The 63855-nt window shown below is 46.9% G+C and overlaps 1 protein-coding gene across 1 annotated transcript; it reads left to right on the forward strand.

Annotated features, from left to right (window-relative positions):
- The first annotated feature begins 35290 nt into the window (after positions 1-35290).
- Positions 35291-50770, forward strand: LOC129346536 (interleukin-4 receptor subunit alpha-like). The gene is made up of 9 exons (XM_055003878.1): positions 35291-35486; positions 36234-36369; positions 37060-37226; positions 37806-37960; positions 44681-44831; positions 46908-47007; positions 48099-48174; positions 48523-48608; positions 48803-50770. The coding sequence occupies exons 1-9, from the start codon at positions 35291-35293 to the stop codon at positions 49773-49775; spliced, it is 2040 nt and encodes a 679-aa protein (XP_054859853.1). The 3' UTR covers positions 49776-50770.
- The last annotated feature ends 13085 nt before the right edge of the window (positions 50771-63855 follow it).

Below are 63855 nucleotides of genomic sequence, written 5' to 3' on the forward strand. Positions count from 1 at the left end.
TTTTAGGTGTTGGCCCATTGATTACTGCTCGCTGTGCTCGATTTCTCGTGGAGCATGTAAGATTCACAAGGAAACAGTGAGAAGTATAACTGATTTTTAACAAACATCTATTTCCAAAGAATTTTATGTGTAAATTATGTATAAACCATGTTTTGTGTGCTGTAATTTTATGTGTTTTACTCAAAGGAACAGTTTTGGATGTTTTGTGCTGGTCCTAGACCATATTAATAAATAAACAAGACTACTATTGGGCTCCATCAAAGTCAGCATTGCCTACTCAAAACAGAGCTCTCTCAGCTCCACCCACCTCACCGGGTGATTGTTGAGGGGATAATAATAACACACTTTGTAAACTGCTCTGGGTGGGTGTTAAGCTGTCCTGAAGGGCAGTATATAAATCTAATGTTGTTGTTGTTGTTGCTGTTTTGCACTTACATTGCTTTGTGCTTCCCATTTCCCCAAGCAGGGAAGATCTACTGTTTTCTTGTGATAAGAGAATATTAGAATGTATTGTCGAAGGCTTTCACGGCCGGAGAACGATGGTTGTTGTGGGTTTTCTGGGCTGTATTGCCGTGGTCTTGGCATTGCAGTTCCTGACGTTTCGCCAGCAGCTGTGGCTGGCATCTTCAGAGGTGTAGCACCAAAAGACAGAGATCTCTCAGTGTCACAGTGTGGAAAAGGTGTTGGCAGGTCATTTATATCTACTCAGGAGGGGTGAGGTTGAGCTGAGTCATCCTGTAAGAGTTTCCCAGGGTGTGGAATGCTAATGGCGGGAGGCTTCACTGTATCCTGAGGAGGTTCTTTTGCATATGGATTGGTGCTTGATGTGCTAATCTTCTCTGTAGGGCTATTGTTGAGTATAGAGTGTTTTGTTAGCCTGCTGTTTTTCAGAACTGGAAACCATGCTCTGTTCATTCTTAAGGTTTCTTCTTTCCTGTTGAAGTTTTGTTTATGCTTGTGAATTTCAGTGGCTTCCCTGTGCAGTCTGACAAAGTAGTTGGAAGTGTTGTCCAGTATTTTGGTGTCCTGGAATAAGATACTGTGCCCTGTTTGAGTTAGGCTATGTTCAGCCACTGCTGATTTTTCAGGTTGTCCAAGTCTGCAGTGTCTTTCATGTTCTTTTATTCTTGTCTGGATGCTACACTTTGTGGTCCCGATGTAAACTTGTCCACAGCTGCAGGGTATACGGTATACGCCTGCAGAGGTGAGGGGGTCTCTACTGTCTTTTGCTGATCGTAGCATCTGTTGTATTTTTCAGGTGGGTCTGAATACTGCTTGAAGGTTATGCTTTTTCATAAGCTTTCCCATCTGATCAGTAATTCCTTTGATATATGGCAAAAACACTTTTCCTGTAGGAGACTGTTTTTCCTTGGTTGTTTGATTCATCCTGGGTTTGATTGCTCTTCGGATTTCATTTCTGGAGTAGCCATTTGCCTGAAGTGCGTGGTTTAGATGATTAATTTCCTCATTGAGAAAGTGCGGCTCACATATCCGTCTTGCACGATCCACTAATGTTTTCATTATGCCTCTTTTCTGTCGGGGGTGGTGATTGGAGTTTTTGTGTAAGTACCGATCAGTGTGAGTTGGTTTCCTGTAGACCTTGTGACCTAACTGAAAGTTTGCTTTGCGGATGACCAAGGTATCCAGGAATGGGAGTTTTCCCTCGATTTCTTTCTCCATTGTGAATAGTATGTTCAGGTGGATGTTGTTGAGATGGTTGTTGTGGGTTTTCAGTGTCACTGAGAGATCTCTGTCTTTTGGTGCTACACCTCTGAAGATGCCAGCCACAGCTGCTGGCGAAACGTCAGGAACTACAATGCCAAGACCACGGCAATACAGCCCAGAAAACCCACAACAACCATCGTTCTCCGGCCGTGAAAGCCTTCGACAATACATTGTTGAGGTGGTTTAAAAACTCCATCAATTCTTTCTCACCGTGGCTGTAAATGATAAATGATAAATGGTTCCACAAACCGGAACCATACACTAGGTTTGTGGGGTGCTGATTCTAGAGCTGTTTTTTCAAAATGTTCCATGTAGAAGTTTGCTATAACTGGGCTGAGAGGGCTCCCCATGGCCACCCCATCCATCTGTTCATAGAATTCGTCATCCCATTGGAAGTAACTGGTTGTCAGACAATGATGGAATAAGGCTGTTACATCCTCTGGGAAAATCTGATTAATAAGTGCAATAGTGTCTTTTACTGGAACCTTGGTAAACAGGGATACAACATCAAAACTGACAAGTATGCTGAAATCTGCTGAATCTTTGATGTAAGACGAGGTTTTCCCGATGTGGTCCCGGAGGAGATCGGCCAGATGTCTAGCTAATTCATATGTCGGCGAACCAATGGCACTCATATTAGAATGTTATGGTGCTTTTGGAGTTGCGTTTCATTCACAAACGTAGCATGTTTAACAATGGCAGCCTCTTGAACGACAGTACTCATTTTAAAAGCACGATTTGCTCTTTCCGTTCTGAGCAAAGCAGCATGCAGTCCCTGCCCCACCCCCCTTACTGCTGCCTTAACAGTCTCTCCTTTGTCACCTGCCTAAAGGATAAACAGTGTTCTTCATCATGTAAGAAGGTGGTAGCAAGTTGCCACCAGCCAGCAAAGGCTATGAGCAAGTACTCTCTGCAAGCCAACTGCACAAGAAGGCTCAAGGAAAAATGATTTTGCATATTCGAACAGCCCGCTTGCAACAATATTTATCCCCTTCTACACATAAAACCATAGATTTTTCCTGTCACTCCACACTGGAACTTCAGCCAGAATTATTAAACCATATTAATATACATGATTCTGTACTGTTCATTAATTCATATCATGTTTTGCCTTTTATGTTCCACTTTCCATCTCCCCCAAAGTGGAAGAAAAATGGTTTGCAAGTAAGAATCCACAAATGATGGAGCAATTAAAATCTCTCTCTCACACACACACTTCTAGTTTCCAGGTATGTTGTATCAATTTTGGCCTTGGTGACCTGAAGCAGACATAGGATCCATTTCAAAGGGCACGTGGAACACACTGAATTCAGGCACCAACACTGAAATCCTTAGACTGGAGTAACTCTGGTTGGGATTTCACTGTAAATGACAGCCCCAGCCAGAGAACCACTGGGGTGAACCGTGTGAATTGCCGAGAGGGAAATGGTTAGCAGTTTTTCCTTTCCTTTCTCAGATATAAATATGGCATTACTGCTAGTGGCTAACCATTCTCTGTAGCATTGATTACTGGCTAACAGTTTAAGTTGGTGGGTTAATTTCATTAATAAAAGCCAATGACAAAAGTAATGACTACTGAGGAGTTACACAATTTTAAAGATGACAGTGAGGAAATTGAAATTGTCCAAGATTTTCTATTCCTTGGCTCAATCATCAACCAACAGGGAGACTGCAACGAGCAAATCAGAAGGAGACTTAGAAGAGCAGCTGTGAGGGAGCAAGAAAAGATCCTTAAAGATAAAAATGTCTCTCTGGGAACCAAGATCAAGATAATACAAACTGTTATATTCCCTGTTGCCATGTATGGATGTGAAAGTTGGACAGTGAAGAAAGCTGCCGGGAAGAAAATGGATTCATTTGAAATGTGGTGCTGGGGAAGAGTTCTGCAGATACTATGGACAGCCAAAAAGACAAGTGGGTACTAGATCAAGTCAAGCCTGAATTCTCCCTAGAAGCTAAAATGACAAAACTAAGGCTATCGTATTTTGGTCACATCATGAGAAGACAAGTTTCTCTGGAAAAGTCAATAATGCTGGGAAAAGTGGAAGGCAGTAGGAAGAGAGGAAGACCTAAAATGAGATGGCTTGACTCAATAAAAGAAGCCACATCCTCCAGTTTGCAAGTCTGTTGATGATAGGATGTTTTGGAGGTCTTTCATTCATAGGGTCACCATAGGTTGGAGGCGACTTGATGGCACATAACTCACACACTTTTGGAATGTAATACTGATTAAAACAAAGGGAGGGGCCACACACAGCAGAAGGGAGAGCACAGAGAAATGACCAATTTGGAATTTAGAAAGAGAGTTTTCAACTAAAGTGAACTGGAAACAGAAAGCTTAATGAGGCAAGACAGGAAATCTGTGATCAGTTTCCCAGTATTTGTATTTTTTTTTCTAAAAAAATATGGGAATCCAAACTGTTAATCCCTCCCCCTTCCACCGGTGCTGTTTTCCCATTCTGAATTGCATCCCTCTAAAGATGCTATTTACCCAGCTTGGAAGATCAGTATATTCCAATCCATTTCAGAGCCAGCTTTGAAAACACTGAAGGTTTCCCATGCCACATTTAGTTTGGCTGGAGGGCTGAGCATGTTGGGGATCTGCTGTCTACTATAGGATTGCCTGTTTGCCTCCCATAAGTTCTGCTGGTATATTTGTAAATAAAGCAAAAGGAGAAAAAAACAGTTGGAAGGGGCCATACAGATCTTCTAGAACCTGCCCAATGCAGGATGAGCCTAAAGCATCCCTGACAAATATTCATCCAGCCTCTTCTTGAAAACTGCCAGTGAGGGGGAGCTCACCACCTCCCTAGGCAGCTGATTCCACCTTGGAACTACTCTGACCGTGAAAAGGTTTCTCCTAATATCCAGCCGGTACCTTTCTGCATGTAACTGAAGCCCGTTGCTTCAGGTCCTGTCCTCTGCTGCCAACTGGAACAGCTCCTTGCCCTCCTCCAAACAACAAGCAAACCAAAGACCTACCATGGTCAGATCTAAATGACCCACAATATTTAGACACCGTACAGCTGAAAGATGACACACTCCTTCTCACAAATTATCAAAAATATCACTATTTATCTAAACAGCTAGGTTTTCATGCAATCACATTACAAACAGAATAGTAGTGTTCCAAAGACAAATACAAGTAATCAATAACAGATTGATTTGAGCCTCAAAGAAATTACACTCCCGTAGAGAAGTCCAGATTCTCCAAAGTCCATACAAATTGAAAACGGAGACCAAGCTCTCTTCTTTATATTCCTTCAAGGGAACTCGAAGCCGCGAGCAAGCCGGAAGCCGACTCCTGGATCGGTGAACCCACAGTGGAGGCAATGGACATACGGGGAAAGAATCACAGCTATCAACCACTCAACAGGGCGCAAGCTGGATTCCTGTTTTGGTGTAGCTTTCTCAAGAGCATTGATAGAGTGAGTTCCAAATGCAAAAATAACCTCGCTTCTCTAATCCCAAGTGGGAAACCCAGATACCAGCACACAATACTCCAGGTGTGGCCTGACATGGGTAGTATAGAGAGAGACTATGACCTCCTATGATTTCGACGCTATGGCCCTTTTGATATAACCCAAGACTGAGTTTGCCTTTTTTGCCACTGCATCACACTGACTGCTCATATTCAGTTTACAGTCCACTCTTACCCCAAGATCCCTTTCACATATACTACTGCCTAGAAGTATATCCCCCATCCTGTATTTGTGCTTCCCATTTTTGTGGCCCAGATGTAATACTGTGCACTTTGTTGAATTGCATCCTGTTCACAACAGCCCACTTCTCCAGAGTATTCAGGTCTTGTTGAATTTTAACTCTTATCTTCTTGGGTGTTTGCCACTCCTCCCCATTTGGTATCATTTCAAAGACACTGTAAGTCTCCAGTGCTCTGACATCTGAAGGAAATGAAAACTGGCTTCTGCTGCCTGAAACCTCGCTGTTTGGGAGTGCAAAGCATGTCATTGTGCAAACTTGAGAAAATGGGTCAAAGTCAGACTTCTCAGAGCCAAACTACAAGTGACGCCTGACCCTAGTTGGACACTTGTCAGCTTCCCTGAAGTTTTGATGGGAAATGTAGGCATCCTGGTCTTGCAGCTTGGCTCTCCGATTGCTGTCCAATGGACTTTTCAACTGTCACTTGTCCAACATTCCGCCAAGCTGCCTACATTTCCCATCAAAACTTGAGGGAAGCTGACAAGTGTCCAACTAGTGTCTGGCGTCACTTGTAGTTTGGCTTTCAGTCTGAATGAGGAGGTCTGCACTGGCCAGAAACACAGAGGGGGAAAGAAATGCATGCCAGGCAAGAGAAGAATCACGCAGGACTGGTCCAGGCAAGGGAAGCACAGGAGACCGAGAACCAAACCGTCAAGGCAAGGTACATCAATTGGACTCCAGAAGTGTAAGCCAAGGACTACCTATGCCCGGCCAATGGGGCAGGATGCCATGGAATCAGAGAGGGGTAGAGCTATTTGCACCTATCTAGCAATTTATTTTCTGAAGCTGAAAGAGCAGGACTATGCACGATGCTAGGTCTTTAATTTGGCCCAAAAAGAAGCGCTGATTGCAGGGGATATGGAGAAGAATGTACTAAGTGGCAGCAGCTCTTCAGATTGTATGAAGCTCAGAATGTTCAAGCAGAAAATCTTTGGAGGAAATGGGCAGCTGGGAGAGAAGGCAGGTTAACAGGACAAACAAGTAAGCATTCCCTTAAGCAGTTAGTGAAGTCTTAGACCAGGGCCGTTTCCACACGGCTTACCTTATTCTGCAAAATAGCGAGATCTCGCGAGAAGACGCTGTTATCGCTCGAGAAGACGCCATAACAGCGTCTTCTCGTGAGATTTCGCGCGAGATTTCGCTATTTCGCAGAATAAGGTAAGCTTTGTGGAAACGGCCCGGAATGACAACATTGTCCTCCATAACTGGAACATCTTTACGAATGTATAATATCAAAGCTTTTATTACCCCAAACTTCTGTCAAGACCTGCCAGTTAGATCCTCAGTTACTTCTCTGTAGACACTCCAAGAGTCCAGTTAAAGTTTCTTTATTAGAGATCCATCAGTATCAGTGCACACAGACTACAGCATTGGCAGAAGTGACATAATGAGGAAAAGCAGTGTTAGTTACAGGGCAGGGTTCCTGCCCTGGGATAAGGACCATTAGGATTTAGGCACGCAGAGCCTAGAAGGTTGGATGAGGTAGGGGAGGGGAAGACAAAGATGAGGTCATTTCATGTCTCAGGGAGATACGGCTCCGACCGGCACTTCAAGGACACTTTCCCATGCCAGTCAAGAAAGTGAAAGTAGCTACCTGCAAGATAAGTGATTCATAGCTACACGGACAGCTACACAGATATTCCTTTACACATTCTCAGAGGCACAGAATACAGTACAAAGTATAATAGGCACACATGGCAGATAAGCCGGGCGCATCTGACAACTTCATAATGGATTATGATAATCCTGTTACCTTGTTAAAAGGAATCAAAGTTCATTTTGTTCCTGCAACTTTCAGGATATAACTGTATGATTAATGGATTAGAACAATGGAACTTCCTTTTTCTCATTACCTGTTTACTTAAATATCATTCAGCATTTGTCAGCTCTATTAATGATTACTTATCAATTATTTGCCTTGACCTGGATAGCCCGGGTGAGCCTGATCTCGTCAGATCTCAGAAGCTAAGCAGGGCCGCCTTGGTTAGTAATTGGATGGGAGACCTCCAACAAAGACCAGGGTTGCAGAGGCAGGGAATGGGAAACCACCTCTGTCGGTCTCTTGCCATGAAAACCCCACCAGGGGTCGCTGTGGGGCACTTGACTTGAGGGCACTCTCCACCACCACTATCAATAATTTAAAAGCCAAAATTCTGTAATAGACTAATGCTATTTATCCCAGGGGATTGAAATATTTACAAGTGGGTTTGCACTTGTCATTTGGCAACCCATGGTGCCTCCTAGAAACAGGCCTGGATGTAGGTAAGTCCCTGGTCCAAGATCAGCCAACTTCACTGAATTAATAATTGGAACCAGGACTTCTGGTTGGTTAGGAGTCAACTACATCTTATAATTTTTTTCCCTGAGTTTTTAAAAAACATTTTTTCTTTTGCCAATTTTGTGGTCAAGATTGCTGTAACAGAGAAGAGAACGGCACAGAGAGGAAAACTTTAGCCCTTCCCTTTACCACTGGAAAAAAGCTACCCCTGAGCTCTTCTGTTGGGGAAAACTTGCAGGTACCTGTATCTTTTCCCTAATAGCAGTAAAAGTAACCCACAAGTAGCTTTTCAAGGGAGAAAACAGCTGGGGAGGAAATAGTTAACCTGAGCCTCTCACATTCTAATGCAACACATCGCTAGCAAGTTGAGTTCTCAACAGACTCAAAAACTCACCTCACGTTACATACAGCCCAAGCTCATATTGTCCCTTATAAGAAGGCTTTGTGAAAGAATTCCCCCTTGCGCTCCTTTATGAAACTTAACAAAGGAAGAGGCCCTCTGTGCGTGATCAGGAGAGGTGTTCTGCAAAGCTGGTGTCAAGGGATGCCTGCCCCACTCCTCACTCATCTAATCCACAGGTGCCTCCACGGAGAACAGCTTCTCCCGGGTACCACTGAAGCAGACAGCCCAGCCAGGGACTGTGGGGAAAGGGCAGAGCCACACCCAGAGGTGCACCAGCTGCAGCCTCAGAGTCTGACAGGCTTGGTGTGCACCTCGGGAGGGAGTCATGGCTGGGGCTGCACCTGAGACCAAGCCAGAGGAGGAGCCGAGCAGCAGCTGGGGCCTCCTGGGGTACGTGCAGGTTGGTAGAGCAACCTCCTGAATCTCTGGGAGGAGAAGGGAAGACCCAGCCAGGGAGGCCATTGGCCCAGATTCCCATCACTCCCCATAGGCCTACGCTTGAGGAGGGAGCATTGGGGGAGTCCAAGGGCAGCCCACAAAATCCTTTATTAGGCCAGCCCAGGGCCGTTTCCACACGGTCTAGATATAGCGAGAAACTCCCGCATACTTTCGCTCCAAAACTCGTCAAAACCCGACCATGCCCGACATCACCTGTCTTGTTCCGCCTCCATTTATTCCGCGTCAGTCCGGATTTTCAGCAGTCCGTGTGTTCCTCTGATGACGATTCCTAACGTTTGGGAACACTCCGTCATTGTGGAAGCCCGCCCCTGTTGTCGCCGCAGCTAGGCAGCCCAACCTTTTTTTGTTTTTAAAAGAAAAGGCACGTTTTGCGCAGTTTCGTAATATCAATGGATGAAGGGCACGATATTATGAGGGGTGAGGGGCTCTCTTTGCCTGTGCATGGCTGCGAGGAGCAGCAGGTACTTGGCGGTGTGCAGGGCTGGAGCGAGCTGCGGGTTATTGCTGGGCAGGAAGACAAGCCGGCGACGGCTCCTCTGGGAGGAAAGGAGGCAGCGGCAACACAGGCGCCTTTGGCCACGGGGGCAAGAGAGGCGGGAGAAGGAGCCAAGGTGGACGTTGGGGAGAGCGCTTGGAGCTCCCCGAGGGAAGGAAGGAACATTCCACCATCGTGGAAGCCCGCCCCCCTTTTCTTTTTTGTCTCCGCCGCCAGGCAGCCCAACCAATTTTTTTTTTTAAGAAACATTTTGCGCAGTTTCGTAATTTCAATGGATGAAGGGCACGATATTATGAGTTGGACCCATGTTTCAGGAACCCTGGCGGGCATCGCAAAAAAAAAAATTGGTGCATGAAAAAAGTGATCTTTTTTTTTAAGGTGCAAAGGAAAAAGTGATTTTTTTAAAAATGGAGAGGCAGAACCCAACGTGCTGTGGGGGGCTGTTTTGATCAGCAGCAGCCTGCAACACCCCTCGCCCCGCCAACTACTTGCTTTGCCCTTGGCGCCCCTGCAGCTCCTCGCAGACCTCCACCCTGCTTGGCTAGGAGCGCTGGGGCAAGAGGCTCTCTTCCCCTGTGCGTGGCTGCGAGAAGTGGCCGGTGCTTTGGGGCGTGCAGGGCTGGAGTGAGCCACCGGTTGCTGCTGACAAGAGAGGCGGGAGAAGGAGCCGAGGTGGGACGTTGGGGAGAGCGCCTGAAGCTCCCCGAGGCAGCACAAGAAAACTGTAAAGAAAACATGGAATGGGTTTTAAGAGCCTTGCTGCTCTGGTGCTTGGAATGGCAGCCCCTAATGTGGAGTTTGCCCATAAACCAGTGCAACCAATAGCCCCCCCCCCAGAGATTTTCACGGGCAAACTAGCAGTCCTATCACAAGCCGTCCTTGGAGGAGCGTCAGATTTATCTATTGAAATCCCGAACTAACGCAAAACTCAGCTCCCAAACAAAAAAAAAAGGCGGAGACAGGGGGCGGCCAAGCCGCCCACTGCCCTGAAGTTTCTAATGCCCGTGTGGGCTGTTGGGAGCGGAACAATGCGGCACGATGCGGAAGAAGCCGCAATGAGGAGGGTGATCATGGGGTTGTGGGAAGGTGATTAATTGCGCCTGATTCGCGGGATTTTTGACCGTCTGGAAACGGCCAAGGTTTGCCGAGTATTGCTTCGGAGGTTGCAATAAAGGCTGAAAGGAGCCCTGCGTCTCTCTGGTCAGCTGTTCGTTTTGAACAGGAGTCTGAAGAGGAGCAAAGAGTCAGAGGCTGTTTGCAGGAGGGAGGGAGGATGCCACTCGACAGCTCTCTTCCTTTGTCTCGCAGCATTCAAATGCTCAGCTAATGAGGTAAGATGGAAGTCCTGGGGACAAGGGCTTGTGCAATGTGCGCGGGAAGCAAGAATTAAGCCCCACCCTTGCAACTGACTATTTGCTCTCTGGTTGCATTTATATCCTGCCCTTCTTCCATCACAGAGCCCAGGATCTCTGTGCAGGTCCTCCCACCTGGATCCTGGCTAGACCCCGACCTGCTAAGCTTCAGCAAGATTGCAGGGTCTGACAGTCCTAGTGGGTACGCCGTTCTACAAACACTCGAGCAGCTGCTGCTGAAGTTATTTCCAGCTCTCGAACAGAACTGGTAGGAACTACATACTTTGGTCCACCTACTTTGGGTCACATATTTGGGTCACTTCTGCCAGGAAACCAGAACTATTCCCCCCAAGCTTGCCAGCACAGAATGGCAGCACAGTTTGACCCTGTGCCAGGCAGACGTCAGCGTAGTGAAAATTCCTCTTCGCAGCCAGGCTACAGCCGCAGGTAGTTCTTGCTTCCAGTCTAAAATCTAAAGACTTAATAAGGGTTCTTCCCCAACCTTTAAGCGCAGCCATTGGCAAGTTGGGCAGGGCAGAGGAAGACATCATCGACACACAACAGCAACCCATGGGGATGGGAGTTGTACAACTGTGTGTGCCCTTCATACGATCTTGAAAGGGTTAGAACACAGTCTAGCAACAAAAACACAAGGGCTAATTTTTTCCAGGTAACTCTAGCCCAAGTCCCTTGGCCTCCAAGCCTGTTTCAAAACTCCTGGCTCCATTTGGGGGGGGGGGAGTATATAATCAGTACAATAACTTTTCATAAAGAGTCCAAGTGGCCAAAAGACCATTGTGCACTGAAAGCATTTTAAGTTGGCCTATGCTATGGCCAAGCATCAATGAGAGCAAGCCTAACAATGTGATTTCCCTGCCTTTCTCCTTGCTATGTGTATGTGTGATACGTGCAGCCAAGTTGCCTCCTACCTATGGTGACCATATTTAGGAAAGACCTCCAGGACGACCTATCATTAACAGACTTGCTCAGACCTTGCAAACTGGAGGACGTGGCTTCTTTGATTGAGTCAAGCCATCTCGTTTTAGGTCTTCCTCTTTTCCTAATGCCTTCCACTTTTCCTAGCATGATTGTCTTTTCCAGTGAGTCATGATGTGACCAAAGTACAATAGCCTCAGTTCTGTCATTTTAGCTTCTAGGGAGAATTCGGGCTTGATTTGATCTGGAGCCCACTTATTTGTCTTTTTGGCTGTCCGTGGTATCCACAAAACTCTCCTCCAGCACCACATTTTCAAATGTTGTTCCTGTTTCTTCACCATCCATCTTCCACATCCATACATAGTAATGGGAAATTTGTCATTTTTCATTTATAATAATAATAATAATAATAATAATAATAATAATAATAATAATATGTTTATTGCTTTTTCGGCCGAAGCCATAAGCCATACAACACCAACAAAATATGAACTGTACACTTGAACATACCCAATTCACATAGACATAACTTGTCATTATCACTTTAAACGATCTAAACTCATGAAAATCTTGTTTCTTTATCACTCTGGCGAAAAAGGAAGCCACTATAGCAGAGGTTTGATTGTCAGGAAAGTCATCAGACAATAACACTGAGATTACCCAAGGAAGGAAGGGAAGCTTTTCTTTTAACATAATAGGAATAATAACTCTCTCTCTTTCCTTACTCCACTTAGGGCAAAAAACTATTATAGTCCGCCTTTCTCACTAAGACTCAAGGCGGATTACACAGTATGAGACTAGTACAATCCATATCAAGGACATTTCCATAAAAAATGCCATACGGTAAACAGATACAAGTTTAAAAAGACGTACTGTTAGCAAGAATCCAATACAAAGAAGAATAAAATACTGAAACGGAACATAATCACTTCTAAGATTGACATTACACAACTTAAAGCATAGAGAGTACATAGGAGTACATATTTAAAGCAATAGATAATATGTAAGGCAACCTAATGGTGAAGTCTATTGTCCCTGACTCATTAGCGAAGCAGCTGAGACCCCCTCCCGACAATACGGGGACGGAGTCTCACATGTATTACATTTGAGTAAAAGGCCTTTTTGAGTAATTCGGGTTTGCATCGTCTGCGGAAAGCCAGGAGACTGGGGGCTCTCCTGCCCTCCTCAGGCAGCCCGTTCCACAGGTCTTTGTACAGGGACGCAGCCTCTCCCCTTCCCCTCTCCCTGCCTGCTCCTCGGAGGCAAGACCCCCGCGCCCCCCGGCCTTACCGCCTCTCCCTTGCCGAGGAACAGCCTCGCCGGTCCTCCTCTGCCCACCCAGGATCGCCCGGGGAGGGGGTCAGCTCGGCGCCGCGCCTGCTGGCCCGGGGCGAGCGGCACTGGCACGCCTGGCCCCTTGCAGCACGCCCAGCCTGCGCCTGCCAGGCGTTCCCAGAAATGGCATCAGCCGGGCGCAACAGGACGAACCCCGCCCGGCTCAGGCGCGCACCCGGCCAAGAGGGGCCCGGCGCCCGGCCACTGCGCGCCCTGCGCCCGAGCCAGAGAGGCGCTTCTTGCGCGGAGGCCGCCCGGCCCTCCTCCGGCCCCGCTTGCCTCGCCGCGTGCCCCGCACCGAGTGCCTCCGCCGCCGCTCGGCCCAAGGGACGCCGCCAATCCCGGGCCGGCTCCTCCCTCGCCAGGCCTGCGCTGCCTTCTTTAGCTTGGCCCCGCGGGGTGGCTGCCGGGCAGGCACAGCCCCCGAAAGCAGAGGGCCAGAGCCGCTCCCTTCTGGCTGCCATCTAAGAACATGGGAGGAAAGGGGAGCGGGGGAAAGTCGGCTCCAGGGGGTTTTAAAGGGATGCTCGTGAATTCCTAGGATTTTTCTGTTGGAACGAACAAAAAGGCTGTGGTGTTGTGCCTCTTGTCCTAGTCTACAAACAGCACTGGAACAATCACACACCCACCAGGTGGGCGGCACCACAGCGCGAAAACATGGGATCCTCATGGATCTTACATGGGGCCAACCAAAATGCACCATACAATCCCAGATCCTGTCTTGTCACAAATGGCACCAAAAAAATCAGTGCCTCAAACTCCTCGTTGGAATGCACTTAACCTCACGGATCGTGTGGATTTTTATGTAGGATCACCCCAAATTAGTTGTATAATCACATACCTCATACCACAGACATTACCCACTACTTTATGGATGAGCCACATTGCAAAAACGTGGTTGGAAAGGATGGATCCTCATGGATCCTCTGGATTGTTACACAAGGTCCCCCCAAACTCATACAATCCCATACCGTGTCCATATCCACAAGCTAAACCACAAAAACCTCCCCTTGCATGCTTGATGGCACCACCACACTGCAAAAAAGGGGTTCTAAGCCACAGCTCCTCATGGATCCTCTGAATTTTACACTGGATCACCCAAAATTCAGCATACAATACCATCTCATGTCCATAGCCTCACACTGAACGACAAACGTCACCCACCCAACACTTCGTGGCACTGCCACGCAGCAAAAACATGCTTTGAAAGCAGGGATCCTCATGAATTTTGTGGATATTTATATGGAATCAGCCAAAATTTACCATACAATACATATTATGTTCATAGCCACAGATTGAACCACAAAAATCACCGACCCACTACTTTTGGCAGCGCCATGGTGCAAAACTGTGGTTGGAAAGGATGGATCTCCAAGGATCTTCTGGATTTGTACTTATGGTCACCCTAAACTCACCATACGATCCTGTCCAAACTTGTTTTCTACACATCGATCCTCTTGGATACCTTAGATTTTTTACAGGGGGCATCCAAAACTCACCATCAAATCCTTCATCGTGCCCCTGGCCTGTGGCCATAGACTGCACCAGAAATATTGGATCCACCACTTTGTGTCATCATCAAAGCCATAAAACGTGGATCCAATGTACAGATTCTCATGGTTCCTCATGATTTTTACACAGGGTCCCCCAGAACTCTAAATGAAAGGATCACATTCATGGCTACTTAAGGAACCAAAAAACCCCTCAGATCCAAGTCTTTGTGACATTGTCATTGTTCAAAATGACATTAAATACGTGGATCCTCATGCAGAATACACGGTGAAATCGCACATCTCATCCATGTCCATGGAGTGACCCATAAGAACAACAGACGTAGCATTTCACAGATCCTCAATTGTGTCGAAACTGCATTAAAATTCATGGATCCTCCTCATAATTCCATAGAGTCCTGTCAAAATTCACTCTGTAATCCCACACCAGAGCTAGTGTGGTGCAGTAGAGTATCTCATATGGGAGACCCCGGTGCAGATCCCTGCTCTGACAGGGAAGCTTGCTGGGTGACAGTCCTTGGCAGGTAGATCCCCAAGTCCCTCAAGTCCATTAACATTCTGGCGTGAAAACCCCAAAGAGTTCCATGGGAACTGATTAGTTTAGGCTAGACATAGTACAGAATGAAATCATCTCAGTCTCTGAGAAAAGATACGTCGCTCTCTGCCCGCAGCTTGCCTCCAAGGACACTTGCTGTAGAAGTGAAAGTAAATACCTTCCACAGATAACAGATAATGCCCCACCCCCACCCCCCGGCTCAGTACATTTCATATTAGCAGTTTACACACTCTCAGATGATCAACACAGTGTACAGAATACAACCTCAGCAAACAGTTATGATCAGCACAAAAGGCAAAACGTATTAATGGCAGGTATGCAGGCAGGCATACATGACACTGGGTGAGGTTGGACCAGTGACACGCTCTCTCCCTAACTGACTTCACAGAGTTATTGGGAGGATAAAATGTCAAACAGGAGATTGATAAAAGCTGCTTTGGGTCCCCCTTGAGGAGAAACGCGGGGTATAAATGAAGTATGTATATAAGTAAGAAAATACAGTTAGTAGTGGATACTGGCGAAAGAAAAAGAAAATTCTGTTCACATGACCTCCCCTTTTCATGTAGAATGAGGGTGCCAGGCTATGGATGACAGGATATGGCAGACGGACCCCTGGACCATTTCAACAAGAAGTCCAGGCTCTTGGTTAAATGGTTTTATTCAGAAATAAAATCATTTCCATATATATGTCCATAGGATTACTCAGAAGCAAGGTAAGCATCTAAGCAGTAAAAGCATGATTGACAGGAATAGTGGTATGTGGAAAAATCCGTCTTCTTAACACACACGTTTGCTCCCCCCCACAACAGTAAATAGGATTTTTGGCATGAACCTGGTGTGAGAACTTCTCACATCTTTGCACTATCGAGTCACTGGGAAAGCAAGACATAGCAATACATGGGAGTGAGTATTATACAACGTCATGAACACTGAAAGATTCTGCAGTCCGTTAGATAAGCACCTGTACTAAGCCTGCAAGAGAAACAGTTATGGCATTGGCAATATGATATCAAGTTATAGCAAGTTACAGCATGAAACATTGGTTCAGGACAACTGGTTTGCATTAGAATTAGCATTGCTGACAACAGCATCGATATTGGCATGGCTCAGATGTGGCTCAGACATGACAAAGGGGGGCTTTTACCCCTACAAACTGGAGAACACGTAATTGAGGACCACTATGTTCCTTCGTTGCTTATATGTAGTGTGGCTTGATGGGACACTTGGAGGAAAAAATGGCCAGACACAAAAGGATGAGTGTTAACTACTCGTTGCTTCTTTAGTCAAAATCCAGCTTTTGCAGGCTGTTGTTAAAAAAATCAAGTAGCTATGCATAGTTTGCAGTATTCCATTCACAGAGTTAGAAGTATTGGTGTGCACGAAACCACCTCCCCCCCAGGTTTCAGGGATCCCAAAAAATCCAGGATTCTTGAAATTCAGGAATGATTCCCACATCTGGTTAAGACAGATCAGAGAATCCTGGATTTATTCAACCAATATTCCCTATGGGGAAAACTATCTGGGGTGACATTTTTAAATTTGCAGGATCCTCATGCAGTGTTTTGATTTTTGATTTTCCTCCATCGTAATACACGGTGAAATTGCACATCTCATCCATGTCCATGGAGTGACCCATAAGAACAACAGAGGTAGCATTTCATGGTTCCTCAATTGTGTCAAAGCTGCGTTAAAATTCATGGATCCTCATAATAATTTCATGGAGTCCCATCAAAATTTATGCTGTAATCTCACACCAGAGCCAGTGTGGTGCAGTAGAGTATCTCATATGGGAGACCCCGGTGCAGATCCCTGCTCTGACAGGGAAGCTTGCTGGGTGACAGTCCTTGGCAGGTAGATCCCCAAGTCCCTCAAGTCCATTAACATTCTGGCGTGAAAACCCCAAAGAGTTCCATGGGAACTGATTAGTTTAGGCTAGACATAGTACAGAATGAAATAATCTCAGTCTCTGAGAAAAGATACGTCGCTCGCTGCCCGCAGCTTGCCTCCAAGGACACTTGCTGTAGAAGTGAAAGTAAATACCTTCCATAGATAACAGACAACACCCCACCCCCCCCCCCCACCTGGCTCAGTACATTTCATGTTAGCAGTTTACATACTCTCAGAGTGGAACTACAAGTGACAAAAGGCACAGCTTGGACACTTGTCAGCTTCCCTCAAGTTTTGATGGGAAATGTAGGCATCCTGGTCTTGCAGCTTCGCTCTCCAACTGCTGTCCAATGGACTTTTCAACTGTCACTTGTCCAACATTCCGCCAAGCTGCCTACATTTCCCATCAAAACTTGAGGGAAGCTGACAAGTGTCCAACCTGTGCCTTTTGTCACTTGTAGTTCCACTCCCAGATGATCAACACAGTGTACAGAATACAACCTCAGCAAACATTTATGATCAGCACAAAAGGCAAAATGTATTAATGGCAGGTATGCAGGCAAGCATACATGACACTGGGTGAGGTTGGACCCATGAAACGCTCTCTCCCTAACTGACTTCACAGTGTTATTGTGAGGATAAAATGTCAAACAGGAGATTGATATAAGCTGCTTTGGGTCCCCCTTGAGGAGAAACACGGGGTATAAATGAAGTATGTTAATAAGTAAGAAAATACAGTTAGTAATTAGTACAGATCCGTGCATTGGACCATGTTTTCTCTCTGGCTGCGCAACAGCACAGTGGATGTTTGAATTATGTGGTTTGATCTGTGGCTACGGACATGATGTGTGACTGAATGGAGAATTTTGTCAGTTCTCATGTAAAAATCCCTAGGACCCAATAGGATCCGTGCCTTGGATCAAAGTATTTCTGCTGTAGTGGTGCAACAAAGAGTAGATATGTGATATTAGTGCTTCAGGTGGTGGCTAGGGACATAATATGGGCTTGACTTGGGAGTTTTAGGTGATCCCATTTAAAAATCCCTAGGATCTATGAGAATCCTCGCCTTCAAACCACAATTTTGTGCCGAGGCATTCCTGCAAAGCACTGAAGGAGTTATTTCTGTGGTGCAGTTTGTGGCAATAGACATGATATGGGACTTTATGGTGAGTTTTGGGAGATCCCCTTTGGTCTACTTCAGTAACCTCTGAAGTAGACCGACAAGGCAGAAATATTTCTCAAAGGAACCTTAGATTCCAAAAAACTTACATTAGCCAATCTACGCTCCCAATAACCAAAATGCATTAACCCAATTTAAAAAATTTCAAGAGGGTGAAATCTTCTTGGGTGGAGACATGAATTTGATTGCCAATCCCCAGTTAGATCACTCCAATCAGAAAAAATCCAGATCCATAAATCTTAATGTACAAAAAATAGGGCAATTATCAACATTAGAGCACTTTCACCTTATAGACATCTGGAGAGCTCATTTCCCAGATGAAAGAGACTATACTTATTTTCCCCCAGACACAGGGGCCACACAAATACCCTAATCAAAAATTGGTCTGCAATTGTGGTCTGATTACTCGTGGGTGGAATGTTCACTCCAACTCACGGATCCCAATAATAAGCAACCAAATTGGAGTTTTAAAAAATTTAATTTATTTGACACAACAGCATACAACAGTGTAAACGAGGAACTTCAAAACTACTTCAAACAATTTGAATTGTGGAGTATCTGCAGAAACAATTTGGGACGCAATGAAGGCGGTGAGGAGAGGCAGATACAGAGCAATAGCATCCGCCTATTAAAAAAGAAAGAAAAATATCAAATTAGAGATCACAAACAATATAAGCAGGCGAGAACAGACCCACAAAAACACGTGTAGTAAAAAAATCTCCAAACAACTAAGAGCCGAAAAGAAAAAAGAAACCCTAGAGACCTTAACTATTCAAAAAAATCTAATTTTTAAAACAGAATTTTTGGCAAAAAAACTCCAAAAATCTAAAGATGTTATCTTGGAAAGTAGGAAAAAACCTGGCAACCAGACTGTCCGAGATGCGCAGGGTCAACTTCATACCATTTCTGTTCGGATCAGAGAGATGCTCTCGGTTCTGATCAGCAAGAGCAGGCAATTGGGCAGAGATGTTGGGTTGTGCTCCTTAAGCCAGCTCCAGCACTGGCTGTCTCGTGCAAAGGGTCGCCTGATCAAGTGTATGTCTCCCCCCCCGGCCCCACCTCCATCTATTACACTGCTGATAAACCAGATGAACTGGATGACTTTTTACTCTTCTGGCCTATACGTCTGAGAATATGAGTGTCATGTCTGTGTATATCCATGCCATGTTTGTTTGTTTATTCTGTCACTGATGCCACAGTACATTGAATGTCTAATGTCTAACCTGCTGTATTCTCTCATTAGCTATGTTCTTTTCATATTATAACCGTTATTCCTCCAGCCAGGATGGGCCTCATGTTATCTCACAGAACTATGTATCTCTGATCTAGAAACGACCTTGGAGACTCCAAACACTTGCCACTGTTACTTTGCCCAGATGCTGGGAATTCAGCATTGTGTACTCACTGGGCCATAAGTATAATGGGTTCTCACAGAACCAGTGTAACCCTGCGTGCCAAAACGTAACTGTTGCTGGAACGCGGGAAAACTCAAGTATAATATTGACCTGTTGTTTTGAATTGTCACTTCTACCAAGCTCCGTGATGGAGTTCAGACCTGAACTGTAAAATCCTGAATAAAGCCTTTTCTATTGGAACCAATGTGTGTTTACTGGAGAGGGACAGAGGGATCCACCTGGCAGGAACTGAAAATGAGGAAGGAAGAATTCAGGTCAGAGCAAGTTAGTCCACTGATTACAAAAGGTGTGATTTTAATGAGTGTTTTAATATAATTGTAATTGCCACCACTGTTTTTATTTTTCCCCATTTGTGGGGAGTGCAGACCAAAAAAAATCTAATAAATTATATATACATAAATAGTGGTTAAACTTCAGCTTCAGCCTTTGTTTCAGGAAAGGCATGGCAGAAGACTGAACATTTCGTTGTTTGGCAGGAGGGGCTGTGCTGCTCTATTGAGGCAGTCTGTACCATGACATCAGAAGCAAGAATCCATCAAACGGAAGTGTGCCGGAAGAAGAATGACACCTACAACAGAATATAGCCCCCCCCCTCTGCAATCCACAGATCTATCATAACACCTTATGAAAGTCTTCTCATTTCAAGTCAAAGTCCAAGCCTGCAGGAGGCAATCACGTTAGGGGCCAAAGCAAACCAGAAGCAGCCAGGGGAGGGAGAAAACTCAGCAGGAACTGCTGACGAAGGCTTTGGTGCCCTTGTCCCTCCAGGAAGCTTTCTACTCTGGAAGGAGGACAGCCAGGTTGGGGTGGGGGACTAGGACAAAATGCCAGCAGCTATTTATTTTATTTTATTTATTTATATTTCAATTTATATACCGCCCATCCCCAGGGGCTCTGGGCGGTGAACAGTTAAAATCAATAAAAACAAGAACTAAAATCAATATACAAACAATAAAACAAATTAACAAAGTGCAGTGGTGGGGAGAACCCTCCCCCACCCCAAAGGTGGGAGGCCGACATGGCACCGCCCCCTTCAATCACCGAATGCCTGGCGGAACAGCTCTGTCTTACAGGCCCGGCGGAACGATAATATGTCCCGCTGGGCCCGGGTTTCCATTGACAGAGCGTTCCACCAGGCTGGGGCCAGGACTGAAAAGGCCCTGGCCCTGGTTGAAGCAAGGCGGGCTTCCTTAGGGTCGGGGACCACAAGTAAATATTTATTCGCTGATTGAAGCGATCTCCAGGGAACGTACAGGGAGAGGCGGTCCCGAAGATATGCCGGTCCCAACCCGCTCAGGGCTTTAAAGGTAAGAACCAACTCTTTGAAAAAATCAAAATAATTTGATTTTATTGTTGGCACACATCTGTTTTTCATAGATTTTCTAGATTTTCAGGATATAAGCATTGACAGTCAAAGCTCCCTTTGTCAGATATGAGTGGAAAAAGAAAGGCGTCCTTATTAGAATCCTTATAATCCAGGCAGAGGGTGGGAGGAGTATTGTAAATTAGAGTGTCAGGAAGCTAGTTATAAATTACACATAGTTAGCTTGACAGAACCCAGACATATCTGATAGCGGAGACCGTGCAGAAAATTTATAACAGCTTACTTTTAGGAGAGTATAAAAAGCCCAGTTAACTGCCAAGGGAATTTGCAGAATCAAAGGAACAATGCCTATGAGAGGACTGGATATATGCTTGGAAACTAAAAGGAAACCTGAATACACCTCATGCCTGCTTATTTAATTTTTGAGCCAAACTATATGGTGGTAAATGTTTTTTCCTATCAAGAGAGACTAATTGATCCACTATCGAATGGTCCACTAAGTACTGGGCCAGTAAACATCCGACCTTTCTTCTTAAAAGAAGACTATCTTCCATCGGTCTTATCAAGGTTGAAAGAATCCTTTGTGATTAGAACGATTTCTTCTACTGTTCCATTTTAATGAAATTCCAACTTTTCAATAAAATTATTTTTAAAACAATTTAAAAGAAAGGGAAAAAAGAAGTGCAGAAAATTAGCATCTGTAGTGCAAGAAAAACCCTCTGCTGAATTCAACCTGGGGGATCCATTGCTCCAAATTTGCAAATAAACTCAATTCAGCCATCTTGCCGATGGAAGATTTTCCATAGAAGTTTCTCTGCTTGAGAACTGCTCCTCTCTGGTCAGCGATGGAATGTCCTGGCAGACTGAAATTTTCTCCCACAGGTTTTTGAACACTGTAATTTTTGATATCAGATTATGCCTGTTGATTCTTTTGCAAAGGGACTGATGTTTGTCCAATATAGAAAGTTGAAGGACATATATATATTGGAAGACGAACAAGTAAATGAACCTCAGATGGTATAGCTGGTGCTGTTAGGTCCAGTAAGTGTGCTGTTGGAGTGAAAATGGCATGAGATTAATAAGGGATAATCACTGTGATAAGGTAACAACTGCTACAATTTAATCATTCTCCTGTGAAATTCAACTGAGTTTGTATACTTTGTCGAAGGCTTTCACGGTTGGAGAACAATGGTTGTTGTGGATTTTCCGGGCTGTATAGCTGTGGTCTTGGCATTGTAGTTCCTGACGTTTCGCCAGCAGCTGTGACTGGCATCTTCAGAGGTGTAGCACCAAAAGACAGAGATCTCTCAGTGTCACAGTGTGGAAAAGATGTTGACAGGTAATTTATATCTACTCAGGAAGGTGGGTTTGGGCTGAGTCATCCTATAAGAGTTTCCCAGGGTGTGGAATGCTAATGGAGGGAGGCTTCACTGTATCCTGAGGAGGTTCTTTTGCATATGGATTGGTGCTTGATATGCTAATCGTCTCTGCAGGGCTATTGTAGGATGTAGAGTGTTTTGTTAGCCTGGTGTTTTTCAGGACTGGAAACAATGCTCTATTCATTCTTAAAGTCTCTTCTTTCCTGTTGAAATTGTGCTTGTGCTTATGGATTTCAATGGCTTCCCTGTGCAATCTGATGAAGTAGTTGGAAGTGTTGTCCAGTATTTTAGTGTCCTGGAATAGGATACTGTGTCCTGTTTGAGTTAGGCTATGTTCAGCCACTGCTGATTTTTCCGGATGGCCAAGTCTGCAGTGTCTTTCATGTTCTTTTATTCTTGTCTGGGTGCTACGCTGTGTGGTCCCCATGTAAACTTGTCCACAACTGCAGGGTATGCAGTATACTCCTGCAGAGGTGAGGGGGTGTCTACTGTCTTTTGCTGATCGTAGCATCTGTTGTATTTTTCTGGTGGGTCTGAATACTGTTTGTAGGTTGTGTTTTTTTATAAGTTTTCCCATCTGATCAGTGATTCCTTTGATATATGGCAAAAACACTTTTTCTGTGGGAGACTGTTTTTCCTTGGTTGTTTGATTTATCCTTGGTTTAATTGCTCTTCTGATTTCATTTCTGAAGTAGCCATTTGCTTGAAGTGCATGGTTTAGATGATTAGTTTCCTCGTTGAGAAAGTGCAGTTCACATATCCGTCTTGCACAGTCTACTAATGTTTGTATTATGCCTCTTTTCTGTCGAGGGTGGTGATTGGAGTTTTTGTGTAAGTACCAATCTGTGTGAGTTGGTTTCCTGTAGACCTTGTGACCTAACTGAAAGTTTGCTTTGCGGATGACCAAGGTATCTAGAAATGGAAGTTTCCTTTCGATTTCTTTCTCCATGGTGAATTGTATGTTCAGGTGGATATTGTTGAGGTGGTTTAAAAACTCCATTAATTCTTCCTCACCGTGGCTCCATGGCTTCTTCACCATGGCACCGTGGATGATAAAGGTATCATCCATGAACTGGAACCAGACTGTAGGTTTGTGGGGTGCTGATTCTAGAGCTGTTTTTTCAAAATGTTCCATGTAGAAGTTTGCTATAATTGGGCTGAGAGGGCTTCCCATGGCCACCCCATAGAATTCGTTATCCCATTGGAAGTAATTGGTTGTCAGACAATGATGGAATAAGGCTGTTACATCCTCTGGAAAAATCTGATTAATAAGTGCAATTGTGTTTTTACCGGAACCTTAGTGAACAGGGATACAACTTCAAAACTGACGAGTATGTCCTGTGGATTGAGTTTCAGAGAACTGATTTTGTTGATGAAATGTGCTGAATCTTTGATGTAAGATGTGGTTTTTCTGATGTGGTCCTGTCGAAGGTTGGCCAGATGTTTAGCTAATTCATATGTTGGTGAACCAATGGCACTCATGATGGGTCGGAGTGGGACTGAATCCTTATGAATTTTAGGGAGTCCATATAGTCTAGGTGGCTGTGCTTCTGTCTTGCATAGTTTTCTGTGCATGTCGGGATGAAGTGAGGAATTTTTGATCCGCGCACTTGTTAGCCTGGTGATTTTGCGGGTTGGATCTCGTTTTAGTTTTTTGTAGGTGGAAGAGTCCAGGAGTTCCCTAATCTTCCTTTTGTATTCTTCTGTTTTCATGATCACTGTGGCATTGCCTTAGTCAGCTGGTAGAATAATGATGTCTGGATCCGCATTGAGGGTCTTGATGGCGTTCCTCTCCTTGCATGTTTTACTGCTGGTGGGAGGCTTTGCCTTTCATAGAATCCTGGCCATCTCTCCTCTTTGTATACTTCTTTGTGTAAATATACTAAATTTTGTGTAAATATACTAAATTGCCTTCTCATCATATACCCACTTAAAAGCTTACTATGTATGGATGTGTATTTTGGTCACATTATGAGAAGAATCTATGTCAAAGTTATTATCCCTTATTCTTCTCATCCATATTCTTCTCACCCATGCTAGGAAAAGTGGAAGGCAGTAGGAAAAGAGGAAGACCTAAAGCGAGATGGCTGACCTAAAAGGAGAAGCCACACCCTCCAGTTTGCAGGATCTGAGCAAGTCTGTTAATGATAGGATGTTTTGGAGGTCTTTCCTAAATAGGGTCATCATAGGTCGGAGGCAACTTCATGGCACATAACACACACACACACACAATTGAGATTCACAAAAATTGTATACATCCAAACAATTTCTTAAAGGCTTGCAAACAATAGGCAGTATATAATGCACTTCAATGAACTGCTGTCTTCTGAACAAAACAACTCTCACAAATAGTCCAAGGGCAGGTGTCTGTCTATTCTAGACGGCTGTTACACAACTATGTGCCTGTTTCTGCCAAGATCATCAAGTGTAGCCGTATCCCAAACAAATCTCATATGATTGCAAATAAACAGCATACCATCAAAAAATCATCTCCCTTGAGCCTCTACAGTCAATCAGCCCGAACATGTAACACACTTCCAAAATACTTTTAAACACAAATTCTCATTGATGCTCCAAAATTAAGCAGCCTGGATTCGTTATGTTAATGTTAGAAGCTTTTGAACAGGTATTTGATGATAAGGCAATTATTTATATTTACACAAAAAGTATATAAACACAGTGGACCTTCACAGGAGAACTTTGATGAAATTGTAGTAGTGGTTACATTGTCACAGTGGTTATTCTTATCTTTGTACCGTGACCGTTCCTTTTTTTTAACCTAGAGTGAATATGGGGGTAGAGGCTTAGTAGCAACAGGCTCACACCCAGTGGGGTCAGCTACCTGGGGATGTGATGAGTTCCCCTCATTGGCAGTCTCCAAGGAGAGGCTGGACAAAGACTTGTCGGGGATGCTTTAGGCTGTTCCTGCGTTGAGCAGGGGGTTGGACTAGAAGATCTGTGAGGCACCTTCCAGGTCTAGGGATTCTATAAGAAGCAGCGTCCTGAACCAGAAGTCTTCCTGGCAGCTCAGCCTCCCGCCCTCGTCCTAACACAGGGGAGGAAGCAGCTTCCTGCCCTCATTCATGTGTATTGGACGTACTGTGTCTGTGCAACTGGGTTCAAGACAGTGTAGTTACCCACTCAGTTCTCCCCTTGAGAAGCCCCTGCAGAAACTCTTTTTCAGCATAGCAAGAGACCCTTTTGAAGAAGAGCCTAAAGAAGGGCAGCCATCTTGGGCCCCTGGCACAGAGCAAGGCAGTGACCAGTCAGAAGAGGTGCTGCCGGGAATGAAGGGGATGGAAAAGGCCCTCTTGGGGCAGACCAAACTCCTGCAGGCCAGGGCAACTATGAACCTCAGCCTACAATAGGGTTGCTAGATCCAGGTTGGGAAATTCCTGGAGATTTGGGGGGTGGAGCCTGGAGAGGGTGGGGTATGGGGAGGGAGGGACCATAGCAGGGTATAATGCCATAGTGTTCACCCTCTAAAGCAGCCATTTTCTCCAGGTGAACTGATCTCTGTGGCCTGGAGATCAGTTGTAATTCCGGGAGATCTCCAGCCACCACCTGAAGGCTGGCAACCCTAGCCTAGAAACACTTCAGACCAGAACTCCCTGGTTGTGCTTCTGAATCACAGCTCGTGGGAGATTGTGTCACCATGCTGCAAGAGTCCCACAGCTGAGCAGCTTTCTTTCTGTCTTTCTCTCAGCTAGAGATGGCCGGTCAGCTGAGTCACGGTCTCCAAGTGTTGGGGCCACGGCCACCAGAAGCTCTCAGAAACAAAGGCATTTTAATGGCTGGGTGAAGGGAGGATGTGTGTTGCAATAACTGCCCAGCAGATGGCAGCACTTGAGGTCATGAAGAAATTTCCCCCCAGGCCAGATTGGCCAGGAATCCTGGAGGGGTTTTTTTTTTGCCTTCCTCTTGGCATACAGCAATAGTCACTGTGGCGAGATAAAGGTGATATAGCTGCGAATTTCCTGCCTGTTGTGCAGGAGGCACAAATGCAGGGACCAAAGCTCTTATGGCCCAAACAGAATATGGTCTCTCCATATAGTCTCTATGAAGACCCATAGAAGCAGCGTCAGTCCTGAGCCCTGGGCAGTAGTCCCCCTCCCCTGGGCACACAATTGCCCCAACTGTGCTTGGGTTGGAAAAATAATAATAACATTCAATTTATATACCACCCTTCAGGACAACTGAATGTCCACTCCGAGCAGTTTACAAAATATGTCATTAATATCCCCACAACAAAACACCCTGTGAGGTGGGTGGGGCTGAGAGAGCTCTGAGAGAGCTGTGACTGACCCAAGGTCACCCAGCCGGCTTCAAGTGGAGGAGTGGAGAATCAAACCCGGCTCTCCAGATTAGAGTCCCACGCTCTTAACCACTACACCAAACTGGCTCTCAAAAAGCCCAAACTCTTGTAGGACTGGCTAATATGGGCTCCCTTCCACAGCAGCACCAGGGTAGGAAGTGACTTGTCTTGAATACGCTTAGCCTTTTATATAGTAGGATTATCCCCACAACAAAACACCCTGTGATGTGAGTGGGGCTGAGAGAGCTCCAGAGAACTGTGACTGACTCAAGGTCACCCAGCTGGCTTCAAGCAGAGGAGTTGGAAATCAAACCCGGTTCTCCAGATTAGAGTCCCGTGCTCTTAACCACCACACCCAACTGGCTGTTTGGCTGTCCCTTTAATAACATTAATAATATTTGATTTATATACTGCCCTTCAGGACAATTTAACACCCACTCAGAGCAGTTTATAAAGTGTGTTATTATTGTCCCCACAACAATCACCCTGTGAGATAAGTGGGGCTGAGAGAGCTCCAAGAAGCTGCGACTGACCCAAGGTCACCCAACTAGCTTCAAGCAGAGGAGTGGGGAATCAAACTTGGTTCTCTAGATGAGAGTCCTGCTGCTTCTAACCGCTACACCAAACTGGCTTTATTTGTGCCTCTTTGGGTCTACTTCCCTACAGTACAACCCTCCTATCTGAGAAAAAATCTCTCTTGAATAATTCAGTTTGGCATTGTCTGCAGAAAGCCAGGAGAGTGGGGGCTTTCCTGGTCTCTTCAAGTAGGCTCTTCCATAGGGTGGGGTCCACCACAATGTAGGTGTACAGAAAGTTGTTGATTTTGCCCATGTGCAGAGTGGCACTTGCAGAAGGCCCTGCTCAGATGAGTGAAGCTGCTGTGGAGGAACACGGGGAGAGAGGCAGTGCCACAGAGATGCCAGACCAAGGCCATGAAGAGCTTTGTATGTGATAGCCAATACCTTGGACTGAGCCCAGCAGCTGATAGGCAAGCCAGTGGAGTGACTGCAAAATGAGAGGGATTTTCAAGCTCCTGATAATAAACAAGCTGCAGCGTCCTGCATCCTCTGGAGCTTTCGAGTTAACTTAGAGGGCACAGCTCTCTCAGAGCTCTCTCAACCCCACCCAACTCACAGGGTGATTGTTGTGGGGATAATCATAATATACTTTGTAAACCGCTCTGAGTGGGCATTAAGTCGTCCTGAAGGGCAGTATATAAATCAAAAGTTATTATTGCAGTGCATTACAGTACTCAAGTCTCGATGTTAACATGACATGAAGCCAAGTGGCCAGATTGGCCGTGTCGAGGTAGGGGGCCGTTTTCCCAGCTAGACGGAGGTTATATAAAGCATTTTTTGCAGCGGCCTTAACTTGCTTTTCCAGCAATAGTGTGGATCCGGTATAACCCCTAGGCTCCTAACTGAGTCTGCAAGACTCAGACAAACCCCATCAAAAGTGGGGAGTGCAACGTCCTTCAAGATCCGCCCTGAGCCTGCTTGCGGGGAGGGCAGAATACAAATACAATAAAATAATTTTTTTTAAAAAAAAGATCTCTGCCTTTCCAATGAGCATCACTTCCATCTTTTCTGGGTTCAGTTTCAATTTGTTCATTTTTAGCCATTTGATCACAGCTGTTGGGCACTGGAATTAACAAAGAACAATAAAACATTAATATATGTTGCTAGTTAACTGCACCTCAACAAACTAGTTTACCCAAAAAACAATCCTAGATCCCTTAATTACATAAAGACTCCCCTTTCTATGGTGGGAACTTTCACTGGACAGCTAAGTAGTCCTATACAAACTAGCTAACTAAACAAAGAGAACAACAATTCAACTCTTTCATGACTGAACGTTGGACACTTGCTAAAATCCCAATAATTCTCCTATATACCACTTTGAGATCTTAACTGAAGAGAAGAGGTATAAAAATCGAATAAATAAAATAAATAAATATGCAGATGACATGGGGTTGGTGTCCCTAACTTGTATCGGTTTAAGGAGGATGCTAAACACCTTAATTTAGGTTCTTTCATACCACTTAGGGCCAAGCTAGAAGTGACGAGTGGAGTGTGAGTGGAGTGCAAGTGAACAGGGAGGAATACACGTGAGTCTGTTCACTTGCCATTCAAGTGTAATTCATCACTTCTAGCTTGGCCCTATGATAAATATTTGGCACATAATTTCCCCCCATTAGCCTTGTTGAGATATTAGAGTTTGCCGCCTTCACCCCAGGGATTCTCTCTGCCAAACTGCAGAGAATGAAGGATCCCTATTTTACAGGCAATTATATTATTCCCTTGCAGAGCGGACAGACAAAGGTGAAGCAATGAGTTTTTCCTCTAGGATCCTAATGTAGACAGGAGTGGGTGGACTATTTTTAAACAGAAATGGTGACGGGCATAAAACATTATAGAAGGGAAATTGGGGTGGGGGTTTCAGGACATTATTTTTTGGCCCAGGAAAGGACTGAGTTGATGGAGTCTCTTGTCCTACCCCCACCCCCTCCAAACCCTGATGGATTTCATCTTTCTTTACTCTGTTCATTGTGCCTGATATCCAATGCTAAACAGACAGACTCAAGGAAAGAGGCTGTTTTGCTGAAAGAAGATCTCTGTTGATGCAAGTGCTGTGTTTTGGCCAGCTTCCCAGACTTGGAGTGGGAGGACGACATTCGAACGGGGACTCCAGTTGCTCTCCCCCCCACCCCGCCCCCAGCTCGGCAGTGCTGGCAAATCCTTCCATCTCTCTGACACTGACGAGACCCCTACTGGGAATGTACATATTAAACCTTTCCTCACTTGCCAATTAATGAGCAAAGAGCAGAAAACCTGGCATAACATTACACAGGATTGCTCTGCTAATCACCCTACCAACCAGTGGAGGTAAATTCTAGAGCGGTAGTTCACACACTGTCTTCTCATTTCTGTACATTTAGAGCATAGGCATCTAATTAGATCAAAGAGCATGGCCAGTCACTGCAAAGAACATCTCAAAATGAGCAGTCGGATACGCACATTCTCACAGAATTGCATCTGCTCCATCGCAAAAGGCTTTGCATGGGATGGGATGGGGAAGGAGAACTGATTCAAGTAGTAACCGCAACTAAAGTCACTCAGAATCAGAGGTGAGCATTTATGAAAACTTCCACTTCCACTTCCCCAATTACGTAACAGTCCATCTGTCCAGCTGATGTCTCCTCCTCCCTACCGTACACCCATGCCAAAATTCTCTTTGGATTAGAAGAGCAGATTGGAGCTTTGGTTTGTTGTTTGGATGATTCTGCTAAACGTTTCCCAGCTACAAAGCCTGCTGTTGTGCTTCTGTCTAGAACAGCAGTGTGAGGAAAGATTGCATGCACACAGATATAATCAACGGGTTTAACATCCTAATACCTCTTTGCTGTTGGAGCGTGGTATGCTCAAACCTCCTTAGAGAGACACAAGCCTTTGGGAAAATACATATTTAGAGATAAAGATGAATTCCGGGAACTGAATGGATTTAAATAGCTCGGCACACTTTTCAAAAGAGCTGATCTCTCTGCAAGTACACTGAGCTTCAAGACCTTAGCTATCAGAAACAAGCTGGCAACTCTGTGCTGACCCATCTTTTAGCAAGACAAGATGGAAATACATGTTACTAAGTAAGTAGGGACACTCAAGTGAACCTCATTTCACGTGATTCCCATCTCCAACTTTCCATGCACTCGCTCGCAGTCACACTTCAATTTGCTCCGTGAGAGTACATTCACGCAATAGCAGTTCCTCTTCAACTGCTAAAAATATCCCAGATTCCCCCACATCCATTCATTGAAATGCCGATCTCAACCCTTTCTCACACCTTAAAGAAATGCACATTGGCAAGTCCCTATGCAAACTGGCAATTTCCCCCAGGCCAGTTTGGCTAGGGATCCTGATGATGTTTTGCCATCCTGTTTTAAATCTGTTTTTAATGTATATGAATTTTTTAATTGTATTTTTAATATGTTGTTATCCGCCGTGAGCCTGCTCACGGGGAGGGCAGAGTACAAATATTAAATAAATAAATAAATAAATCTTCTGGGCACGGAGCAGGGGTCACTGTGGTGGGGAGGGGAGAGGAGAGGTAGTTGTGAATTTTCTGCATTGTGCAGGGAGTTTGACTAGATGACCCTGGAGATCCCTTCCAACCCTATGATTCTAAGTCAAAGGAGCCTACAGTACGTGTTCTCATAGCGAAAACAGAGCTGAATTGGCGCTTTGCCCTGTGGAATCACTTGCAGACCCAGTCACACCAAAGGAGTGTTGTCAGGGACCCCCCCCCCTCCTGTTATGGGGCCTGCCATGAACTGTGTCAGTTTCCTGTGTTACTGTTTTATGAATTCATCGATGACTCTGTTTTAGGGCAGCATTGCCCATGGCTATTTCCTGTTCTCACTGCTGCAATGGACTGTACAATCTATGTCTGTTTCCTGCCACCTTGGGCACCTATCTCACCTGGGCCCAGAGCCATGCTGCCAGCAGCACAGTGCCAGCCGGAGGGAATCTCCACGAGCCTGGCCAGGCACCCCCTGGTCAGTTCCCGCGGAGAGGCCCTTGCAGGACGGTCACTGAGTCTGCCCTCACCACTGGGCAGCCTGCTAGCAAGCCCAAACCGTGCCAAGGGAGAAACCATGTTTCCCAGGCAAGGAAGAACCACTATGGACTGTGTGCTCTGCGGCAGCCACTTCCAGACCAGGCTCCTGTCACATCCACGGAGCCCAACCTCACCCTGATATGCATATCTCTGGAAGCCGCCCTGAGATGGAAGTTACATGCCAACTGACCAGAACACCTAATGGACGCATCTCAATGCAGCCACCGCATTCCAGAGCTGAGGCCATCAAGACAACGCCAGCTTCCTGGTAGATCCAATCAACCCGCTCAGCACTCCCCTCCCCTCCTTTGTCCCCTCTCCCCGAGGTGTCACAGTCTTACAATCAGACACTAAAGTGGCCCATCAAGGGTAGTTGTAGAGCCATTAAGCCTTTGGTCCCCTTTTGAGAACCACAGGGAAAGGCACCTGCCCCAGGGTACATTTTGGGGTATTTAAGCAGACTTCCCCTGCCATGAGGTGCACGTGCCATTCCTCTCCAGACCCCCTTCCATCGCCCTGCGCGTGCCATTCCTCTCCTGATCCCAGCCAGGCACGTGCCATTCCTATCCCGAACCTCCGCTGCCTCTCTCTCTGAATTTAGTGCAGGCACTAGATACCACCACGCTTCACTGCTACATCTTTCTTCCACGCCGTGACCAGGTGAGTATACCCAGTTCCGTCATTCCCAAGCGGGCTTTCCTGCTAAAGCAACCGGCTCTACTTTCCAACTCTGTATTTCTTAGTTTCTTGTGTGTACCTTGTCTGTGTGTGCTAGTTTAGGCATACGCAACATTATTAGTAAAAACACATTTGATCTTTATTAGTCTTGCCTCTTTATTGCACGAGTGTTCTGATAGAAGGACTCTGGTATAGCTGGCCAAGATCCTGCACTAATTTAAATCCAGACTGTAAGCTAATTCCCCCATCAAAAGAGCAGTTCTGGTAACAGGAGCTCCCGTGAAAGCAGCATTCATGTGCCCCAAGCAAGAACAGCCTGCATGTGAATCAAGGACTACTCATACACTCCTGCACTTGAACTTCCCTAAGTACTTAGTAACGTGTATTTCCACTCTCACTTGGACATGCTGTTCTGATCAATCTGGATCCCAAGCCACTGATACACCTCTCAGCTTTCCCTCCAAGTTCCCATTCACTCACCTGCCTGTCCTGTATTAATCTACATTGACTAGGAATTGGCATGCATTTGGATTGCAGCTTATTTTGAAAAGCTGAAACATACATCATTCTCTCTGCTAACGAGCAAAACTGCTAACAGAAGCAAATGGTGGTTGTAGACACTTCAGCTAGATTACAAAGGCTAAAGAGCCCTGTGGTACTTCTGAGACTGGGCGTTCCACGTCTTTACAGGTGGCTTTGACGTCTCCTTCATCAAACACATGATGTGGGCTGTGCACTGGGCTCCATTGATACAGCCCTGGGCTGAATTGCAAGCTAATGAGGTGCAGACTGAGTTCACAAAATACCACCTCACGATAGGCTCTCTGGATTTTAGGTGTCACTTTAGGAGCATTCAAGATCTCTGAGCATATGACGTTACACGACCTTCCCACTCTATGCTGGCAATATTCAAACCTATGTGGGAGGAGCAGACAGTATGGTTACTTCCCACGCCAGCCTCTTGCACCCGTTGCAGCCAGCGAAGAGTGGGAAGAGAACATCACATCCCTCAGGCAGCATAAGAAGGGGCTCCAGCACTCACAATGAGCAAATGTTCCCTGGTGTTGCACTGGAAAATGCTAGGAAAGGTGCATGACAGTAGGAAAAGAGGAAGACTCAAAACGAGATGGCTTGGCTCAAAAAAAGCCACAGCCTCCAGTTTGCAAGACCTGAGCAAGGGTGTCAACGACAGGATTTTTTGGAGGTCTTTCATTCACAGGGTCACCATAAGTTGGAAGCAGCTTGAGTATGGTCTTGAAGCTCTCATCTAATCCGTGCAAACTGAAGTCACATCATTTATTAGGAATCAGCCTCTTTAATATATCACATCTGTTTTAGTAGAAAAGAACAAGAGTCCTGTAGCATCTATAAGACTAATAAAATTTGTGGTAGGGTATGAGCTTTAGTGACTCACAGCTCACGAAAGCTGAAGAAGTGAGGTGTGACTCATGAAAGCACATAGCCTGCCACAACTTAATGTTAAGATGGGTAGCTGTGTTTGTCAGTAGCAGTAGAAAAGAGCAAGAGTCCAGTAGCTCTTATAAGACAAACAAAATTTGTGGTAGGAGATGAGCTTTCGTGAGTCACACCTCACTTCTTCAGATAACAAAGAATTCTTCTGAAGCAGTGAGCTGTGACTCACTAAAGCTCCTACCCTATCACCAATTGTTTTAGTCTTATAGGTGCTACTTTCTCTTTTCTACTGCTACAAACTGAAGAAGTGAGCTGTGACTCATGAAAGCACAGCCTACCACAAATTTTGTTAAGTCTTATCTATGCTACTGGACTCTTGCTCTTTTCAACTGCTACAGACAGACTAACATGGCTACCCATTTTGATACATTTTTTAAAGTATGTTTTAATTGGCTGCCTATTAGCTTCCAAGCTCAATTACGGTACTGGCACTTACCTATATATCCCTTCACACATCTGAAAGACCATGTCTTCTGGTAAGCACCCCTGCATTGGTAGCATTCATCTGATCAAAGCCTCTTTTCTCTCTCTTCCCACACACTTTTTCCAGACCAGTTGTCAGACCCTCCTTGTCCTTGGGTGGAGTTAGAGGCTGTCGCCCCCACCTGGGGAGCCTGCACCAGTCTTAGACTGAAGAAAAGACCACAGAAATGGGAGAAGAGGGGGATTTCTACATCTTGCACCCATGTTCTCACTCACACATTTTGTTACTCCTCTTAGCTCTCAGGAGCAATCTTGCCCTTCCTCTCAAACAAGGTGGGGTGAGCCCCCTTACGCTGCCACCACTCTGGGATTTAGGGTCCCTTGGGAAGACCCAGAGGACCCTCCCAACCCTTCTGGCCTCCGTAGCTTGGCCAATAAACAGGCGTCAGGACCCAGCAGAGTAACAACAAACAAAATAGTTTATTTACAAGGAGGTCAGTTAATATCAAACAAACAAGCAAGTTGCTTTACCAACAATAGATGGGTGAAAGCAAAATAAGCAAAAGTCCCTAGCTCAACTGGACTCACTGTCCCTCTGTCTGCCAGGCCTGTCTTCTCACCCTCTCTGGATGAGGGTCTCTCCCCCTAGCACAAGCCTCCTCTGGCCTGCTGCCGGGGAGAAAGAGTGCGGGTTTTTCCTCCCAGACTTATATAGCACTAGCCCCCTGTGTTCTGATTGGCCAAAAGGGTGCCAAAACGGCCCAGGGCCTCCTGGGAATCGTAGGCAGGCCGACTCCCACTGCTTACAGGCTTCTGAGGCCTTGCTAGGCCTTCCTGGCACAGCCAGGGCATGACACCTGGGCCGTTTCCAGACGGTCAAAAATCCCGCGAATCAGGCGCAATTAATCACCTTCCCACAACCCCATGATCACCCTCCTCATTGCGGCTTCTTCCGCATCGTGCCGCATTGTTCCGCTCCCAACAGCCCACACGGGCATTAGAAACTTCAGGGCAGTGGGCGGCTTGGCCGCCCCCTGTCTCCGCCTTTTTTTTTTGTTTGGGAGCTGAGTTTTGCGTTAGTTCGGGATTTCAATAGATAAATCTGACGCTCCTCCAAGGACGGCTTGTGATAGGACTGCTAGTTTGCCCGTGAAAATCTCTGGGGGGGGGGCTATTGGTTGCACTGGTTTATGGGCAAACTCCACATTAGGGGCTGCCATTCCAAGCACCAGAGCAGCAAGGCTCTTAAAACCCATTCCATGTTTTCTTTACAGTTTTCTTGTGCTGCCTCGGGGAGCTTCAGGCGCTCTCCCCAACGTCCCACCTCGGCTCCTTCTCCCGCCTCTCTTGTCAGCAGCAACCGGTGGCTCACTCCAGCCCTGCACGCCCCAAAGCACCGGCCACTTCTCGCAGCCACGCACAGGGGAAGAGAGCCTCTTGCCCCAGCGCTCCTAGCCAAGCAGGGTGGAGGTCTGCGAGGAGCTGCAGGGGCGCCAAGGGCAAAGCAAGTAGTTGGCGGGGCGAGGGGTGTTGCAGGCTGCTGCTGATCAAAACAGCCCCCCACAGCACGTTGGGTTCTGCCTCTCCATTTTTAAAAAAATCACTTTTTCCTTTGCACCTTAAAAAAAAAGATCACTTTTTTCATGCACCAATTTTTTTTTTTGCGATGCCCGCCAGGGTTCCTGAAACATGGGTCCAACTCATAATATCGTGCCCTTCATCCATTGAAATTACGAAACTGCGCAAAATGTTTCTTAAAAAAAAAAATTGGTTGGGCTGCCTGGCGGCGGAGACAAAAAAGAAAAGGGGGGCGGGCTTCCACGATGGTGGAATGTTCCTTCCTTCCCTCGGGGAGCTCCAAGCGCTCTCCCCAACGTCCACCTTGGCTCCTTCTCCCGCCTCTCTTGCCCCCGTGGCCAAAGGCGCCTGTGTTGCCGCTGCCTCCTTTCCTCCCAGAGGAGCCGTCGCCGGCTTGTCTTCCTGCCCAGCAATAACCCGCAGCTCGCTCCAGCCCTGCACACCGCCAAGTACCTGCTGCTCCTCGCAGCCATGCACAGGCAAAGAGAGCCCCTCACCCCTCATAATATCGTGCCCTTCATCCATTGATATTACGAAACTGCGCAAAACGTGCCTTTTCTTTTAAAAACAAAAAAAGGTTGGGCTGCCTAGCTGCGGCGACAACAGGGGCGGGCTTCCACAATGACGGAGTGTTCCCAAACGTTAGGAATCGTCATCAGAGGAACACACGGACTGCTGAAAATCCGGACTGACGCGGAATAAATGGAGGCGGAACAAGACAGGTGATGTCGGGCATGGTCGGGTTTTGACGAGTTTTGGAGCGAAAGTATGCGGGAGTTTCTCGCTATATCTAGACCGTGTGGAAACGGCCCAGAAGAAGATGAGAGGCCGTGTCGTTTGGGCCTAAGCTGCGATTCCAGAGAGAGGCTGTAGTTCTGCTGACTTTCTTGCTGGGCTCCCCTGCACTGCTCCTTCAGGCCGCCTTTTTCTTGCTCAGCAGTGCTTCCTGTAGGGGGGAAATGTTGCTGTGGCTGTGTCAGACAGTGGGCCTTGCCTTCGCCACCCCAGGCCACTTGCCCAGGCACTTGTCTCAGCCCTGTGTGCCGCAGGGTCTGTGGCCCTGGCCTTGGGGAGCGTGGGATGGGAGGGTTTGACGCCCTCAGAGTTTGACCAAGTAACGGCGTGAGGGAAAGGGGAGTCGAGATGCGCTCCACTGGGGATCGATCCATTCAGTGAGCTCTCCTGTTCCTTCCTAGTTGGGGCTTCAGAGGTTCCTGAGCTAAAGTGTCACACAGACTTTGCCGCCGAGGTGGTCTGTCACTGGACTGTGAACAACACTACCAACTGTACCGAGGAGTTCCTGCTCCGTTATAGCAGCAGCAAAACTGGACAGTAAGTACCCTGCATGGTTTTGTGACATGTCGAAGTGTGTTTACTGGGGGCCTGGGGAGTTGTCTTGGGCCAGGATGAAGGGGGTTCTCAGCATGTGGAGTAAAGCATCTTAGAGGCAGGGGACTGGTGGCTAATATAGGAGCCTACTTGATGAGCTTTGTTGTGTGGTTGAATAATAGCTGTGGATGTGTCTAAGCAGGCGGAGCCATCTCTGCATCCCACGTTCATGCCAGAAATAATGAATTTTCACCTGGAAGGTCAGATATTAAAGGAAGCTAGGCAAGGATTCTCATACACAATGCCTCTGTAAGCTCCCTTTCTTATCACTGCAAAAAAAAAATCCAAAATGATTCTGATGATATCTCTTATTGGACCTAGATCCAGAGGAGTTAGCTGTGTTAGTCTGTAGTCGCAAAATAGTAAAGAGTCCAGTAGCACCTTTAAGACTAACCAACTTTATTGTAGCATAAGCTTTCGAGAACCACAGCTGCTACTAGACTCTTATCGGACCAATTGTGCTAGGAAGGCAGTTGTCACTTCCATCTTCTACATCTTGAAAGAAGACTTTCCAAGGGACAAAAAAGGGCTGTTGTCACAAGCAAGCGGAATCCGGTCCTACAGGGACTGCATTCTGCTGAGAGGCTGAGCACAGACCAGCATACTAGGAAGGTGCCTTTTCATGCTTTCCAGGAGGTCAGTGTGTAATCTCAAGAACAGGAGAAGCCTCGAGTCTGCCTCCCCCAGCTGTGTTTGCGTGATTCTGGAGGAGCAGTTCATTGTGACCAAGTATACTTTCTCATTGGAGAGCAGGCGGAACTATGCATCCCGGAACCTCACAGTTTACCTTGATGACATTGGTAAGTCATGATTTCTCTCTCTTGGGTTGCCAGCCTCCAGGTTGCCAGCCCCCTGCTGCGGCTCCTCCTGTCCTCTCCATGCTCCACTCGTCAAATCTCCAGGAATTCCCCAACCTGGAGCTGACAGCCTGATCTCATAAGTATATCTGAATAGGATTCTTCAGGAGATCCTCAAAATGGATCTAGGACTATGTTCTGTAGTCTAGTACCTACCATCCCAGGGTCAGGCTGCCAGATGTAGTGGGGTGAAAGATTGACATGCCAGCGTGGAGCCAAAATACCTGAAAGCCTAGGGGCCCGGCCATGGGTAAATACAGCCCTGTTTCCGGGGCAGAGGAACAGGCTGTGATTGGGAAAGGGTGTGAGCATCCACAGAAGAAGGAGGGGAGGGGAGAGAACTAGGTAGCATCTCCCCCATGCTGCCAGTGGCTGTGAGAAGGCATCCAGGCAGCGGCTTGTCTTCCTGCCAGGTGTTTGCTCTTCCTCCTGAAGCTCCCTTGCAGGACACCCCCTGCTCTCTGGCTCTCATTTCTCCTTTTCTCAGCGCCTTTTCTTCTCTTGTTTCTTCCCTGAGAGCAGTGAAGCCAAGGGCCCTCAAAAACCTCACTGTCTCAAAGGGTGAGGGGCGTTCCTTTATCCTGACCTGGAGAAAGGACTACGACTCATCTAATCCTTTAAGCATCCCCGGAGTAGTCTATCAAGTCCGTATTTCATCCGAAGGACAAACGGAACCGGTAGGTAGCCCACTTGCACCTGTTCTGTATTTCTCTCTCTTCCTCTGGAATAACCCATGAATTTGGCTTTTACCATAGCGATCTGCTCCCCTTTGCACGAACTTCCAGTGGAGCAAAGCTTCTGCTTCCCTGAGCTGAGCTGAGTGATTTGGAGGCTTGTGTGCAGCAAACTTCAATTCCACGTGACATTCTAAGTTCTAAGAACATAAATTGCCTTGCTAGATCAGACGGATGGGTGTGGGATCCACCTAGGCCTGATTTCTGTCTCTAGCCCGATACTCCAGGAACAATACTGTTTCCAGCAATCTCCGAACACACAGGTTCCATTTTTTGTTACTAATACTCGTTGATACTCGCTGGCCTTGAAAGAGTGATCTGGCAGACAAGTTGTCCTGAAGGGCGGTATATAAATAAATAAAATGTTTTAATAATAATTATTAATTATGTTGTAATCCACTCTGAGCCTGCTTGCAGGGAGGACAGGCTGAATATCAAATAAATAAATAAATTGCTTGGATTCTTCACTGGGGCCCCGTTAAGCAAGTGGCCATCACCATAGTGTGGTCATGGGTTTATAAGAAATGAATTATTTCTTTGTGCCACCTGAGCATGCTGTCAGTCTGTTGAATGTCCGCCTGGTCTGAAGAAGCCAGGAAGCCCTCCAAGCTAGTTTGCTTGATCTGTCTCCCGTCTGAACAGCCCTCCCCTCTTCTGTTCTGCCTTATTTTATCCCATCTTGGCTGATTCTCACCCACTTAATTATACTGTATAGTCCATCTACAGCTACCACAAGTAGATTCTGTAGCAGACACCCTCAAATGTTTTAGCAGTGTTTAGTATCTATACTATTACAGATTTTAAAATTTATATTTAAATGTGTGTTGTATTTCTACTCTGTGTTATATTAATTGCCCTGACCTGGTTAACCCAGGTGAGCCTGATCTTGTCAAATCTCAGAAGCTGAGCAAGTTCGGTCTTGGTTAGTAATTGCAGGGGGGACCTCCAACAAAGACCAGGTTGCAGAGGCAGGCAATGGCAAACCACCTGTCTTAGTCTCTTGCCTTGAAAACCCCACCGGGAGTTGCCATAAGTCAACTGTGACTTGAGGACACTCTCCTCCACCGCCAGTTTGGTGTAGTGGTTAAGAGCAGCAGGACTCTAATCTGGAGAACTGGGTTTGATTCCCCAACTCCTCTGCTTGAAGCCAGCTGGGTGACCTTGGGTCAGTCACAGCTCTCTCAGAGCTCTCTCAGCCCCACCCACCTCACAGGGTAATTGTTGTGGGGTTAATAATAACACACCTTGTAAACCACTCTGAATGGGTGTTAAGTTGTCCTGAAGGGCAGTATATAAATAAAATATTATAATAATAATTATTAGTTATGTTGTAATCCACCCTGAGCCTGCTTGCAGGGAGGACAAGCTAAATATCAAATAAATAAATAAATCGCTTGGGTTCTTCACTGGGCCCCCCAATTCCAGTGCGGATTCTTAGACGACCCCACTCTCTAGCTGCCTTGGTCATGAGAACTTATTCCTTCCCTGCCTTGCATGTGCTTTAACCAGGTCCTTATCCAAGGAGGACCCATCCTCTTATTCTGTAACTTCTCATTTATCTTAGACCTCTTAATCAACCCTTTCTGCGTGTTGATTCACATACTGTGGAAGAACTGGGGAGGCAGAGCTTCCCTTTGCCGAAGCCATGCCACTTCCTTCCCAGCAAGAGATATTTAATCACCCTTGCTTTGAATATCACTTTTTATCAATTTGCCTGGGACAGGAATTATGCTGACAGGCCTGTATTTTTTTCCTCTGGAATCTTTCTTAAAGTATTGCTATTACACTGGCTGCCTTCCAGTCTTTAAGGGAGGAGGCAGATTTCAGTGACGGATAACTTGAAGATTTTAGATAAAAGTTCAGAATTTCCCCCCTGAGTTTTTAAAGAGCTCTCAGCTTGTTCGCTGCTACTGACACCTCGTCCTGCTATCATTAGGTCTGTGAGGACCTCCTTTGGCTGCTCAGCTGAAGCAGTTCTTCAGAGTGCCCTAGAGACAAGGAAGGGTTCGGTCGTGGGTGTGTCTCCAGTTTCTCTCTGATTTCTCTTGTCTTCCTGTGGTATTCATTTCACAGTTCCATCCTCTCCAAGAGTTCAAAGGTGTATTCATTAATTTTGTACATGTTTATCCCACCCTGTCTCCAAGGTGCTCAGTCAGGACTGGTTTACATTGTTCACACACACACCATTTTATTCTAACAACAAGAAAATAAACATACAACTTCCCTGTGAGGTTGATGAGACTGCGTGAGGATGCCTTGCCCATGGACACACCATGAAGCTTCCAGGGGGAATATGAACCTGGGCCTCCCTGGGCCTCTAAGCCCTTCGCCATCCTGGCCCTCGGACAATCGCTTAGCCTCATTTTATAGCTAGTTGGTTTAGAGCAGCAGGACTCTAATCTGGAGAGCCGGGTTTGATTCCCCACTCCTCCACTCAAAGCCAGCTGGGTGACCTTGGGTCAGTCCCAGCTCTCTCAGAGCTCTCTCAGGCCCACCCACCTCACGGAGTGATTGTCATGAGGATAATAATAATACACTTTGTAAAGTGCTCTGAGTGGGCGTTCAGTTGTCCTGAAGGGCGGGATATAAATTGATGATGATGATTATTATACTAGCAAAAAAGACGATTATGGGAAAAAATAAAATGGGCTCTAGAAAGGGGAGGGCGGGCAGATGGGCATTCCCTCCTTCTCCGTCACTGATCCCAGCTGGATGAGGGCAGGGGGGGGCATGGCCACCTGCTCTGCACTTGATCCCAGCTGGGTGAAGGGGGAGCGAGCATTACCACCTGCTCTGTGCCTGATCTCAGCTGGGTGAGGGCGGAAGGCAGGCATTGCCACCTGCTCCGCTCTTGATCCCAGCTGGGTGAAGGCGGGGGTTGGGCATTGCCACCTGCTCTGCTCTTGATCCCAGCTGGGTGAAGGTGAGGGCAGGCATTGCCGCCTGCTCTGCTCCTGATTCCAGCTGGGTGAAGGGCAGGCGGGCGTTGCCACCTGCTCCACTCTTGATCCCAGCGGAGTGAAGGCGGGGGTTGGGCATTACCACCTGCTCTGCTCCTGATCCCAGCTGGATGAAGGCAGGGGTCGGGCATTGCCACCTGCTCTGCTCCCAGCTGGGTAAAGGGTGGGTGAGCATTGCCACCTGCTCCGCTCCTGATCCCAGCTGAGTGAAGTCGGGGGGCATTGCCACCTGCTCTGCTCCTGATTCCAAATAGCTCAGTGAACTGGAGGGAATACAGGGCTCAGTATCTATAAATATAAAGTGTATTCAAGTGCAAAGTGACTAGTGCTTTAAATAAATACTTATATACTGCTAATTAATACATACAAATATAATATTCCAATATACATAAATAATTATTACAAAACTACTTAATATCAGCTGTATGAATAGAGGTCATAGATATTTTTAAGTCAATGTCCTTTCTTATTTTCTTACTACAGAGTAATTTAATTTTCTCACACAATCACTCCTTTAATTGATGATCTACTACGTATGAAAGAAGTTGGAATATCTAGCTGGCCACGTGTCGGGCTATAGGTTCCTTTGGGTCCTTCTGCTTCCATTCTGTCTCTACCTGTTAAGTTAAAGAAGAGATTGTGTGAGAAAATTTGAAGCTTTGAGAACGTTCTCTGTGAAACATTGGAAATAAAATATTTTTGCAAGTGGACTATTATAGGATTTACCTCTGGAATTTCCACCATATTACAGACAGGAGGTCTTTTGTGTCCTTTCCTGCATGAGTCAGAATGCTTTAAGAATATACATACTGGAACACTTACCTGTGGAATTCCAGCCTGATTGAAGTTTTCTCTTTGGCTTAAATTACTCTTTAGTAAGAAAATAAGAAAGGACATTGACTTTTAACATCAAAAAATCTATGAACTCTATTCATACAGATTATATTAATATTAAGTAATTTTGTAATAATTATTTATGTATATTGGAATATTATATTTGTATGTATTTATTAGTACTGTGTAAGTATTTATTTAGAAGCACTAATCACTTTGCACTTGAATACACTTTATATTTATAGATACTGAGCCTTGTATTCCCTCCAGGTGTGGGTTTACCACTGAGCTATTTGGTCTTGTGTACTGGGGGAACCTTTTGGTTGGTTTATCTGCTCCTGATTCCAGCTGAGTGAAGGCAGAGGATGGACATTGCCACCTGCTCCACTCCTGATCCCAGCTGGGTGAAGATGGGGGAAAGGTGTTGCCACATGCTCCGCTCCTGACCTCAGTGGGGTAAAGGCAGGGGATGGGCATTTCCATCCACTCTGCTCTTGATCCCAGCTGGGTGAAGGTGGGGGGTGGGCATTGCCACTTGCCACATTTATAGATACTGAGCCTTGCTCCAGTTGTGGTTTTTCCACTGAGCTATTTGGTCTTGTGTACTGGGGAAGCCTTTTGGTTGGTTTATCTGCTTCTGATTCCAGCAGAGTGAAGGCAGAAGATGGACATTGCCACCTGCTCTGCTCCTGATCCCAGCTGGGGAAAGGTGGGGGTTGGGAATTGCTCCCTCTCTGCTCTTGATCCCAGCTGGGTGAAGACAGGGAGAAGGCGTTGCCACCTGCTCCCCTCCTGATCCCAGCTGGGTGAAGGGCGGGCATTGCCACCTGCTTCGCTCGTGATCCTAGCTGGGTGAAGGCGGAGGGCGGGCATTGCCACCTGCTCTGCTCCTCATCCCAGCTGGGTGAAGGCGGGGGCAGGCATTGCTACCTGCTCTGCGCCTGATCCCAGCCGGGGCTTCCCACCGTGGCACGCTCTCTGGAGGTCTGGCTGCCTCATCTGGGCTTCATTCCACAGCAATGCCCTCTGGTGGCGCACCAGGGTAGGAAATGAGTTGTCTTGAATATGCTTAGTCTTCTATATAGTAGGATATCAAGATAGCACAGATTCTATCCTGTTATATAATAATAATAATAATGCACCTGAAGACATTGTTCAAATTATTGCTGTTGTTGTTATTCTGTTGTTGTTATCCCACCTTTCCCACGGATATCCAAGGTGGATTACACAGTACAAGCGAAAATACAATATGCTCAACAGCTAGGACGTTCACTGGGCAGAGTACAATAATGAACAGCATGGCACTCAGTGAAAGAGATGCAATAGGGTATGGCAGGAGCAGAAAAATTGAAAACCAGTGGGAAAATCTATGGACTGAATAAATCAGATTTACTGAATGTCAAGAATTAAGGGAGAATTAGTATAAAATGTTTTTAGATGGTATATTACTCCCAAAAATATTGCAAAAACGAATAAAGAGTATAATGGAAAGTGTTGGGAATACGGTAACGGCGGCAAGAGTGAATTTCTCAGCAAAATGGAAAGCAGAAAAAGGTCCAGATTTAAAGAGTAAATTTCACAACTACGCGACAATGGCAAAATTAACATCTTATATACCTCATAGACTGACCTCAGAATTTCAAGAAAAATGGAAAGTATTTTTTGACTCTTCAGCTAAAAATCAAGAATAAGAAAGAATTTTAAGTTTAAATTAGAATAGGTAAAGAGACCAGCAATATATATAACAAAATTATTACTGTAGATAGACAGTAAAGATAGAATAGAAATATTGAAGTAGAAGTGAAAAATCAGGACTATATAAGGCAACTCTATACAGATATGTGAACTGTATGATTTGAATGGTTTTAGTTTAGATTTGTGTTAACATGCATATGTCTAGTTTGTGTTTTATGTAGATAAATGTAGAAATAGATGATAGTGGATATATGATTTAGGTGACTTTTGAGTTTATAAACTAAAATAAAACTTAGTAGAAAAAAGAAAAGGAAAATTGAAAACAAGCATGAAGCCAAAGCACAGAGATGAATCTTTCTAAACCCAGCTACTTCCTATGACACAGCTGGGTAGAAAGCCCTCCCAAATGTGTCATAAGAAATAGCTCAGAGACAAGGATAAGGACTATCCGCTACTCTGTTGGCACTGTCTACCAATGGCGACATGCACATACTAGGGATCTTCCAGATTGCCAAGTATGTCATGTACATTAGTTTTTCTGGGTTTAGAAAGATTTCATCTCTGTGTTTTGGCTTCATGTTTGTGTGGACTCCTTCCCTCTAGGGCCAGTTTTAAGGTATTTTTCTGCAATTAGATGTCACTCTGTGTATATATAATGTTTATGTTACTGTGGTTATGTACAATGCACACCAATGGAAAGTGAAGGCGCCAAACACCAGTCTGTGCACACACTGCCTTGCTGCCTTTCTGAGGTTGCCAGATGCCCGCTGTGCCCACTTAGCAGGTGGCCATAAATTGGGGGGGGGGGCGCTCTCCCCAATGTTCCTGATCCCTTAGGCGAGAGGGGTACATTCACTGAGGAAAAGCACATCCAGAAATTGGTGTCCTTTTAAAACCAAAAATGAAAGTGAAAATGAATGGGGTGAAGAACAAAATAAAAATGGGAGAGCTGTACACACCTTTCCGTGTCTGCAATCCACAGGGGAAGCTTTGGTGGAAGCAAACGGGTCCTTGGAAGAAATGGGCTTGGCATGGCTTAGAAAGTTTATGAAAAAAGACCTAGAAAGTTGGGGAAAGATAAATGTAGGTTGCTGGGAGAGTTCTTGTCTCCTTAAGGTCAAGTGTGAAACTCGTGCAGCATGAAAATTGTCCCATAATGTTTCCTTCTTCCAAGGTACTGAAAGATCTTAATGAGCAAGCGGAGCGCTATGAAATTTTTGCTGACACCCTCTTGCCGGGAAAGTGCAGTGCAAGTGTACGATATAAAATAAAGGCTTGGAAAAGCCTCTGGAGCGAGTGGAGTGTCCCCTGCGAATGGTCCAATGGTGAGTGCTGTGCTCCGTCCTCACCTGCCACCCATCTGCCACTGGCTGAGCCTTCCCTCTTCTTGAGACTGCAAGCCCTGGTTCTTCAGTTCTTTGATTTGTATATATCCACCAGTCACTTTCTTGGAGGAGGGCAGACTCCAGAGGGGTTGCTGTGCTAGTCTGCTGGGAACAACTCAACAGCGACTTGCTGCGTTACCCCGAAGCCAGATGCATTTGTTGCAACAGAAACTTTGGTGAGCCAGAGACTCCTTGGTGCTCTGGACAAAGTGGGCCCACAATAAGTTTGCTGTGCTTTTAGGTGCCACAAGATGCTGCCCTGATTTTCCTTACCAGATGCCCCCCAAAGCAGGGAGGACCATTGACACAGAAGCAATTCAGAAGGGGGACAAATTCTGAGACGGGAGCGCCTGGCAGTGAGGGGGGAAGCAACTTTATACAACTGGAAGAAGTGCCAAGGGAGATAAGATGTGTGCCGTGAAAACCAGCTTTCTTGGAAAGGCTGGGCTAGGTTAGGAAAACAGCATACTGGGATTTGTGGGGCATGACAGGAGTCTGCAGCGCCCTGAGCAAGGAACTGGATGAGGCAGAAGTTGCCCTGTCCTGTCCTTTGCTGGGTGATTGCAGAGGCGTGGCTCACTTGCTCATTGGACTGCTGGGGCCAACAGGAAGAGGGACTCCCCGTCTCCCTGCTTCTGTGCTGCTTGGCCCCCCAGGTTGAGGAGATGACGGCTTCCAAGCTGCACCCATATGGCCACCTGATGCCTCACCCCCTACAAGAAATCCAGCTGAGCTAACATCCCATGGTGTGGGATATTATTATGCTTCCAAGCATAATAATCCTGGTAAATAAATTGAATGTTGGCCCCAGAAACCCAATTAAAGGATTCCATAGTTGGGCAATTAGCAGAGTATATTGTTTGCAGTGAAAGTGTGATCATGCTCCAGAGTGAGCTGGTCGTGCTGGCTGGTGTGAGTGTAGGAGAGAAAATAACAAGCAATACACCTGTGTATATTAAGAAAGGAAATAAGAGTTCTTTATTGTAGGAATGCCATTTTGGCGTGGATTGGACCCGTTTTGATGCGGATCGGGTCCGTTGTGGGCCCCTGCGGAGCACGGGAGTGTTCCTGCGCTCTACAGGGGCCCACAACGGGCCCGATCCATGCCAAAACGGGCCCAATCCGCGCCCATTTTGGCACGGATCGGGCCTGTTTTGGGCTGCTGCGAAGCGCAGGAGCATTCCTGTGCTCCACAGCAGCCCCCAACGGCACAAGCCAGGGGGCTGCGTGATGACGTCACTTCAAAGTGACATCATCACACACACACCCACACCCCAGGTAACAGCAACCCTAGTCCATATTGAGTCCTCACGCTGCCCCTTCTTTACTCAAGGAGTAGTTAAATTGAGGCTCTCACTGCCAGCGGAGGTAGTGACGGCTGCAAGCACGGGTGGCTTTCAAAGGGGGTGAGACAGATTCAGGGAGGAACGGTCTGTCGATGGCTACTAGTCACAGTGGCTGAAGAGAGCCTCCATGTTCAGGGGCAGTGAACTTCTGCATCCCAGAGATGGGAGGCAGCAGCAGAGGAAGGCCTCGGCCTCTGTGCCCAGTCTGTTGCCTCTCCAAAATACCTAGTTGTGAGATAGCACGTGTGACTAGACGGACCCTCACTGATCATGTACTACAGGGCTTTTCTGATATTCTTAAGTAAATCCAGCTGAGAGAAGAAAGGAGAGGAAGTAGGTTGCTGTAGGAGGAGAATCGGGGCCTTTTCCACCTGTCAGTTCTCCTCAAGTGCCACCTGGTCCCACATACGTGCAAAAGTAGACTTGAGAACACTCACATGTGGCTGGATAACATCTAGTCTTGTACCTACAAGGATCTTCCTGGTGTTTGGCCAGCCCAAGAGACCATCCAGCCTCTGGCAGAATTCTACCCAGAGATGCTGAGGTCTGGGATTAAAACTGAGCCTCTGTCCATACTGAGTCCACGGGCTGCCCCGCTGCTGTTCGCCGTGTCCCCCGGGGCCCCATGTTCTATGTGACCTCCGTTGACATCAGAGTGCTTCTTTTCTAGATTTCAAGTCGGAAAATGGAGACAGTCTCTTGTGGGGCATTCTCTTGGCCTGCTTCCTAGTGATGGTGCTGGTCTCCATCGGTTACATCTGCTTGGCCAGGTAGGAAATGTTGTGACTGTGAGGCTTTGCAGGGCAGTCTTTTGCCCTTACTAAAAGATGACTTCCCTAAGTGGAGGGTGGCAGGAGTGGATTATGCTTCACAGATCCCCGCAAGGTGGGGCTGGCCCCTCCCTCATATGTCCCCCTCAGCCAACTCATGGACAAGTTCAAGCTGTCAGCTGAGGGGCTCTCTCCACCAGTTTGATGTCTGATTGTGAGGTGGGGCCAGTAGCTCCTGAAGGCCCAGTGTGAGAAGCAGCCATGATTCCAGGTAAGGACTTGGCTTTCAGCGCTGCATCTTAGGTTGCTGTAGCATAGTGGTTAAGTGGTTGGGCTGCAAATCAGCACTCTGCTGGTTCGACTCCCACACTGCCATGAGCTCAGCAGGTGGCCTTGGGGAAGCCCCTCCTCTCAGCCCAGTTGTGTTGTGGGGATAATAATACGGACTTTGTCACTCCTCTGAGGCACTCATCTGCTAGAGGAGCAGTATATAAGCACAGATATAATAGCTACTGTAGCAGAGTGGTTAAGTGACTGGGTTGCAAATCAGCACTCTGCTGGTTTGACTCTCACAACTGCCATGAGCTCAGCAGGTGGCTTTGGGTGAGCCATTCCTTTCAGCCCGGCTCCTCAGCTGTATTGTGGGGATAATAACGACACTGACTTTGTTCACTGCTCTGACTGCGGCAGTAATCTGTCTAGAAGAGCGGTATATAAGCACATGGTTATTACTAATTTTCCTGCCTCCTCATGTGTTGCTTCCTAGCCTGTGTGCTGTTCCTAATTTTACTGTCTTCTCCCACCTTTGAATGTGTCGACCTCTGTGTCTTCTCTGATGGAAGCTGCCGGGCGGGCTGCCTGACCCTGCCCTCTTTAAGTTTCTGGGATCTGGTAATCACTGCAGAGCCAGTGATCTCTCCAGGTTGCCTCACCTTTGCTGCAGTGAGCTTTTGCACCTGCGTCTCCTCCCGTGCACAAATAGCCACTCCCATAGGGTTATTGCACCTGATATGGAGGGGGTGTTTTTCTTGCCTCCGTCTGTGAGCCAAAATGGAGGACAGGTTGCAGAGTGGCTCTTTCTTTCCTTGCAGGGTGAAGCGAGAATGGTGGGACGACATCCCGAGCCCTGGCAAGAGCAATCTGGGCAAGGAATTTTGGAAAAAGCCGGTAGGAGCGCCACACTTTGGAGTGGTCCGGGGGCTGCTGTGGGGGCTGCTGTGCCTTAACGCCTGCTTTATGCCTCTTTTTGAGAGCCAGTTTGGTGTAGTGGTTAAGGGTGCGGGACTCTCATCTGGAGAACCGGGTTTGATTCCCCACTCCTCCACTTGAAGCCAGCTGGGTGACCTTGGGTTAGTCACAGCTCTCTGGAGCTCTCCCAGCCCCACCAACCTCACAGGGTGTTTTGTTGTGGGGATAATAATGACATACTTTGTAAACTGCTCTGAGTGGGCATTAAGTTGTCCTGAAGGGCAGTATATAAATCGAATGCTGTTGTTATTATTGATTGTATTTCAGTGTCTGGTAGTGCCGAAGATGTTCCCAGGGGATGAAGGCAAGGCACCTCTCTGTGCCCCGTCACAGAATTTCATGGAGCGGCAGCGGTATGTCTGGCAACGAGCCCTTTATTATACCGTCATTCCCCCTGGCTCAGCAGGCAGTGAGCCTCTGCTCTGGACTCAGATGGACAGGCAGGGAAGACGAGGCCAGAGATGGGACCAGGCCGCTCAGCCTTTGTTTTGGATCGGTCCAGGGGTTCAATAGCAGGGGTTCTGTTTTGTTTTTCTCCCCCAAACAGAAGCGTCAAGGATTCTCCACTTAAAGACGAGGCCGATTTCCCTGGCTGGCCAAAGGAGGTGGCCGCAGCGGTTCCCGGGAGCAGGCTGGGAGGGAAATGGGGGCCGTTCTTCACTCCGGAAGTACCTTCCGTTGAACCTGCTCTTACAATCTGCAGCCGCTCAGCAGACACAGGCCCTGAAGCCCTGACGGAGGAAGAAGGAGACCACGTCTCTCACATGGATGCCTTCATAGACATTTTTCTGGATATCCTGGGGGGTGGGGGCCATGCAGGAGATGTTGAAAGCCCTGCCAAGCCTGTGCTGGAAGCGCACCCCTCAGCCAGGGCTCCAGGACAAGGGCTTGGTGACCTTTGCTCGTTCGGCGGAACACCCGGAAAGAGCCCAGGAGGGTCTTCCGAATCTGGCTATCGGAACTCTGAAGTTGCTGCCTCTGCCCAGGCAGCAAGTCCTGCACCTGAGCAGAGCCAAGGTGACACCCAATGCCATTCTGCCACACAATACAAATTGTTGCTTTCCCCCCGGAAACTGTCCAGGGCGTCATACCGGGAAGTTTTCACAGACGGAGTTGGTCCCCAGGTCGATTCCCCAGGCAGCAGCAGGGCTACGACACCCCAGCCTTCTTGCTACAAGAGTCTCAGCAGCCTCGTGTGTCCATCCCCAGCCAGCTTCAGCCAACCGTGGGAACACCCGCTGGATCTTTCCAGAGTTGACCAATCCTATCCACAGGGTAGCTGGCCTTCCTCCTGTGAAGAAATAGCAGCGCTGTTTTTCCCTCCTCGGCAGGAAGCACCACCCCAGGAGGCCCCAGGCGTTCCTTGCACCATTGACTCCTGCTTGCCCGGCTACCGACCCTTTAGATCTGCCCTTGCCCCAAGTGCAGCCTCCCAGGATCCCAGCTGTTTTGGCGGGGGCTCCCCCTATAAGCCCTTCCTTGGTGTCCTCAGGAGCATTCACCAGGAAGCCCAATGCTGAAGACACAGGACACAGAGAGAGAGGCTGGGGAAGGCCTGGGGAAGAGCCCCTGACCTTTGCTTGTAGCCTGGGCACAGGGGCCAAGGAGGAGAATTCCGGCCAGCAGCGGAGAGAGGGCTTCTCCCCCCAGGGTATGAGGTGACATACTCAAGGGAAGAGGCATGGCTGAGGGCTGAATACTGACCTCCTTGGCAGAGCATGGGGCAACCCACCGGCAGGCTGTGTGAGCCAGGCATAGTGGCTCACTTGGGCTCAGCTGGGCGCTGGATTTCTCCTTGGGAAATTTGTTAGAGAGCCTGTGAGTGAGTTGTTGAGAGAAGGGGGAGGCCAAGTGGGAATGGAACGCATCTTGCCCCTCTGCCACCAGCCGGGGATGTGCGTCCAGCAACTGCCACCATCCCAGAGCCTCTTCCACTCTGCCTCACATGCCCTACTTCCTCTTGCTTCATACGGATGAGCCGAGGGCCCCTGCTCCAGTGGCTGGCTTTCTTTTGTGGTCAGGCTTCCCTGCACCCTGGCAGAGCCAAACTTGAGAGCTTTTCTTAACGCCTCCTGGCCAAAGGGCAGGAATTCTGCAGGGTTCCCTCCTGGGACACAGGGACAGAGGGGAAGAGGTAGACCTCGTTCGTGTATCTCTGTTCCTGGTGGGGATTGCTTTCAAGGCATTGCCCTTTCTAGTCGCATTGAAGACCTTTAGCCGGATAATCAGGCTGCTGCGCACTTACTCTGCTTGTACCAAAAGGGCTTGTCTCCAAAAAGACCAAACCCTGAAAGTTGGGAAGGGAAAGGTAGCTCATGGCTCAGAGGTACAGCACGTTCTTTGTGGGCAGTCAGTCCCAGTTGTCATTCCCCGTCTCCTTCTGTTAAAAGGAGCTCCTGTTCTCCCTGCTGCCTGGATGGCCAGAAGAAGCTGGGAGCATTGGGCAGCCTCCAGGACAGGGCCTCGCGTGGACCTTCCCCTCCCCTCCGCTGTGTCTCTTCAGATCAGTGCTTGCGTCGTGCGCCACCATAGGGGTCGTTGGTGAATGGGGGCAGGGGTGGGGTCTGATCACTTTAGGAGAGCGAATTCAGCCTTCGGGCTGGTCTGCTGCAAGACACAGGCCAAACAGAGGACCTCCAAAAGACCAGCCCGTTCCCTGGTCCTACCCAAGAGTGACATAAAGTGTTTTTAACGTAGAAATGGGAGAGTGGCTTGAATGAGGCAACTGGTGCTTCCCAGGGGCTCAGTAACAAGCAGCAGCCCAGAATCCAGGTGACTTTCTAGCCCCTCCCAACTTGAAGGCTTGGGCCGAGAGCAGCTCTGCGGAGCCACCACCCGTAAGCACAGGGGAGCTTGCTTGGGAGACAGCAGCAGCTCAGGTGAGTCAGGGGTCCAGGGGCATGTGGGGGGAGCAGAGAATATGGTGACTAGAATTCCGCCCATCCTCAGGGTCTCTGGGAACAATGGCCGTTTGTCAAGGGGTTTGTTCAGCTGGAGACGTAAGTTTTGGGATAGAAGCCATTTCTTCTGGAAGCAGTTCTTGCCAGCCACCCAGGCAGCTTGTAGAATGTGGTGGCAAATACCCTCGAGTCATAGCTGACTGATGGCGACCCCTGGTGGGGTTTTCACAGCAAGAGACTAGCAGAGGTGGTTTGCCATTGCTTACCTCTGCAACCCTGGTCTTCGTTGGAGGTCTCCCATCCAATTACTAACCAAGGCTGACCCTGCTTAGCTTCTGAGATCTGACGAGATCAGGCTCACCTGGGCTGTCCAGATCAGGGCCCTGTGGAATGTATTGGTGCAGATATGTGCCCATGACCACAGGAAAGAAGTCTGTAAGAGGAACAAATGCCAGATATTCTCACCTCCTAAGGCCTGTTTCAGCTGGCCACCAGGCAGATCCTAATTCCGTATCTGACCCAGCCAGATTTATTTTTCATGGTATGATATCAAAAAAATCACAACATTTAAAAATGAATGGGAGAGACAGATTGGTGTCGTGGTTAAGAGTGGCAGGACTCTAATCTGGAGAGCCGGGTTTGATTCCTCACTCCTCCACTTGAAGCCAGCTGGGTGACCTTGGGTCAGTCACAGCTTCTTGGAACTCTCTTAGCCCAACCCACCTCACAGGGTGATTGTTGTGGGGACAATAATAACAAACTTTATAAACTGCTCTGACTGGGTGTTAAATTGTCCTGAAGGACGGTATATAAATCAAATGTTATTAATGTTATTAAAGGGACAGCCAAACAGCCAGTTGGGTGTGGTGGTTAAGAGCACGGGACTCTAATCTAGAGAACCGGGTTTGATTCCTCACTCCTCCACTTGAAGTCAGCTGGGTGATCTTGGGTTAGTCAGAGCTCTTTCAGAGCTCTCTCAGCCTCACCCACATCACAGGGTGTTTTGTTGTGGGGATAATAATAACATACTTTGTAAACCACTCTGAGTGGGTGTTAAGTCATCCTGAAGGGCAGTATACAAATCTGTTGTTGTTACAGATTTTACTTCTATGCATTGACTGTTGCTGTAAGTATAATCCTATGGGATAGTTTCTTTGTTGTTTAATATGTCAGAATTGCTTATGCTGTGCTTTAGCATTTCTTCAACTCTGTATTAGTTATCTGCTCGTTTTAAAGCTTTGCCAATTTGCATTTATATCCCCAATTATACTGTTTATTGAAATGTCTTTGAAATTGGCTGTACTGACTTACATTGTGTCATCTGCCTTGAGTCTCAACAAGAAAGACGGATTATAAATAATGTAAGTAAATAAATATCAAGAACTGTATATTTAGGCTGAGGTGGACATAGACCTGCTTGCTGGAGAGTTAAGTGGAAAGTTCAAAGGCCAATAGAGTATTAAGGCAATTGAGATTTGTTCCAGTCTAGCGACAGAAAAAAGCTGACACCTGCCCTGGGATCTCCTTGGTTACCCATGTTCTCTGCAAATCTTTTTCTTTAAACTAAATCAAGTTGATGCCCAGCAGGTGGAACCCACAGTAATTGCATTTTTGCTCAAGCTCATAAACAGTTTCCTGAATGCGGGATGGTAAAGCTGGATCCATTTAACAGTGAAGGAAACAATAGACGAGTCAAAGGAAATTAAATGAAGGCGGAGCAGGAGAATTCCCCCAGGTTGTAAACTCTGCACAGATTGGGTGAGGCGCTTAGGAACTGCGTTTGCTGGTTGAGTCCAGGAGATGAATGAGACACTTGGATGCCCCTGGGTGGACATGAAGTTGAACCATAAAGAAACACGACTGGGATATTTGTTCCACAATACGCTAGGATCTGCTAAGGACTCTGGAGCATAAACCCAGAACCACATGAAGGCAGGATGATGCCGATGGCCCCTGAGCCACGCTTCTTCCAGGCTGCCCTCAAGCACCCATGGCCCAGGATACTGTGAGGTCATTGTTAGACATCTTGATCTGATCAAAGGTCAGATATTCTGGGTTGAGACATGCTGAGTAGCGAGCAGGATATTGATGTCTTTGTAAATATAGCACAGATATGGAAGATGAATGCTTCAGAATATTGCCGGACATCAGCACTAGTGTGATGTCTTTGAAAAAGCATTGTGAAACAGGACCAATGGATAGCTTGTTTTGGTGATACTCTCACCTTCTGAGATCTCAGAAGCTAAGCAGGGTCAGCCTTGGTTAGTAATTGGATGGGAAACCTCCATAAAGACCAGAGTTGCAGAGGCAGGCAATGGCAAACCACCTCTGTTAGACTCTTTCCTTGAAAACCCCACCAGGTGGGGTCACTATAAGTCAGCTATGACTTGAGGGCACTCTCCACCACCACCTCCCCACTCCAGCAACAGACTTTGGGGACCCTGGGTCAGAGAACAGCACCTGAGACCTCCATTCAAACATGAAGCGAATAGCAAAGGCTTGAAAAAAAACTTTGGTAGCTGGGCGCTGGGTCCAGTCTCACAGGTGGTATAGAAGCAAACTAACCATATGAACTGGTTGAACCAGCAAGGCGCTGTGCTTAGGCCATGGCTTAAGTATCCTGGAGGGAGAGAGGGCCCACTGGTACCCTCCACTGGCTTCATCTGGCCAGGGCTTGAATGAGCCCCAGTCCTGAGAAACACGATGCGCTCTTTGGCAGTGGTCTGGCTCAGGAGGCTGAACATGGGCTGCCCTTCCGATGCTTCTTCCTTGATGAATTGCCTCCTCACACGCCCACCATCTTTGTTGCTTGGGGGATTAGTAATCCAGAACATGGCCCTACAAGGCAGGGAACTGGCTGCCCCGGATTCTGGCATGTTGGCAGCACTTCCTGGAGCTAAGCCTTCAGGAGTAGGTCCTTGGGATCCAGGGCTTTGGGTCTGAAAGAGGGTCTGGGTCTAGAGGAGGTCCAGGAGTATCAGGTGCCCCTGAGCCTTGTGGTCCATAACAACACTGACTCCGTTCACTGCTCCGAGCAGGCACTAATCTGAAGGCAGGATCTGTTTGAGGAGTGTTTCTGGGCCAAGCTGCAAGTGAGGAATGACACTTGAACGGCAAGTGAACAGACTCACGTGTATTCCTCCCTGTTCACTTGCGCTCCACTTGATCACGTAGCGAGGAATAGACGCGATTCTGTTCACTTGCCGTTCAAGTGTCATTCCTCACTTGTAGCTTGGCCCTCTGATACCCTGTTCTGAGTGAGTGGCTTTGTTTTGTGTGCCAGAGTCAGGAATTAGTTCTGCAGAACCTTGGACAGCTCAGAGAGCTCCCTCTGTGGAGAGCAATGGTGACATTCAAAGGCAGCCAATTCCCCTCCGCTCTGAAGAATGTAGAAGTCAAGTGACAAACTAATGCTTTCTCTTGGAGCCGTGCGCTCGAGAACCACTGCATTGCCAATAACTATGCTAGGAGCAACCTCGCTTGTGGATCTCTAGAGCAGTCGTCTGGAAGATTTTCAGACCCAGAAACCACTGTTAATCCCAAACTTCTCCATCAGTCTCACGTCTAACGTTTTACCCTGCAAAGGAAGGTGATGCAGGCAAGGGCTTATAGTCAAACAGAAGAGGAAATGTTTGTAGAAGTGGTTTGCCAAACAAGGATAAGGAAGCCCCACCCACCAAAATACCTTCTTCTATAAAACTGTGCATTTGGATACTCGGCTTTTTTTCAGCTGGAACGCGGTGGAACGGAGTTCCAGAACCTCTGGAAAATGGTCACATGGCTGGTGGCCCCGCCCCCTGATCTCCAGACAGAGGCGAGTTGAGATTGCCCTCCGCACCGCCGAGTGGTGCGGAGGGCAATCTCAACTCCCCTCTGTCTGGAGATCAGGGGGCGGGGCCACCAGCCATGTGACCATTTTCTCTGAGGGCAACCCACTGAGTTCTGCCACCTCTTTTCCCAGAAAAAAAGCCCTGTGGATACTCTTCTCTCTTTCTCTTTGTTTTTTCTGACTGCCTTTCACCTTTTAGTTAACACCAACAAAGAAACAAAACAGTGGAGAGGCCCTGCTGTGATGCTCCTTTGGTTGAGGCGCAATCCTCTTGCGGGTCTCGATACATTGGCTGAAAACCAAAGCTCTAGACCACCTGTCTTCATCCTTTACAGATCCAGGACTGACAGAACAAACTGCAAGCATGTGACAGGAAGTCACGTAAAATCAGAGTCATATGACAGGAAGGGGAGGGGTCTGAGTTATGATTTCACTAGTGGGGAGGGAGCTGACTGGTGCAGGCAGGGACAGCTGAGCTAGAGAAAGAGAAGGAGAGCTTTTGCGTATGCATGGAGCAATGGTGGATTGATTGACAGAGTGTCAATCAATGAATACTTGTCAGAGATGCTTTAGGCTCATCCTGCATTGGGCAGGGGGTTGGACTAGAAAGTCTGTATGGCCCCTTCCAGCTATTCTGTGATTCTGTGACATCCCAAGCTATCCTGAGCAGGAGGAAAACAGAGAAGTGAGAAGAGAGCTTTTTTGTTGGTGGGAGGGGGTTTGAAACCGCCTGTATTAAAAAAGAATTCTCGATGCTATTCAGTGATACTGCCTCACTATCCTGTTCCTCCTCAAAGGTATGTGCAAAGAAAGGCAGAAAGCATGCTATTCTGACTCCCTGAACCTACACACTAGCAGCAGATTGATTCAGCAGTTAACTGTTCCTCTTACGGAGTCTAAAGCAGCAGATGGTTCGATTTTTAGCTGTGACTTATTTGCCACTTATTTTACAGATATAGTCTGTCTTCACTTTGTGCTGACCTGGCTGCCAAGTTTGTTGCTAGTAGCGTCTGCATCTGCATTGTTGGGTCTACTCTTAGACGCTTCAGTCCACTTACCCCCACAGATGTGGACAGAACCCTGATGGCTGTGAAGCCCACCACCTGCTCATTGGACCCCTGCCCTTCTTGGCTAATTAAATCTTGCCTTGATGTGGTGGGAAGACCCTTGCGAGCAATTATTGTTCTTTCACATTGGGCCAATATCCTACCTCCCTTAAGGAGGTGGTAGTGAGACCTCTGATAAAAAGCCCTTCCTTGGATAAAGGGGAGCTAGCAAATTACCATCCAGGGTTGAATTTGCCTCATTGAGAGAGCGGTGGCTAACCAGCTTCAGGGGTTTTTGAATGACACAGCAGCTCTTGATCCATTCCAGTCTGACTTCAGGATGGGCTTTGGGACTGCTTTAATCGCTCTGGTCGATGACATCCTTCTTCAGTTAGATAAGGGCAGTTGTGAGCTGCTGATTTAATAGTTGTCACCAGCGTTTGACACAGTTGACCGTTTGGTCCTGGTTGGCCACCTTGCCTCACTGAGGGTAAGAGCCACCACCTTATGGTGGTTTGCCTCTTTCTTCCAGGGATGCTCAGTGAGGTGATGAGAGTTCATCCCAACGGGAACTGTACTGTGGGGTCCCGCAGGGATTGATCTTGTCCCCAGTGCTTTTAATATATATATATTTGCTCCCTCTAGCAGATGTTGTTAGGAAGTTTGGGCGTTGGATGCCACCAGTATGCTGACGGCACCCAACTCTACCTTCTACTTGATAAGCAACCAGACACAGATCGCTCTTCCTTGGCCCAATGCCTGGATGCCATACAAGAGTGGGTGAGTGGTAGCTGGCTGAAGTTAAACCCCAATAAAGCTGGGAAGAACTTCGGCTGTGGGGGATTTGTCACTCTCATTACTCGACAGAGACCAGTTTTCTGCTGCAAGCTCCGTTAAGAGTTTGGGGGTTTGGCTTGATTCTAAGCTTTCCATGGACAAACAGATGTCCATGGTGGCTAGAAAAGCCATTGGACAGCACTGGAGCTGTCCTTGCTGGAGTACATCTGGTGTGGTGGAATGCTGAATCAGCAAACGTCAGACTCCAGTGGAGGCGTCTTCTAGACCTTGATAGCCCTGCCCTTCTCCAAGTGACAGCCCTAATTCTGCCAAGACTCGGAGGCCTTCCTCATGAGTAATACTAGGTAACTGGATACCCCTAGGCTGCCAAGCCATGTGTATACAATATTCACTAATGTTGCCTTTGGGACATAAGCTACGTTGTTTTATCAAACTACATGTTATGAACTGCTTTTGAGTCTCTGGCTTCTAAATTTACAAATGCAAGGTTGTTCATGACCAATGAAGATGGAAGCCATGATATTTATTCTTTGAAGTTACATTGTATTGTTTACCATCAATTAGCTCGCATCCTTATCTTCAAAATTATGTGCGCAAGGTTGCACACGACTGATGAAGATTTATATATCAAAACAGGAATTTAGCTGGCATCCTGCCTTTGATGTTGTGAGCTGTCTGCACCTTGTCATTTCTCTATAGCGTATGTTTAATTGCACTATGATGTTTCATGAGGTTTTTGCAGTTTTGAAATTATTATAAATACTTTTTTTCCTGTGATATGTATTATATGCTCCTTTGTATTCCTTATGTTTATTATAGACCTCTAGTATCAGATAAAATGATTCCGTTACTCTTTCTGTGGCAAAATTCATAGGGGCAATAATTAAACTTCAGAGAGATGATATCAGGTAAGGTTCTTCTCATTTTAATTTCTGCTTAAGGCAATGGCCATATGAGCAGTACTAGACAGATACAGACAGACCTCTGGTACCTTTGTATCCTTTTTCCTGTCCTTCCTGAGGTTTCCATCCCTTTGTTTTCGGTTCTTTTGAGGCCATCACCAGCTTTGTCATAGTGGTCTGGGGTGAGGGGGCGGCTAGTGTGGGGCTCCTGGTTCACCATCACCTCGATGGATACAGTCTGCTGCTGGGACTTCCATCTGGGAACCCTAAGATATTTGGTGCCTTGAGTGTGGCAGGGGTTGTGAGAGGATCTCCCCCCCCCCAAAGGGTTCATGCCGCTTCAGTGATAGCCCACGTGAGTCCTGACACCACTAACTCCTTCTCAGCCTGCTCATTTGTAAACCAGCAAGCGTTACCATTCAGCTAAAACGCTACAGGGCACGTTCCAAGGCAACTGACTAGTAAGAAGGCCGCACTTTATATCCCTTGCTCAGGAAAAGTATGTGTGAACCAACGTGGAAGGAAAATGCAATTGATCAAGTCATCCAAGGAAGAAAATCCAATCTCAGTTCACAGAGAACGTGTCCTTAATCAAATGGCTTACTGCCTAAACCAGCAATCGATAATGCAATTAAACCATTACGAAGCATCATTACGGCTCAGGGCAACATTCAGGGCGCCAAAGTACTGTGTCTCTCCAACCTGTTCGCCGTGGCTGTTAATTTAAATGTATGTCATGTCTCAGGTAACATTGTTCCTTTCCATCATTTACCCTTGCAACAACTTTGTAATGTAGGTTGTCAGCTGCCTGTATCTGAACGTGGGAAAATACCAGCCCCTCCAGGCTGAGAGGAGAGTGTTTAGTACAGAAGGAGTGGAAAGCTAGCGGGACAGCTGACCGGCCAGCTATCTAGGAGTAGGTGCATATCCTGATGGCCTCCCTCGGCCGAAAGTTGCTCATGTCTAGGAGCAGGTGGTGTAGAGCTGTCTCCGGGTATAAGGATCCTCGGGAGAGATGCCCATGGTGCCAATCCGATGCCAGCTAGCCACACTATACTTGTTAAAATCTGACAGTCATCCTGTTTAGACATTTTTGTTACTGTGGGTTTAAATCAAGCCTCTGATGAAAGAAAAAGGGGGGGCTGGATGGGTGACTGAAGTGTGCACTAATAAAGGTGAAATAAAATAAAATAAAGGCAGGTGAAATAAAAATGCTACATGGTGGCTTTTGGACACCCATTACTCATACACAAAGGATCAGATAATAACTTTGGCAAGGTTCCTTCTTGCTCCAATGTGCAGCTAATCTTGGCCTCACAATACTAAATGGCAGTCCTAATTCTGACACCAGGGGAGATGTTACTTGTCTGTCTTTTAGACGATATTTCATTAGATCATGTATGCTCCTTTCCGGTGGGTGGCCTGTTTGAAAGTGACATTCTCTCTCGGCTGATTTGCCTTGGTGTCCCTTTCCATACCTCTTTGACTTTCCCCTCTTCCTTTTTGGCATCACCTTCTAAACTTAAGCTAAGGAGGTGGAATCAAAAGGTAGCTTCCAGGGTTCTCATCTCCTAACCCCAATGACTGTTAGAATGTATTCTTTCAGTTGATGCATACGCTATCACCTAATTATTCCATGCCTTCGGCCCATCCTAGAATGGAACATCTTCATCTGAGTTTAAAAAAAAAGAGATGGACCTATGGCCTTTTTAAGTCCTCCAGTTCCAGTTATTCTGTCCATTTCTCTATGAAGACCAGGGCTTTTTTTCTGGGAAAAGAGGTGGTAGAACTCAGGACTGCACAATGACATCACTTTGAGTCAGCTGGAACAAGGGGGTTGTTTTTTAAAGTTTAAATCACACTTGGCGAAAATGGTCACATGGCCGGTGGCCCCGCCCCTGATCTCCAGACAGAGGGGAGTTGAGATTGCCCTCTGCGCCACTCAGTGGCGCGTAGGGCAATCTCAACTCCCCTCTGTCTGGAGATCAGGGGGCGGGGCCACCGGCCATGTGACCATTTTCAAGAGGTGCCAGAACTCCGTTCCACCGCGTTCCCGCTGAAAAAAAGCCCTGATGAAGACTAAAGTTTTATGCAGGGACTGACTGAAATTTTGTCTTATAGAACAGCAACTTGGTTCTCATTGTCGAGAGGCTCAGTAGACAGAGATAATAAATTATTTTGGTAGATAGTTCTGAAAGGGCAAAATCAACAACTGCCCATAAAGACTTATTCTTTGTTGTGGCCCCTACCTTGTGGAATGCCATGCCTTAGAGAGCCAGTTTGGTGTAGTGGTCAGGAGTGGCAGGACTCTAATCTGGAGAGCTGGGTTTGATTCCTCACTCCTCTACTTGAAGCCAGCCGGGTGACCATGGGTCAGTCACAGCTCTCTCAGAGCTCTCTCAGCCCCACCCACCTCACAGGGTGTTTTGTTGTGGGGATAATCAGGGCTTTTTTTCTGGGAAAAGAGGAGATGGAACTCAGTGGGTTGCCCTCGGAGAAAATAGTCACATGGCTGGTGGCCCTGCCCCCTGATCTCCAAATAGAGGGGAGTTTAGATTGCCCTCCACGCCGCCAAGCAGCTTGGAGGGCAATCTAAACTCCCCTCTGTCTGGAGATCAGGGGGCGGGGCCACCAGCCATGTAACCATTTTCAAGAGGTTCCGGAACTCCGTTCCACCGCGTTTTCAGATTTTATGCTATCCAAAACCTGGTGGTGGAGAGTGCCCTCAAGTCATAGATGACTTATAGCCCCTGCTGGGGCTTTCAAGACAAAAGATGAACAGAGGTGGTTTGCCATTGCCTGCCTCTGCAACTCTGGTCTTTGTTGAAGATCTCCCATCCAAAGAGACCCTGCTTAGCTTTTGAGATCTGATGAGATCAGGTTTGCCTGGGCTATCCAGGTCATTCAGACCCTATTGTGCTGTTTATTGGATGTCCCAGCCATAATATATACTTTATATACTGGCTGGCTGGCTGGCTGGCTGGCTAGTTCCCAGGGTTCAGTTATTGATTGTATTAATTTACACTTTGTAAGACAGCCCAGACAAGCATGATCTCATCAGATCTGAGAAGCTAATCAGAGTCAACTTGGGTTAGTAATTGGATGGGAGACCTCCAAGAAAGTCCATGATTGCTACTCAGAGGCAGGCAATGGCAAACCATGTCTATTAGTCTCTTGCCATGAAAACTCCAGCAAGGGTCGCCGTAAGTCAGCTATGACTTGGCAGCACTTTCCACCATCACAATCTCCCTTGAGCTTCAGTGAGAAAGGTGGAATATAAATAATGTTAATCAACAGTCATTTCGTAGAAAAAGAACAGGATGAACTTATTAGCATAATTCATTAGCATATGCCACACCCCTTGCCATCACCGGAAGTGTCTTATTAGCATAACTGATTTGCATATGCCACACCCCCTGACATCACCTATCCTGGCTGTTTTGGACCCAATCCTGGCAATTCAGGGCCGAAATTGGGCCCAAAATGGCATAAAGGGGCTGAAAATGGCCGAAAAGGGCCCCAAAATGGTCTGGATCGGGCTGCTGCCGAGTGGGAGAGTGATCCACCACCTGTCAGAGGCCCAATCTGGGCTCTTTCAGCCCCAATCCAGGCTGAAACAGGCCCAAAATGGCCGAGAGTCAGGTGGGCGGGGCCACTTGACGTGATGTCTTTGGGGAACTGCCAGAACTGCGTTCCTGTGCGTTCCCTCTCGAAATGAGCCCTGATGTTAATAAATATAACAACAGCAACAACGATGTGCTTAAATTCTGCCCTTCTGGACAAATGAGTGCCACACTCAGAGCGGTGGACAAAGTCAGTGCTACTATTATCCCTACAATACAGCTAGTAAGCTGGGGCTGAAAGGAGCAGCTTAGCTAAGGTCACCTGCTGAGCTCATGGCAGTAGTGAGATTCAAACTAGCAGATTGCTAACTTGCAGCCCAGACACTTAACCACTATACTACAGCAGGGTAAGACTACATAGATAGCAATCAATTGATTTCTCAGAGTAGTAATGAATTTTAGATATTAAACTTTACAGTTGTTTTAATTTTTTCAATGTAGCTGGAGAATATTTCTCCTTAAAGATGCTGTATTATCATTGAGAAGAAACAAATGGAGACTAGAGGCCTCAAAGGCCATGATGCAGAACTGGCCACTCTTGGCGGATGCAACTCCTTCCCCTTCTCTTGTGTCAATGCAGAGAGGAAAGTAGCACATGGTGTACAGCAATGCCGCAGAGATGAAGGCAAGCTCTTCCCTCCAGCCTGCAGACTGGCCACACACTTCAGAGAACTTTACTGTACCCAAACACTCGAAGAGCCAAAAATTGACATACCAGTATGAGGTAAGATGTTTTTCTGAAAGGCTTATATGTGTATATATTATGTTTGATGGGATAACCCATTCTGATTGGTAACTTAAGCTTTTACTGATGTTATTAAGATGGCCAAAGCCATTTTAGAACTTTTGGGTGGGAAGATTATGGTGACAAAGGGGATGGGCTGCAGACAGGAATAAGCTTGATTCTCAGCAACTCCCACAGACTTAAATAATGACAAAGTGAACAGATTGCAAGCAGACTGACTGCTGGAGGAGTCAGTCTGTCCTCTCCAAGAAACTAGAAGCCCAAAGAACACCCCCACTGCAGGAAGTGGTCCAGCTTCCCTTTGGGGGGCAAGAAGGCCTACAGTACAGCACAGTGCATGAGTTCACTCAGAGTGAGCAAAAATGTGCTTAGCAGACAGGGCCTTCACAGAGCACCCCCCTTTCTCACACACACACTATTGTCAACAGTGGTAGTGGTGGTAGAGAGTGCCCTTAAGTCATAGCTGACTCCTGGTGACTCCTGGTGGGGTTTTCATGGCAAGAGACTAACAGATGTGGTTTGCCCTTGCCTGCCTCTGCAGCCCTGGTCTTCATTGGAGGTCTCCCATCCAATGACTAACCAAGGCCGACCCTGCTTAGCTTCTAAGAGCTGACAAGATCAGGCTCTCCTGGGCTATCCAAGTCAGGGCACTGGGTATCTTACTGGTCTCTTACTGTTTTTATTGTACTGCCTTGGAGACTTTCAGTTGAAAGGCAGTCTATAAATGAACTATGAACTGACAAGGTCATAATCCCTGGTTCCCAACACCATAGTCCTTTATCAGAGTTGAATGTTATGCTATGGATTTGCGCTGGCTTCATTGTGTGTGTTTTTTTTTAACTTTGTATTTTTTATCCTAGCCTGCAAAATGTCTTACCGCTGCCATTCATTAAATAAGATAAATATCTTGGTCAGGAGGCCAAGCCTGCTTTCAGCAGAAACAGAAAGGAAATGTTCTCGCGGTTAGACCAAGTTGCTGCCTGACCCACATCCATGCACAATTGCCGTCTATATGCAATACATTCAAATTATGATAATTTTATAAGGTCCTTAATGCAATGAGGTATGGGAAGTGGGCTTTTCTCTTTCCTATACTATAATATACATCTTTTAGCGACTGTAAGAGCACAGAGGGTCCATTTCCATTGACCACCAGTTAGGCTCCATGAGACAGGCAAATAATTTAAAAGTACATAAGCATCCTAAAAAATACATGATTATTCTAATACAAAATTAATATGAGTAATAACTTCACCTCAAAAGGACAGAATAACTGGACATGTCCAAAGCATATAGCATAAGAGAGGCATCTTGTAAGTTACGACATCATCAATTGGATGCTGTACCATCTTTTACTAAAAAGACGCTGTGTTGTCCAATATACCCTAAACCAGGGCTTTTTTTCTGGGAAAAGAGGTGGCGGAACTCAGTGGGTTGCCCTCGGAGAAAATGGTCACATGGGCTGGTGGCCCCGCCCCCTGATCTCCAGACAGAGGGGAGCTGAGATTGCCCTCCACACCCGCGTAGTGCGGAGGGCAATCTCAACTCCCCTCTGTCTGGAGATCAGGGGGCGGGGCCACCAGCCCATGTGACCATTTTCAAGAGGTTCCGGAACTCCGTTCCACCGCGTTCTAGCTGAAAAAAAGCCCTGCCCTAAACATAATTTTTTGCTGAATAAGTCACAGCTTAAGATCCACAGAAGCAACAGGTATAAGGCTTAAAGCCATGTCCCATTGTTTTGGCAAAATTGGACAGTC

Source organism: Eublepharis macularius, chromosome 19 (assembly GCF_028583425.1).
Source record: "Eublepharis macularius isolate TG4126 chromosome 19, MPM_Emac_v1.0, whole genome shotgun sequence".
Classification (NCBI taxonomy): domain Eukaryota; kingdom Metazoa; phylum Chordata; class Lepidosauria; order Squamata; family Eublepharidae; genus Eublepharis; species Eublepharis macularius.

Coding starts and splice junctions, on each gene's coding strand:
- LOC129346536 (XM_055003878.1), top strand. CDS start 35,291: ATGTTCCTTCCTTCCCTCGGGGAGCTCCAAGCGCTCTCCCCAACGTCC. Junction 47,008..48,098: donor GGTTACATCTGCTTGGCCAG/GTAGGAAATGTT, acceptor CTTTCCTTGCAG/GGTGAAGCGAGAATGGTGGG. Junction 48,609..48,802: donor AATTTCATGGAGCGGCAGCG/GTATGTCTGGCA, acceptor TCCCCCAAACAG/AAGCGTCAAGGATTCTCCAC.